General features: G+C 39.7%; 1 protein-coding gene across 1 annotated transcript; it reads left to right on the top strand.

The window, feature by feature from the left end:
• The first annotated feature begins 11,691 nt into the window (after positions 1-11,691).
• Positions 11,692-46,655, top strand: INO80C (INO80 complex subunit C). Its single transcript, XM_054058115.1, has 5 exons — positions 11,692-11,860; positions 33,806-33,916; positions 36,828-36,939; positions 38,659-38,726; positions 43,343-46,655. Exons 1-5 carry the CDS (start codon positions 11,720-11,722, stop codon positions 43,472-43,474), a joined length of 564 nt encoding a protein of 187 aa, XP_053914090.1. The 5' UTR covers positions 11,692-11,719; the 3' UTR covers positions 43,475-46,655.
• Positions 46,656-63,217: the final 16,562 nt, after the last annotated feature.

Below are 63,217 nucleotides of genomic sequence, written 5' to 3'. Positions count from 1 at the left end.
AGCACTGGATAAGCTATAATCACCAAAAAAGAGGTGAAAAAAACCCCAAACCCCCACATCCAACAAACCTAGATATGGGTTGTTTCAGATGTAGCAAAATACCCTCTTTCCAGCCTATACTACAGTTTTAAAGGATCAGTTAGACTTCTATGAAACCAGGAAGGTGGATATTGACCAATGCTTTAGGATTCGGTGGGTTAACATTCTGGCAAGACATAAAGTATTAAACCTACAAATGACAAGGGATCATAATCTGCAGGAAAACCTGTACATCTCACCATGGCATTCAGAACTGTTTCTGGTATTCATAATGAGCTCCCACCAGGTTGGAATTTTCTTTTGTTTTAACACTAAATTGTGGTTTATGCAAACATTCCTGAAATAGGACAAGCTTATTATGTTTTTTTAAGTAGGAGATTGAAAACTGCCTACATGCCTATAAAATCATTGCTCTATCAGTTAAAATTGCATCCCATATTGCTGTCATTTAATCAAAAGCCAATCTTCTTAAGTTATTAAAAAGAACTGTCTACTTGACATTAGCTAATACCAACATTAAACAAACAAACAAAATTAATAGCTCATCTAAAAATTAAGGCAAGTGTGAAAAGGAAAAAATATTTTAATATAATTGGAGTAGACTCCTTTCTCTAATAAAGAGAAATAAAAGAAATAAAAAGAAAATATTGGCAATTTTCAACAAGCATTAGCAGAAAAGACATTAAGAAAACCACTTAAGATTTCATCACGATAGAAGTAAGATAGCATCAATATTTTAGATTTTGTACATCTGTTTACAGTCAAGATTTTTTTATTTGAAGTACTATAAATTGGCAATTGTTTATGTACAGTAATGGACTCAATTACTGCTTCCCCAGATTATGCAATGAGCATATTCAGTAACTAAGATAATTAAGCAATAAACATATACTTTGAGCTACAGCAAAGCCTTGCCAGCATTAATTCTGCCAAATCAGAAGACATGCACACATTGTAATGCCATTTATTTGCACTTCATTTTGCAGTACTTTATCCTTCACTTCTGTAATGCTAACGTGCTATTGCTTTGAAAATAGCTAAAATTATGGTCTGACCACATGCAGTTTGAAGAACTAGGTGTGCAACCTTCAATACCACACAGAAACAGATATTTCCATTAGTTTCTCATGCTTTTTTTGTGGGCCCAAAACTTAAGTTGCTGATGGTTGCCTCTGAAGGCCTAAACCTCCTTAACTTTACTAAAGCCCATGGGAGAACAAAAATGCTTCACACCAAACTTGCATTATCTAACATCTCTTAGAATTCACTAATTGGGAGAGACAGAATGTCACCGCAGATTAATGCACCTACTTTCCCTTTGAGCACCTGAGTTGAATCTAATCTGCACGAAAGTGACTAAAAATCAATCTAATCTGACAGTGGTGAAATTATTAGGTATAATTACATGCATTCTCAGATCCTTAGCTGGAGAAGACAGATTCCTTGGAACCTTTCAGGAATTTAAGTGATAGCTGTAGGGTTTTTAAAAATCAAAATAATGCAGAAAACATTTGCTCTCAGTGTTAAAAGATGAAAGGTGATGAAGACAATATCTTCTGTTCTTATCAGTCCTTAATATTTGCTACAGGAAACAACACACCCCCATGCCAGACGCTTGTTGGAGGAAGGAAGGAATTGGGGGAAGGGAAAACCTTGAAAAATGCTCAGATGCACCATTTTTAATTACACAATAACATGCACTACATCTTTAATGATGGGCTCCTCTCCATTAAAGGAGCAGAGATCTTAGCTTGCTCACATAATGAAATAATGAGCAATGTTCCTTGTTTGCGTAGGGCTGTACATATCCATCTAGTGCAAGCAAGTAAACTCATTCCTTTTGCCAAACTCCTAGCAAAGGGCATGATATGGGGACCACAACCTTGACTTGGAGCTACCTTTTCTTTTTCTTTTCACTCATGTTTGCTGAGTTGTATTCAGCTACAAATTAGGAAATAAAAAGAACAGTTTAAGAGGCTGACACACTTATTTTTTGTCATCAATCTCCACAATAATATAACACTAAACACTGCCAAAAAGGAATTGAGTTTTTTTAAATACTGATCATGCCTATTGAAAAGCTTTAAATGCATTCATATATCTTTTTATTGTATAATATGACATACTCAACAGAACACTGTTAACATTCTTCATCAAAATCTTTCTTCAAGCAGTAAAATTCATCCCTTTATAATTCTAGTATTTGAAAAACGAAGACACAGATTATGATATTGTTGTGTTTCGAGCCTTAAAAGTCTATGCATCAGAACTAGGAAAGTAACACTGTGATTAAAGTAATAAATTTGTATTTGGTGAAAAGAATAGTTTCCCACATAAAAGAGAATCACATTGTTTACTACTACCGTCATATTTTTATACCCACAAGCACATGGACAGTGGAAATCCAGATGATACAATCTATCTGGATTTCCAGAAGGCTTAAGGAACCTAAGCACCTACCAAAACCAAAAAAAAAGTGAAGGTTCTTGCACAGATAGAAAACTTGCCAAAAAATAGGGTATGATCACCTGAAAAAGTTGGGGAAGTAAATAGTCCTCACAGAGATATGTCCTGGGACTTCTGCTGCTCATCGTACTTTTAAGCAAGCTAGAAAAGGGGTGTAGTAAGGTGACAAAAGTTGCTGATGTCACTTCATTATTTAGGGTACTGAAGATGAGGGCTCATAATGAAGAACTACATACAGACGTTATGTAACTTAGTAATTAGGCAATAAACCAGCACAGAAAATTCAATATAGATCAAGGTAAAAAGATACACGGGAGAATAAAGCTGTCCAAATTTCAAATATACAATGAGTTGACCAGTATTACTCAGAAGAGAGACCCTGAGGTCATGACAGGTAGATTATGAAACCATAAGTTTAGTGCTCAAGAGTAGTCAAAAAAGAAAAACAACTATTAGAAAAGGAATTGAGAGCAGAACATCTCTTTGCAACCTATGGAGTGCATGCATCTTAAATACTGTATGCAGCCTGTTCCCTCCATCTTAAAGAATATACAGTAGAGCTGAAAATGTTTCAAACAGAGCAACAAGGAGAATCCAAGCACCATCTTCCATGTAAGAAATAGCTAAGTAAATCAGGACTCTTGAATCTTGAAACAGAGATGTTTAAAACTGCATAAGGTAAAGTTCTATAAAGTAGCAATAGAGAGATTGTATCTTTAAAGTCTCTCCAAAAAGCAAGAGCCAAAAAGCACCAACTGAAGCTAGAAGGAAGTCATGTTTGAAACCAAGAGATGGGTCTTCACACGTGGTTTAGCTGCAAGAACTTTTGGTTGTGGGGATACTGTAAACACTAAGAGCTCAGGTTTATTCAAGGGGCACCAGATAAATTAATAGAACTGGAATCTACTAAGAGCCACTAAATACACAGAAAACATCTACAGAACAAGTATCATCCCATGTAATTGCCCTGTTTGTACAGTCTTCCTCACACATTTGCTTTCAGCTCTCACAGAGGATGGCATACTGGGCTAAACAGTCTGACCCCGTACAGCCAGCCTCACATTCTCATTTCTCTGTGTGAAAGCACATGCCTTTTACAAATAATGATGGAATTGACAGAATCACAGAAAACAGAACCTGAAAAATTCTTGAGAGGTCATCTAATCTACTGCTCTGTCTCTTGGCAGAATCAGTTGTGCGTGATCTTTTGTGGCAGATGTCTAACCTGGTTTTCAAAACCTTCAAAAGTGAGCTATTCCAGTGCAAAGCTGGTCTTCTCTGAAAAAAAAGCTCTTTGTAATATAACCTGAATCTTCCTTGCTGCAAAGCTAATCCCTTTATTTCTTGTTACAGACATGGAGAGAGACGGTTCTTCCTGCCTTGCAGAGGCCTTTTATATCCTTGGACTTATCTACCAAAACGCAGAAAGAAAACACAAGCCCTCTCAAATTGTAGTGAACTTATCACTAAAAGAAAATAAACAAACACTTCCCCCTCCACCCCAATTCCTCTACATATTACCACTTGAGTGTATCACAAAAAGTAACAGAATAGAATGAGTAGAGTGATTACTAGTACCAAAAAAAAAAAGCGTGGAATACAGTGAGTGTACAAATAATGGTCTATACTACTCAGTAAATAGAGGTAATCTCCAACAGGCACAGAAGGGTTCTTTCTTTTCTGCAGAAATCTCCTCCAGCCCCCTTCTCATCCTCATGCGACACATGTAACCCAAAATCTCAACCACTCTTCACAGATCATGCTTCCTAGATCTCAGAGCATCCTCTTATTCTCTTCAAGAAAGACAGGAAAGATTTGGAGAGAGTCCAGAACTGTAATGCCCAAAGCTAGACATAGCATTCAAATTGAGCCCAACCAAAGCTCCGACAAGTGAAAGGATTACAGCATGTCCCTTGCAGGCTTCCTGCTCGTGTGACGTTTATGTTTCAAGGCACTGCAATACCGCTGGTTCATATCCAGCCCATAATTCACCCAGGCTCTGCGATGCCTTCTACTGCAACTGCTATCCACCCATTTCTACTCCAGCCAGTGATTTATATTGTTCCAATCATTTTCATTTTTGTCTGTCTTACAGGGCACTTTACCCAAAAAGAGATTATCTCTAATTGAATTTCACAAAAATTACACTGATGCTAAGCAGTATCAATACGCTTCTCTTGGTCACTTCACATAGTCCCTACAGATTTCCCAGGGTCAACTGACTAGAATCTTAAAGATAACTGGTTGCAAAAATAAAGTATGAACTTGTGCTTGCCTGTGCTGATTTATTTATATTTATATTTATACATATATATTAAAACATATATATTATATATATATAATATACATTATTATAATATATATGTATACATAGTATACATATAAATTAAAAAAAAACTAAACAAACCACCTTTTCTCTAAATCCTGATTCCATTCAACTAAAGTCTTCTCTTGGCTTGGTATCATCTGCAAATTTAGTTAGGGTTTGGGGTTTTTTTCTGTCCCATCATCTGTTTTGCACAGTAGCAACTCAGCAGAGACTCTCACAGACCTTTGCTAAGACGCTGCGTGCAGTCTGACTAATTCTGCACCCACAGGAGTGGTTTATCTAGCACCTGAACTCCTAGTTTGCTTTTGAAAAAAAAAAGCGAGACTGACAAACAACCACTTAAGTCAAGATGTTATCAAACAGATGTCACATATTGGTTGCACTTTGCATCTCCACCTTTTGTTCTTTATTTTTTTTGCATTGAGAAAATAATAGTAAGCAAAGCAGATAACACTCACAGATGGCCCACTAATGCTTAGAGATACTGCTGGCAATATTGACTTACTTAAATTTATATCCTAATTGCAATAAAAATATAACAGCCCTAATCTACAAGCAAATGCAAAATTACACAAGGACTAAAAGTGCTACAGCACTAGAAGACTTGCTCTAAAAAGCAGAGATGCATGAGCTAATCCTCGTGAGCAATTTATTCAGTGACTTCAACTCCTGTTCTGTTAATGAATTCAATGGGACATTTTTATTTCTACAAATTTATTCTTTATTTAGAATTACTAATAAATTAATTATATGACCATGCTCAGTCTCCAGATTGCTCACAAACTATTTGCCATCCCAACAAGATCTTGTGTTCATAAATCAGCTTACTTATTCAGCTAATCCATTTTTTTCAGTCTACAAACCTACAGCATTTTCAAGGTGGTTATTGCATTAAAGATTATGCAAATTAGTATCATGACATTTTTATCTTTCTCAGCTGAGCATTTCAGAAACCAAGAACTTATTCACATGAATAACTGCAGAAACCATTTATCATAATCAGAATGCAAACTAAACAGGGAAATTCTTAACACATTTTCACTTTCAAAATGGTAAGACTAAATCTAATATGATAAATTAATTCACAATTTTTTGAGACAGTGGGTAAACATGTTAAATACAGCATAATGAATAATTACCTAGGATAGCTAGAATACAGGGTTCCATTAACTACACAATGGCAAGTTTCTTCTTTTCAAAGTGTATGCAGAGAGATTAATGTTTAAAATTAAAGTTAAATACCACATATCATAATTTGTTCCCAGTGTAGAACTGTATTTTACCACAGTGAAATCTGCATTTAACATAACCTTTCGGTTAGATTTCACTTGCCTACACAGTATTTTGGTTAAACTTGCCGGGCACAGCAGGCACACAACTTTAGGTCAGAAGTCCACATCTCAGGTAGCAACACTCATAAATGGCAAGTGTCCTACCCACGTAACTTAAGTGAGTTAGTAGAAAAAAATCAAGTGAAGTACAGCTAAAATGCAAACAGAATTGTACTTTGACTCTTCCCTTACTGCTCTTTTCTGATTTGTCAAATTCATCACATTTTAAAATAAACTTTGAGAAGGAAAGGCTACTAGGAAAATGACACAAAAGGTATTTCTAAGGACCCTGCTTCTCTTTTTGTGTTATGAAGAATATAGAAATGGCTTTTTCAAAACTTCTAACAGGAAGATTGCATTGAAAGTTAGTTATTTGATGTGTGCAGTAAAAAGGCCTTTAATATTACAAAAGTAGTCTCCTTAATCTGAAGTTCAAATACCTATTTTAAAGGCATTCGGCATTATATTTAAACAAAGCTAGTGCAGTGCCTGCAGCTGCAAATTGCAGGGAACAAATGCAAATCACAAGAGTTCACACTGTAAGCTCTGAAAAGTCATCAAAGCCTCCAAGCACTGTTAAAGAATAATGTACAAAATGCCACCAGACTTCACAAGCTACCCTACAGGAATCCATTGCTTTTCACCTGATAGAGTAATGAAGCTAAAAACTTCAAGCTTTTCTTTTTCCAGAGCCTCTATAAAAATGGAAATGACATGCAACAGACACATAGACAACTAAATGTTTTTCTTTAAATAAAACTTTAGGTTTTTAAAGAGTTTAAAACTTAGAAAATATAGTAGAACTTGCAATGCTGCTAGAGATGAATAAGGGAAAAGTTTTCTGATACTGTTGCCAAGCAATTGTAACAATAAAAACTACTATATAACCATCATTACTGATATTCTTCCACTGCTACAGCTTCATCCACTGAGTTCAATCTACCATCTAGCAAAAAGTTATCTCTACTTTCTAGATATGAAAATAAATGCAGAAAGAGGTTATGTAATAATTTAACTCAGTGGCATGCAGAGGGATAATGCATATTCTCTTGCACCATTTTAGATACCTAACAATTTTATAAACTACAATATGACCAATGAGCGAAGCCACAGCCAATTTCATTTTTAATCCCTCCCCCCATTTTTCTGTCAGTGCAGAAGTAAGAATAATAGGAATATTTAAAGCTAAACAGCCAGACGGGATACAAATTAAGTACTCAGAGAGAGATGTCATTTCAAAGCTTGGAACAGAATAAATTTACAGTTGTGGAGACTGGCCTTTTCCTTTTGATGGAGCAGAAGTGTGCCAATGCATTTGGTCTGAAAGCAACCAAGGCATTTGCTCCCACACAGCCTGAACGTAGCAGTTGCAGGGGGCCCCACCACAATCTGCTGCTCTGCTGGGCCAGTTCATCTGCACCAGTAGGAATGGAGCTGGCACAATGCTCTCCTTGCTAGGAAGCTGCTCCTGGGGCTGGAACAGGGACCAACTCTGACAAAGCATAAGGTGCCCCAATTGATTCTGCCTATGAATCTTCATCAGCTGTCCTTGCACCTCGAGATACACATTATTGATGCTCATAATGGTAGGTCTCCTTTTCCACTTCATGAGAACGACTGCTCCCATCAAAAAGCATGCAGAGTTACTGCTGAGTTGTACTTAATTTTCTTACTAGCAAGGCACTATGAGAGGGAAAGGGTGTTCACCTCTAGTAAAGATCAAAATGAACACGAGGAAGAGCCATGTCACATCAAGCCACACTAGCAACTGCAATTTGCACCTCTTCAGGCAAGCCCTTGTCCATACCACAAAGCCCATTTAGGTATGTAGCAGGAACCTAGCAAGATACACTTATTCACCAGAACAACATCATTTAATTTTCAGCAGGGCTGGGTGTGGACAGCCCCTCAAGGAGTGGGGAAAAGGCAGCCCTGCAACTCCACAGCCCTTTCCAAATCCCTAATTCTATTATTCATCCCCTTTGGACACTCTCAACATTTATATTGCCATTATTGCTTTTTTCCCAATGAGTTATGAGCCTTCTGGGATTCTAAAGCATTTGGTACCATGTAAAATTGCATTGTACTTAATATTGCTGTAATACACATGGGCCTTCTGATTTCGGTTTTAGTAAACCAATTCATAAAAATGGGTAAAGATAAGAAAATGTTTGCCTAAGTGCTATTTAAACACTTTTGCTGATGCAGCACATTAATTCTCTGCATGATTCACATGCAACATCTACTCTGCAGCAGCATTAAAAATGCTCCTCTCCATAAAAAAAAACATCGCTATGATAAGGTATGCTTTTTCTTTCATTGGGCGTGAGCACGGGACCCAGCCCTGGGAATGAAAAAAAGGCTGACTAAGACAAGAACAACACTTTGACCACACAGCAAAACAGATTTGGCTTTGTCAGGGGACACAACTCCCCTGCAATTCCCAGTGCCCCCACTACATTCAAACCTGGGTCACCACAGTGAGAAGAAATGCATGCCACGTAGCACACATCAGCCTAAAACAATCACTAAGGGCAAATGCAATCATGTTTACCAGTCTGCTCTGCAGTGCTGCTGGCAGCCTGCATGCTCAGACAGAACAGCAGCAACTACAGCCGGGAAGGAGAAGATGGGGGGCTTGAATGTTTGTACAAGGCCTTGCTTATGCCCCTGGAAAGCAAATTTTGTCCTGCTTTTCTACTACATACACAGGTGCCTGGAACGCAGCCTGGAAACCCAAGCTTTTGTCCTCAACTCTCTTTCAGGCCACCTTCAAAGCATTTGTTTTACACAGCACTGCCTGGCACCCCTACTGTGACCAAGCTCAGTCCTCATTACAGCACCATCTATAAATGTGACCTAATTTTTCTGCCTGAATATCAACTTCTTGGATGTCTGCCCCTCCACAAGGCACACACTCGGGCAGGATCTCATACAACGGCAGCTAGAAACATAGTAGTCAGGTATTGTATGAAGGTAGCTCAAACAAATAGGGTAATAAGTTGAACAGCGTACTGAATGCAGGTGCATGCAAGCATAAAGAAGCTAAAACCAGTTTTATCAGCCATCAAGCAACTTGAGAACTGTCTGCGACCCCGTATCACCATCAAACAGTTCTCTGGGGTGGGATATGAAACAGCACAGACAGTAAGAGGACTGTGAAAACAGGTTGGAGCAGAGTCTAAATCACCACAAATCTATTCTGCTATGTTGCTCCAGAGCAAAATTACTCCAGATTCCAACAAGAGGAAAAATTGCTGGACCAGTTCCCTAGCCATGTCAAAACAGAGTGGAAGCAAACAAATCTGTAACAGTACAAATTACCCAGAAAGACATTCACTATCAGTTGTCTGTAATCATATTCTGAAAACTTTAATGACAACAGTAATGACCTGCAGCTCACATTTAAAAAGACTATACAGTTTAAGTGTGGATGATAATATGAAACACTTATCGGTGGGCTCCTCAGAGCTCATGATCCTAGAGCTGAAGGACACAATTAAAACCAGCTGCATGTTTTATCTAGCCAACTGGAAAAAGCTGACACATTTGAGAATGTGAGACCCTTCTCATGGTGTGAAAGCGTTTTGCATAAACTTTACCTCACTTGGGGCAGGCTTAAGACAGCAACTGCCTGCAAATACAGCACTGTCCTCCAGTCCTCACACTGTGCATGAGTTCGGTCCCCCAACTCTCAAATTACAGCTTGTATTCAGTTCAGTCTAACACAGCTTTTGATTTTACACTTCCGGAATGATTGCATATCACAGGACTCAAAAGCCTCTGTGATACATGGGACTCAGCTACAGCATCCTTTCCAGCCTTCATAAAATCATAGACTGGTTTGGGTTGGGAAGGACCTTAAAAATCACCCCGTATGCCATGGGCAGGGACGTCTTCCACTAGATCAGGTGGCTCAAAGCCTCATCCAGCCTGGCCTTGAACACCTCCAGGGATGACACACCCATGACTTCTCTAAACAACCTGCTCCTGTCCCTCACAGGAAAAAACGTCCTCCTGATATTTAAATCCAAATCTCCACGCTTTCAGATTATTACTGTTCCCACTTGTCCTGTCACTACATGCCCTGATAAAGAGCCACTCCCCAGCTTTCTTTTAGGCTCCCTTTAAGTATTGGAATGCTGCTACAAGGTCTCCATGGAGCCTTCTCTTCTCTAGGCCAAACAACACAACTCTCTTAGCGTGCCCTCATAGGGGAGGTGTTCTAGCCCTCTGACCATCTTCATGGCCCTCCTCTGGACTTGCTCCAACAGATCTATGTTTTTCCTGTGTTGAGGACTGCAGAACAGAATGCACAACTCCAGGCAAGGTCTCATGACAGCAGAAAAAGAGGAGAATCACCTACTTTGACCTGCTAGTTACATTTCTTCTGATGCAGGTCGGGGTACGTCTGGCTTTCCTAGAATCATAGAATGGTTTAGGTTGGAAGAGACCTTAAAGATCATCTAGTTCCAATCCCCCTGCCATGGGCAGTGACACATGCCACTATATCTGGCTGTAAAAGGCCCCATCCAACCTGTCCTTGAACACTTTCAGGGAGGTGGCATCCACAGCCTCCCTAGGCAACCTGTTCCAGTGCCTCACCACTCCTCATCATGAACAATTTCTTCCTAATGTCCAATTTAAATCTTCCCCTCTCCAATTTAAAGCCATTCCCCCTTGTCCTATCACTACAGGCCCACGTAAAAAGTCCCTCCCCAGCTTTCTTGTAGCCCCTACAGGTACTGGAAGGCTGCTGTAAGGTCTCCCTGGAGCCTTCTCTTTACCAGGCTGAACAACCTCAACTCTCTCAGCCTGTCCTCATAGCAGAGGTGGTTCAACCCTTGGATCATCTTCACAGCTCTCCACTGGATCCGTTCCAACAGTTCCATAGCCTTCTTATGTTCAGGATTCCAGAACTGGACACAATACTTCAGATGAGGTCTCACAAGACAGGAACAGAGGGGCAGAACTACCTCCCTCGTCCTGCTGGCCATGCTTCTTCTGATGCAGCCCAGGATACAGTTGGCCTTCTGGGCTGCGAGCGCACGTTGCCGGCTCATGCTGAGCTTCTCATTCACCAAGTGTGCAGCCTTGCCCGCTTACTACCTCCTATGGTTACCAAACTCAAAGTTTTCTGCTTTAGCTTTCTAGCACACCCTGTGTACATCAAGACAAGAGCTGGCTACAGGATACGTTTCCCACTTACATGCATCACTTTTCCCAGAAAGCTTATCCGTACCCTATTACTTTCTGAGGACTAACATTAAAGCTATTATGAACTTCACAACAGTCAAATATCTTGTTCATTTGGCGCTTTCGCGCCGGCACTCTGCTTGGCTTTGCATTTGAGACAGGGAGACTGCAAAGCGCTTCCCCAAACTCAGCTCACGGCCAATAGAACGAGGCGCGTGCTTACCCGCCCTGCGCGTGCGCGGCGCTGCCGCGGGGGGGTGGGGAGGCAGTGCTCAGCCTCGCTTCCGCCCCGCCCGCGTGCTCAGCGCGGGACGCAGACTTGGCGTGGGTGGGGGGGGGCGGGGTGGGAAAGGGAGACATGGCGAGTCTGATCCCCTCAGCGGCGGCGTCTTCTTCTCCCGCCGGCGCTCCATCCCGTAGTAAGAAGCGTCCGGCAAGCCCGGGCACTGGCAGCGGTCCCTCTAAGAAGAAGAAAGCGGCAGCGCCGGGAGGCTCGCAGGTAATGGGGAGGGCGGGACGGGGAGCAGCGGGGGAGCAGTGCGCATGCGCGGCCGCGACCGACACACGCCTCCTCCGGCTCCGCCCTCGCGGAGGGGCGCGCGAGTAGGTTCCGTTACCCCCGGAGCGGCGCTTGCCCGGACCCGCCCCCCTCAAGTCCCGACCTCCAAGGGACCTTAAAGATCATCTAGTTCCAACTCCCCTGCCATGGGCGGGGACACGTCCCACCAGATCAGGCTGCCCAAGGCCCCATCCAACCTGGCCTTGAACAACCTCCAGGGATGGGGCAGCCACAGCTTCTCTGGGCAAACCCGTGCCAGTGCCTCAGCACTCTCATCGTGAAGAAATTCCTCCCTATGTCCAGTCTAAATCTACCACTCTCCAGTTCATAGCCATTGCCCCTCGTCCTAACACTACAAGCTTTTGTAAACAGTCCCTCCGCAGCTTTTTTATAGTCCCTTCAGGTACTGGAAGGTTGCTATAAGATCTCGAGGCCCTCTCCAGGCTGAACGACCCCAACTCTCAGCCCGTCCTCATATGGAAGGTGCTTCAGTCCTCTGATCATCATTGTAGCCCTCCTCTGGACCCGTTCCAGCAGTTCCATATCCTTCGTATGTTGAGGATTCCATACCTGGATACAATACTCCAGGTGGAGTCTTACAGGAGAGGAATAGAGGGGTAGAATCACTTCCCTCGACCTGCTGGCCACACTTCTTTTGATGCAGCCCAAGATACGGTTGGCCTCTTGGGCTGCCAGTGCACATTGCCAGCTCATGTCAAGCTTCTTTTCATTGAGCACTCCAAGTCCTTCTGTGCAGGGCAGCTCTCCAGGGAACAGACTAGCCTCTGGGTGCCTGCTGCCAAGGTGAGGCCTTGCCGTAGCCCTCAGGCTGGCAGTTTCTTTACAGGCATTTGAACACTGGGTTTCTCCTTGTATCCTTCTGTAGCATGGAGGTTGTGTCCCCTCTGTATGCCTGGCTAAACCAGCAGTATAGCTCTCAAGCCCTCTCCAGTCAGGTGTGTAACCAAGGGCCAGAGCTTAATGGAGAGTCACTTAAAGCTGTGTTTAAGATCACTTAACTCTCTGCAATGTACTCATTTAGTGTAGAGAAAATGAGGCTGAGGGGAGACATTATTACTGTCTATAACTACCTGAAAGGAGGTTGTAGCGAGGCAGGTGCTAGTCTCTTCTCCCGAGTAACAAGTGATAGGATGAGATGAAAGAGCCTCATGTTGCACCAGGGGAGGTTCAGATTAGATGTCAGGAAAAAAATTATTCACTGAAACAGTTATCGGGTGCTGGAACAGGCTGTCCTGGGAGCTGGTTGACTCACCATTCCTGGAGGTATTTAAAAAATGGGTAAATGGGGTGCTCAGTGATCTGATTTAGTAGTGGACAGGTATGGTTGAACTTGATGATCTCAAAGGTCTTTTCGAACCAAATAATTCTGTGAATGTATGTGTTGACATTTTCTTGTCAAATTGTCTTGTCTCTGTGCTTACCTTCACTTTGTACCTGTCTGTTTGAGCCGAACACAGCCAAAGTGCATGAACAACCACAAAACTACAAATAAAGTGCAAAGAATAAATTTATTTCTGTTACTTCACAGTGCAGTGCAACTCCAAAATAGCACCTGAGAAAAGGAAGCACAACTGGGAATGTAGGCACCCCGGAGCTCACTCGGGCCTTGCTAGAAAGCATTAGAGTGATCTGCTGCTTTTCTGTCTGATTTATCAGGGGAGAGCAATCTTTTGATCTTTCTCCTGCCAGAGCTGGAATCTGAACATCTTATAAGGCCTGGAGTTTTACAGGCCTATGTTACATAAACATAAGAGCTCTGCTCGGCAAACACAAAAGGCTAAACAACAATTAGTATGGAATATGTGGGTTTTGACATCCCAGATGCAAGGTCACTTGAGAGTGTCATAGTTCCTTCTTGCCAATCTTGCGTTATATTCCCACGCTGACATTGTGCCATACCTGAGCTCTGTATGTACACCTACACGCACAAACCTCTCATTGTGCATAATGATGATTTTAATTTTGGGTGGTTGAGCTGTCTCAGAGGAGAAACTAAAACATCTAACAAGCACATTTAACAGCTGCCAGTTCTGTTGTGTGCAGCTCAAATACGATTTTGCATTATGGCCTTCTCTCAGTTGAGCTCAAGACCTAAATATAAAATGATGATGTAACTTCAAAGCCCGAGTTTTGGAGAACATGGGCAGGGGAAGGAGAGGAGCTATTGATGTGAGCTTCTCCCAGTTGCAGTGGGTACTACAGTCTCTGTTTCTGAATTGTGTGACACCAGTGTGTCCACAAACCCATCCCCCATTGATGCCATCTGCCCCTTGGTCATGAGGTAACATCTCAACTCCCAAACTAAGCCCCTCAAAAAGTTCAGAGTCAGAGTATATATGACATCTATAAAGACTTTAGATGCGGTATGTCTTGCATTACTTCTTTTAGAAAGATTTCAGCATCTACAGGGGTAAAAAAAGGTGTCGCCCCCCCCCCCCCCGCAATGATTCTTCACCGTTTAATGAACTATAACAGCAGCATAGCTGCAAAGTATGCAGTTAGATTGCTTATTTTCCCGTGAGCCATGGGATGAGGTGAATGTTTCTGCATTTTTCGGCAGATCATGTCTTCAGACAATTGAAAGCCACTGTGCACAGAAGCAAACTCTTCCTCATTCAGAATGATACTCTTGTAGCACTTGTTTTTACCCTGTGGCTGTTACATAGTTTCTTTTCTTTTTCTAGTAGGTTTATCCCTAGGAGAGAGAGCATGAGCCTTAGTGCTTAATGTAGCTAACAAACTGCACTGCAGGTGTGAAAAATTACTGCCTGGCATGATCACGTTTGGCAACTTTTTAAGGTCTAGTAGAGATAAGAGTCTGGATTTTCTAGCATGGAGAGGACTGCTCTGTGCATGTGTGCAAATATGTGTATATGCAGATATAAAACATTATATACTTACATGTAATTTAAATGTGTATATGTATTTTTTTTGTATTTAAAAACCTTCCCCAAACCCTTCAGCCTCTAAAACTGTTTTCTGAAGGTCACACCAAACTTAAGCCTGTGGATGGCTTCCAGTATTATGAGGCAGTCCATGATTTCTTACTCAAACCGGTTTTTGATACTGTGTGATAAACAGCTCTTGCAGTTCTTCTCACAAGTGATTTCAGTTGAGAAAAGAGTAATTTCTCAACATTATGTCCAAGTCAGTGTACACATTCACTGACTTCAGCAGTGCAGATCAATCCCACAAGGAAAGGAAAAAAAAAAAAAAGAATCTCAGAAAATGCATAACCTTAGGAATGGGGCAAGAAACAGCTCATCTATCTTCTGGCAATCGCATTCAATGTTGCTGACTCTCTCTGGAGCAAGCCAGTTCAAACATAAATGAAGTAGGGGCTTTGCATTCTTTTGAGTTAGAAACACTGATCATTGGGTGCTTTCTTCTGCAGTACCTTATTAAATCTTGATCTCCAGAAGTTCTTATAAAGTCCTTAATTAATTGCTGAGTATTGTACTTTATCTGGATAAGGAAACTTGTGACACAATGAAACACTCAGTAATTCTAGTCTTCTGAGCTGTTTAGAATAGATCCAGTCAACAGGTACTTAACACTCTATTTTATAACTTATCCAAGTTTTAAATGGCTCAGCCATTCAGAGACTAGGTCATCCCTGAATTTTAAATACTTTTCCTGACTCTATTATATGACAATATTGAGTCATTGTGGGATTTTATTCCATTTTTTTAACTTCAAACAAGTAACATTCGTCTGGTAGTCTGATAGGTATACACCTTTAATACACACCATTTTCCGCACAGGTTCGTAAGTTGCACTTTTTACTCCTCTGACTGTTCACTTTCCTAACTTACCCCTTTGATTTTTTAACAGCCTCTTGCAGCCTGTGTTCAGCTTTTCAGAAGCCAAATATATTGTGCCATAGCTCAGCATGAAATGGTTTCCGTTTTGAGTATAGTATATTAACTGGTAACTTCTGCTGAGATCCATGTGACTGGCCTACATGAAAATACACTTCACATTGTGCCAACTGTGAACTTACCCACGTCTGTGATTCCATCACTGTGAAATTAAACAAAAAGGGATTTTGTAGGTTTCACAAATCACATGTTTTGTTTCTGGTTTGCATGCTTTATGTTACAAGTAGCTATCACAGTGCTGGCCCTGAAAGACTTCTGCATTTTCCCTATTTTTTTCACATTTGAACTTCCTTCTGCGCGTCTTAACTGTCACTTTGAGTAGATAAAAATTTTATTTCTATTACATTTATTCTAACTACACCTACTGCTGCCATGATACATTCATAAATACCAGCAGTCCTACTGCAAAAGCTTAGCACAACAATCTAAAGTTACTCAGAAGAAGGTTTTCCATTTGTGTGCAGATACTTAAGACTGTCATACCCAAACGCAATGTCAGAAAGACAAATGTTAGGTCTGATAAAACTATAGATTTCAAAAATATGTTTGTTTTTATAAAACAAATTTGCTTTAGTGTAGTGATGCGATGTAATCAACTAGTTTGAGTAAGTAGGTGTATCCCACAAGACGATACTATTGTCGTACAGCATAGAGATTTTTATGAACCCAAATTTAATTATGTTTTTCCAGCATATGAACTGCTACTTTCTCTAAGATACACTTTAGGAACATTACCAAAAAAAGTGTTCTTCATCATTTGTATGAGTTACTGACCTAAAAGGATTGAGTCATGTTTGTTTTGGAAGCACATTTCACTTGGGGCTTGTCAGTTGTGTCTACAGAAGGAGACATACTCTTTTTGGATATAATGCCTGTATTTACTAAATATAAAGTTAAAAGTGAGTTTACAGGAAAGCATGATTGCAAATTGATTACATCACTTTCATTAGCCTTACACAATTATTCCTCCCATGCAGTTGTGCCACTGAAAAATACCTCAGTCTTCGCTGCAGCAGCAGATTTTTAATTCTGAGGATTACTGTGTATATTAAATGGTGACATTCATGTGTCAAACTCGATGCTGTTTAGTGATTTACATAGACACTGTTCAGTTAGATGTCATTGCCCAGTGATTCCCAGTAGCCGCTGTGCTGGTTCAGCTCCATTGCTGCTTTTTGCGCAGGCTTGTCTTCAGGTCTCCTAGCCTTTGAATTACTCTTTTTAATCACTTAGCCTTGGGTAGAATCTTTGACACTGATCCTAAATTACCACCAGTTTCTTTACCTGAATGTTTACACCATTATTTTTATTATACAGCAACAGGAAGATTTTGAAAGAGTGTATTCTACATCAAGATGTAATTGATTAAAGAAAATGTTTGCCCATGACAGCTGGCAAGCTTAAAAGACAGAATTTGCAGTGAGATAAGATAAAGATTTAAAAAAAAAAAAAAAGAAAGTTATTTTGTTGGAAGACAAGTAAAGAGAGGAAATATACTAAATATTATGGCAAATGCATCTTTGTTTACATTATTTATACTTCAGATATGTGATAAAGTATAGTAAGATCTTTACTTTGAGAATTGCATTATGGTTCACCTTACATTTTGAATTTATATAAAATGCCCTGTAAACTACAGAAATACACAGAGAATGCTTTTTGTTTCCTTCCTTTCCTTTACTGTAGTGGCAGTAGGTCTTGGTACCATTTGGAAAATGGAGACTGAATTTCCTCTTCTCCAATGGTATTTAAGAATTAAATAATTAAATGTATTGATTTTATCTCTAATTGGGAATATTGTAACAGTGCTACTGGCAACTTTCATTTTATGTAACTAGCTCTTGTATGTATACTTAACACTTTCTGTGTTTCTTGTTCTGTGCTTAAAAACAGAAGCTATACAAGAATATTAGAAAATACAAAAGTCAAAATGGTTTAAAGTTGTTGTCCTCTTAAAGAAGATCCTCTCATGCACAACATGAAACTAAAAGGAGCAACTCTAAGTGTACTTGGAAATCCATTTTTGTTTTAAATGTAATTGAACAATGATGTTTTATATTGTAAACTGAAGATCATTAGATCAGTGTTCTGATAGACATCTCTATGTTCAACAAGGAGACTCAAATATATGCATATTAACATGGTTAATGTTATGTATCCAGAATCTGTCCACCACTAAGGACAGAAAGTTTACCCTACTGCATAAATAGCATGGAATTGCACTATAAACCATCAGTAAATTTAGTTAGTTCTCCTGTTATGCTGTTTTACCAAACCTATCACTGTAAGTAGGAAACCATCAAATAAATTTTAAAATAACTTTGTTTTAAAGAGTCCGTTTGATCTAGCTGTAATTTCCTCAAAAATGAGGTTAAGGAAAATGAGTTTAGCTACAGAATGGGTGAGTACCACTACAAATACTGAGCTGAACTGCTGATCTCACCATGTTCTGATCAAGTACCTCGTTTTGTGCATAGCCGACTAATAACTTTCTGAGCTGAAATAAAAATTGCCTACTTACAAATTCAGACTCTGTGTAAAGACTTCCTCCAATCAGTATAACACTAAACTTACTCCAATTATTATCACATTATTCCATATAAGACTTTCTGTAATAGAAAATCATGATTTTCCTCTGTAGATAAAAATCTAATAAACAAGGTGAGTTTCTACCAATCCTCCTGCCCTGAAAGAGCTGGCAGGACCCTGATGCGGCATGGTAGTAGGGAGATGTAAGTACATGTTTATTTGCCAATTTATTAAAAAGCTATTACATCATTATACTCTAGACTACGCTTTTTTTTTTTTTAAACCAGCCCTTAAGGTGATGATGGTGACTGAAAATATATTAATTTAACCAGTGAAGAAGTAGCAGTCTGAAGATACTGCTTCCATGGAATTGGATCTTGAAAAGACATACCCTGCTTCCAGGGGTTGTTAACTCAAACCTAATTAAGTTTATTAAAATGACAATTTCATTAGATAAGGTATAGATATCCTGATACAGTGCAGGCGATTGGTAATTACTTAAGAGAACTGCTGAGATGAGCTCTTCAAGTTCAGCCACTTGCACGCTTATTCACAACCCTCGCCACGGGTTTCGGCTCTTACAAAACTAGTTCAGCCAGTTTAAAACAAATTGTCCTGTCCTACCAAGAGTTCTAGCAGGTAGTGTTTAAGCTTAGATAGCTATCCTGCTGGTAGGTAACATACTCTGACTTTACACTGCCTGTCAGCAGACCACAGAGCAATCGAAAATCTCCCAAATTTGCAGTTCTCTGTATGAAGCACTCAGTGGGTCACTGCTTACATCTCCTAATCCTTTCAAACATGTGACCACAAAGATATTCTCTGCCACAAAGCAGATAGTGAACAGCTGAAGTATTAAGCATCTTTTCTTCCATGAGGTTTTTGTACTCTTCCCAGAAAACAGCTTATTTTCAGGCAGTCCACTAATGAGAGCCAGGATTATCCTGAGATACCAGTTTTTGTCACTTGCATGTTTGAAGTCAAATCTGTTAAAGAACTCGAATCCTTCTAGTCCCTGATGGGGCAAAATGATAATTAAAAGAGAGTTAGCAGATTTTGCAGGGAAATCTGGCAAAACTTATGTGTTTTTTAAGTTTAGCTTTATTTAAAAAAAAGGGAATTGCTTTTGTAGAACAATTTAGATTAAGAGAAGCTGTCAAAACTGAGAGCTAAAAATTGACATTGCTTGACGTTTATCACATATTGAAAAATTTAGATGATCTGTAATCATAAAAGTATGTGAATTTCCAAACCAGACTGTGCCAGTCTCAGAGAATTACCAACTCCCCAACCAAATGTGATTAGATTTTAGATTTAAACACAGATGTATTATGTTGTAGCAAGGCAAAAGTATATGTGTAACAGAAAACTGAAGGTCTTACTATAATCACACTTAACTTTAAGATTCGTAATAAACATGCAAGAAACTTAGGAGAGATAATAAAGATAGTTCACTGCTTCTATCATAAGGAGATAAAATAGGACAGGTTATTTTTTGGAAGAGAAAGAACTATCTAAGATACTGCATGCATGTACTTAAGCATGACATTTTGTCTGAGAGGTAGTGCTCCCTAAAAGCAATCTCAGAATCCATTTAGTGTATTAAAAGATTAACAAAATAAAACTTGGAATAACTTAACTGTGTAGGTATTGCAGATCTGAAGAGCTGTCAAACTGTTTTTCACATTTTTGTCAAGAGTAATGCTTGTGTTAGGCAATAACTTCAGTTCTTGCTTTAGCAAGGCATTAGTAGTTGTATAAATGTATTAATTTTGGATTAGAAAGGCTAATAGTAATATTAATTAGGTAGCCTGGGAGGGTTTTAAACACATTTTCTAAGCATTCCAAGAATACAAATTAGAGACATTGACTATTTATTTAGACCTACAGAAAGCTATGAAAGTAGTAACACTCTGTGTTGTGAAATATATCTGGCCCTCACAGCAGAATTCTGATCCCTGAACAACATGTCTTGTCTCACTGCAAAACACACCTGCAACTTCAAGAGGCACAATTAGGCAATCTATTACCTCCTCAGGTCCCAAAAGGAGGGAGTCCCACTCTCCTCCTATTTTCTTCATTCTTATCCACCTGCACAAGTCTCAGCTGTGTGCTTCTGCCCCCTTCATTATGCCAGTTTTCGGAGTCATCAGACCTGCTCAGCCACTGATAGAGGTTGTGAGTCAGAATACTAACTTGCCAAACCTTCCCTCTCTCCCAGGAAGCTGTGGTATCTCCTGCTGCACTGATGAACTGGGCTGATTCACCGGGAGGTCTAACAGGTGTTAGAGGTAGCCCAAGGAAGAAACAGGGCCACATAGCGAGGAAAACCACTTTTCCACAACAAGTGAGCTAGTTCATAAGCTTATGATTGCAGGTTTCATCAGCTTACAAACTAAATGTAGACTACAGCAGTCCAAGATCTGATTCATTAGTAGATCAATGTTCCTGCCTGTGGGAAGACCTGGAGAGTAACAGCTTCAGCTGTCATATTGCTTCTCTGTCATTCTCAAGGTACTTTAGAACTGATTCTACAAATTCTAGCAAGCTCTATAAGATGCTACTAAAATAAGCTAGCAGGAAATACTAAAGACTAGTTCTAATTATACTTCTCCCTGAAGATATGGGTAATTCTTTACACCTGGGATTCAGAACCAGGAGCATGTGCCTTTCCGAAAGCAGATATTAAACCCTTTTTTCAAAAGTAGAACAGAAGTCACACTTATGGCACTGCTACTTGCTTTTTCTATCATGTGTACTTGCAAGTTATTCTTTTTCCTGATACTACCAGAGGGGGTTCAAACCCTCTTTTCCCCACATAAACCCCAGCTGCCAGGCTGAAAGCCAGTCTGATGTGGTGGGAGGGGAGTGTTGGAAGTGTTTTCTTCTCCACAGTTGAGGGTGGAAGTTTTGTCTATTTCTAAGAGAATGACTCTGTAGTCTGGTATTGAACAGAGTTGTCAAAATGGTATGTATTGCTTATGTATTTTAGGTATTTATTTCTGTTACATATTCTGTCTAAAGATAATTTTAGTGCAGTATACACAGTTGTGCAAACAGGGATCAGAAATCTTTTCCTTCCCCCCCAGAAAAGCTGTATAGTCATGCCATAGAAGGAAACTATTTTGTGAGTAATAGGTATTTAAAATGTAGAGTCGGTCATTCTGAGGGGGTGAATATCAGTAGTTATGCGGTTTGCAATCATCCTGCCCCAGGATGTGCTAGATGACTCACAAAAAAAATTGTCCTTGCTGATTATAAGACCTTTCTGTGGATAAGGAATACTTTGAGGAATTAAAAGAAGAATCCTTCTGTAAACCATTGCAGGCCAGTGCTGGGATTTATCCCATGAAGAGGTACTTGTAGTATCATATCTGCCCTTTTATCATTTATTAAATAGAGAAAAATGCTTTGTTGTGTATCTTATGTCCTTAAATTTCATTAAAAAGACAAAATACCACACTTCCATGTGCTTCCCTTCACAACCTGCGTAATATGTGAATTACACGAAATCTGACATAATGTAAAAAGATATGTAATTTCGTAAACATCCACAGGTCTAGGGGTGAAAGTTCTACACAGTTTTAATCAAGTTAGGGTTTTTTACCCCTTTTTTCTGCCCTTACACTAATGGCATACTTGTAGGACTACTACTTCGCCTATGTATGTTCATAAGGATGCAATGTGCTTATCACGACAGCCTTTCTGCTTCCTCATATTTATGCTTCTCTGAGTTAGTGAAAGAACAAGACAGACAGGAAAGGCTGAGATGCCTATGATAGTTTCTGCATAAATTAGGCAAGGTTTACAGGTATGGATAGTGTCATTAAGTATTACGACTGGAAAAATCAAATAAGCTTTCAAGCATACAAATCTTTTTTTCAAATCTGAAAATGAAACAGCAAATTCCCAAGCCAAATAGAGAACAACTGCTTAGAGTTTGGTTAGTTATGTACCAAGTAGAAGGTCTTTGAAGAGAAGGTTAGTGGCATCCCAGGAGTACAGATGTTTATCAAGGAAGGGAGAGAGCATTATGAAAATACTCATTATCTAGGAGAAAGGAAGAGGGAGTTAAAACCCTGAACTGTGTGAAAGTTATGTGCCATGAAAACAGTCTTCCTATTGAGTCCGTGGTATATTGGTATGCAGTACATCCAGAAGACTGTCTTAATTTTTCAGATAAACAATACATTTAATGAAAGATGACCCCTCTGCCTAGAAACTTTGTTACATTTATGCCCTGAAACCATCAGGACTACAAAAATACTGCTGAAATGGAACATGCAGGAATTAGGGCAGTAATTAACGTGAGTTATATGACTGTTCATGACCAAAAGAGCTTTTTGTTAATAAAACCAGTATTTTCTATTTTATAGGATATTGATTTCTAACTAGTGCTCAGGGAGCTATGGAATCTCTGTCCTTGGAGGTGTTCAACATTTGCTGGGACAAAGTCATAAGCAGCCTGCTCCAAGGTCAGTTTTGACCCTTCTTTGAGCAGAAGGTGCGATAGTGATGTCCCGAGAACCCTTTCAGCCTCAATGATTCAGTGTTCTCATTTCAGACATTTGATTTATGCAAATAAGATGCGTGGGCCCTGCCCTCCCCCTAGATTTCTTCCACGGGCCAGTCAGGGTACATCCCCAGACTATATTAATGAAGTCCAAAACTCAATGTCTGCATGTAGACAGTATTAATTATCCCTGCACTGTCACAACATTTATGTTTTAGTAGAGCTGCTTTTCCCTGGGAGGAACAGCACAATGTTGTTACAGCAAAATTAACTCTTAAAATCAACAAACTGGAATAAAAGACCGTTTTTCCTTGACATATGCACAGTGTGTTCAGGCTCCTCAAACCAATGTAGTTGGCTGGAAAGTCCTTATTCATTCAGTTGATTATCTTTTTTTTTTGCATAGTTTAGAGCTGTAATAGCAACGCTAGTTTGAGTCTCACATTAATGACCTTAAATTTTCTCAAATCAGGAATTGCATTTTCTCCTTAATTTTTGTTAAACCTGTTTGTTGCAGCCACAGAATTACCCTTTTAATCCTCCTCCTTTCCATCTGTCCAAAAGGTTTTTTTTGTTTCCTGAAGAATTCATTGGGGGAAACTTCTAAAAAGAAAATATCCTGTTTAACCTATCACAAACTATTAAATACTATGTTTCCCTCTCATGTCCGACCATGCATGTGATACCAAAACTTCACTAATTCTAATTTAGTGGAAAAGGCAAATATTTTAACAGTTCTGTTCTGTTTCAAGTCCAGGAAAAAAAGGCAGTCAGGATACCAGTTGTTATGCAAAACACTGAACTGTCTGGATCTTCTCAGATGTGCTGCAGTTTCTCAACTTCAATATAGCATCAGGGTGAAGTGTATGAGCACAGAACTTATATAGTTGATTAAAGAACCACCTACTTGTATGACTATTTCTGCAGAAATATTTCAGAAATTTCTCTTGAAATTAGCATTGCTATAGAACTCTCTCCTCCATTTTCCTCCTGAGCAACCTCAAAATAGTCTACAGTAGATACTTTTACTACATTATTTTCATTTAAATTAGAATTTACTGTATGTTTATTTTGGTCCAGTCATCAGGTTTTTTTTTTCATTATCCAGTTAAATGTAAGTATCCATGGGATAATGCATCTACAATTTTTCTGAGTACAGGAGACCTGGTGTGCTATTCAAAGCAGGAACTGAGTTTGCTAGATAGAGGAAAGTGGATGTAGTATTCAGGGCATGTCCAGGCAGATTTTCTTTTTTGTCCTATAATATGAGACAAACCATAAGGATGAAATGTGTAGTCTGAAGAATTTTAAAAACTTTCTCTTCTTATCCTCTTTGAAAGAACTCCAGAGCACCTGATACAATTACTACTCTATGATACGCTATGCCTTTGATAACTTTCTGAAGATTTGTAGAAAGAATATTTTTATTCTCAATTGCTTTAGAAGTGGAACGTTCCATATGTCACTGCACCTAACGTTTGTCTTTCTGACATTGCGTTTGGGTATGACAGTCTTAAGTACCTGCACACAAATGGAAAACCTTCATCTGAATAAATTTAAATTGTGCTAAGCTTTTGCAGTAGGACTGCTGGTATTTATGAATGTATCATGGCAGCAGTAGCTGTAGTTAGAATAAACATAATAGAAATAGAATTTTTATCTACTCAAAGTGACAGTTGAGACAGGCAGAAGGAAGTTCAAATGTGAAAAAAAAACTGGGAAAATGCAGAAATAATGTTTTGTTTTCTGTATCGGTTTACCAATTATTCCATAACATCTGAAAGTAACGTTTGACTGTTCAAGTTCAGGTCTGTTTGTGCTAAGAAAATAGATAGAATAGGAGCTCTGGAGGACAGATAGACCCCGTCTTTATTCAAAACCAGTTAATTGCCTTTCCTTTAACAAATATTGCTTTGTTTTTCACTTGAATATTGTTTCCTGTCAAAATGGGTAATGTTTTACAGAATAAACCAGGGTCAGGAAACTGAATGTTTTTTACAGAATGGAATTCCTTCCACATCAGCCATTGCAGCTGATATCTTTTTGCTTTCCTTGTCCCTAGTTCAGTCACATGTAGATGAATGGGCTTGTATCCTTCTCCTACATTGGCTGAAGCCTGTAATTTGACAGAGGGATTTTGATATGCTCCCTGAGCAGCATTACAGTGTTAACAGCACATGAACAGATTGTAACCCTCCAGTCCTTTCTCCTGAAATCCTTTGACCTTAACTGTTCTATATCAAATAATATATTTTAAACTTTAAGAAGCAGTTTAGCAAAAGTCCTTGATGGGACTGATTTTTTTTCTGATAGAGAAAGGAATGTACTGGTAGTTGTTATAAAAATTCAGTTGTGATTTACTCTAGTCTTACTTGCTACTATGCTTCCATCTATTTTCAGTCTTAAAGCCCATCAATTTAGAAGACTTTTTTTCTCTTGAGGAATCAAAATATTCTGTTAGCTGGGCTCAGTTTTACCCTTGGTGAAAGTATGAACTAACACATCCTTTTGCATTCCAGATATACTGAATCTTTTAGTGCCAGAGCTGCTTCAACATGCCATTCAGCTCATGATTTTGTCCAAGTTACAATTTTCTTAATAAAGAAAACTGTCAAATGATATAAACAAGGAATAGTCCCAATTCACCAAATGAAACCTGAAAGTGAGAGATCCTTTGCAATTATTTAAGCCGAGGGGAGCTTTGTGGCAAATGCAAATTAAACTAAGCTTTTCTGGGATAGTGTGAAGCTATTCACAGTTGCGTCCCAATTACATTTTATTTGAGACTTTTCCCCATAGAAATTAGTAATTTTTTTCCTTGAAATAACTGTAAGTTATAAAACTGTCTATCATAGTGCTTGAAAGTTTTTAAATGGAAAAACATATTTGACATCTGAAATCTCTTGAGAAGAAATCAGAGCTTTTTTGTTGAAGCTTGTTAGTCTCTTTCTGTGTTTGTGAGTTTAATAATTTTGAAGAGAAGAAAGTGAATTTGAGTTATTCTGGATTATTTTTTTTCTTATGTGAGTGGTACCAGTAAGAAGAGAGTTCTTGTGTCATGAATTTGCTAGGTCTTTTTCCCCTAGGTTTTTAAGAAATATATGAAAGATGGGAATGTAATTAATATCTTATTCTCCCTTTGGCTGCATTTTTAATTTTGAATTCAAACCCTCGCACAGCTTATTAGAGGTTTGCTTTAGGGTGTTTTTTACCTCTATCAAAGTGACTGAAGTAATTAGTATTTTATACATTTTGGTAGGTATTTTGTCACTGGAAGCACCAGTGCAGGTGAATGATAATGGTTTGAAGCTCAGGCAGTGACGGGACCCTAAATGAGAATGTCGTCTTTTAATCAAGAGTACATGGAGTCTATGGTATTGAAATGCCCTACAGAGAACATAGAAAAGCCATCCATCACTTTGTGACAGTCCAATCTTTTAGTGCATGAGTAAAATTTTATTCAGCCTTTCTAAGGCAATTGGAATGTAAGATGCTCTAACTTACCTCAAAGCAGCAGTGTAAACATTCTAATGTACAGATGGCTTTCTGGACAGCTTGTGTGTCTTTATATATTATCTTTATCTAGATTGCAGGTGAAATGTTTTCCACATCCTGCTCCAAACACCTCCCCCTTCATTTTATATACCCAACAGGCAAGTTTATTTCTAAATTTTAGTCATATGTTTGGAGTTAATTTGTGTAGCTAATTAACTCTTGATACTCAGTGGAAATAACTGGCAAGTTAGAGGGAAAGATCTGCTGCTTTAGGAAGGGCAGATTTTTTCAGTATCACACAGAAAAGTAGTTTGACACATGACTCAGAAGTCCTCTGGGGAATTCTTAGCAGAAGCTGACGTACATTTAGTGACATATACTTGGAATTATGAATTATTATTATAATAATTCAGCAATCTATTTTCAAGCTTATGTTGTTATGTTTGTTTTTAACAACCCTCCTTCAGCTTTCTTTGTAAGTGAAAGCAGCAACTGAGGCCAATGTCGTCAAAAATATTCTGGTTGTCAGATGTGGGAGATTTACTTTTGCTGTCAATGGAAGCAGAAGCCTGTACCAGGAACGTTGCCTTTTAAGATGAGTTGGCAATGATGAAACCCATTAACTTAAGTGGATTTAGTTCCACTTTACACTGTATGCAGGACTGTCTTGCCCACCCTACCAGCTGCTTGAAATGAAGGACATTGATCTGCACTGTACTTAATACCTATCTTCAGCAGGCTGTTACTCAGTTATTTTGTTTAGTTAAGTGAGTTTTTCAGTACTCTGTTGAACAAAATTTGCTATGAATATGCAAGATTCAGGTTCTTTCCTTCTTGGCATTTAAACGTTTTCAAGCTGATGTATTTTTTGTCCTACCCCAAAATAAGGTAGGACCTTCTGCAAAAGGAGAATGATCCTTAAATGCTACCGTGTACCAGAGTGCTGGGAGAGAAAAGGCTAGGGAAATTGCATTGGGCTTCATTTTAGTGAGTGGAAAGGAAGAGGGGAAAAGGTTTTCCTGCTGAATCCAAGAACCAGTAAAATGCAACCAGATGTTTGAGACATGTTTATACATGTTACTGAATAAGTCTTTTCAGCAAACTTTTCTGTCACTGACATGGAGAGAGTTAATCTTGTTCAAGAGAGTGCTATTTCTTCAGTCTTACATTGTTATTGAGTCTTCAGTGAGTTTACTTTCAGAAATACACTGTGCTAATAGTGTTGGTGATGCTAAATTTTTTAGCCATCATTTTAACTTGAGCTTAAGCACGTCTAATTCAGACACCTTTCTCTGTGAATTGTTCTCAGCAATGTTAAGAGCTGAATTTTTGTCTGACAGAGTGTATGTGTTCAAGTTTTAATGGCTCCTGTCATGTCATCACACCAAGTTAAATGAATTAAATACTCAGAATGTGCAATAGCCTGTGCCAGGCTTGTTATACAGTGAGAGCTAATATATTAATCAAACAGCCTAATATACATTCCTGTATGAGCAGTATTAGCTTGGACTTTGTTAAATAGCTGACATTCAAAGTCTACTCCGAGTTTTGAAAAGCCTGCTTGTATCATCACTGCTGTCATCTAGTAACATTCATGCTGTTTCCACATGGCATTCTCACTCACTGTAATAGGCCACTGGTGAAAATACAGGTATTATCCATCTATTTTATAAATTACCATTTTCATCCCTGGCTGCATGCCACTGCTTTGTCAGGGTACCACAGAACTTACACACAGCTAAAAGCTGAATAAGTTGCTACAAGGTGGATATTGCTACTTTAGAAGTAACCTCCCTCAGGAGTAATTAGGCACATGCCGTTACTGAGGCTGAGTTAAAACAAGTCTGTCAATGAAATTAAGAATGTCATAGTAGTGTTGTTGTCAGTATGAAAATCAGCTGCTAAAAATAAGTGAAAATAATTTAAACTATTTATTGAGTTTCACACACAGAGGTTGGAGGCAAGTGAGTTCCTCAGCAAGCAAAATTGTGTGTTTAGGGCAAAGTTATCACAAAGTGTGAGGGCTTGATTTTTAACCACACTTCTCTTATTACTTATTTTTCAATATTGACATACAACCCCGTGGTCATCAATGAGACAAAGCCAAAGAATCAGAAATACCAAATGCAGAAGTAAAACCAAACAAAAAAAGTACCTCTTTAATCATCAATTGCTGTACCTAATATAGTGTTAAAACTGGCTAATGAATGGATGATTTTTTTTTTTGTAGAAAACAAAACAAAGAAAATCAATGTTTACGGCGTTGGTTTTGCCCCCTTAAACTAGAAACTGCCTTTCCAGTTGTTAGGGAATTTATTTATGCATTTAAGTTTTGCTTTACCAGCACACTGTTCAGTTTTCCCTCTATCTTTAAATTCTGTTTTACTGTGTAAAACTGTAACATCTGGCAAAAATGGCCACTGATAATTGTAGTGTACTTTCAGTGATGTGCAAATCCATTTTTTTCCTAAGCTGTGACATGCATGTTGTGCAGTGATAGGATGCCAGAAATGCGAATTTATGTCCTTGACTTTTATGTTTCATATTTTTTAATATTTTTTATATTTCATAAAATCCTGTTAGTCTAAAATAATGAAGAAATATTACAGGATATAACCTAAAAGTAAGTAGGTGAGAAATGATACTTCAGCATGTATCAGTTATGCTGATATGTGGTTTTAATCCTTACTGGGGAAAAAAAAATAAAAAAAAAAAAGAGATGATTCAGACAAGCACTTTCATAATAAGATAATTGCACCTAGTATTTAGTCCCATCACAGACACCGATCCCAAGCCCCACAATGCTGATTCTACCTAGAAACAGCCAAAACAAAGAACTTAGCTTCCATGGTCTACAAGTTTGGCTTGTCTCCCTAAATAAAACCAGACAGATGGAGCAATCTTTGGAAATCATGCGAAAACCAATACGTCTGTGGTAGGGAATTTGGAACTTCATTTATTGAAAAAATTAATGGATTTACCAAAACCCAAGATTGAAAGTACTATGTGAATAGGCAGCGTCCCAATGTGTGTTTTCTCCCAGTACAGATGGCGTATACAGCAGGGTCCAAAGTAGGCTCATTCCTGGGGTTTGGCTTTATTCAAAAGAAACCAATGTTAGGATAGCAAAGCTTAGCTCAGGTCTCTTCCCCAGACTTGGCTGCTCTTACAGCAAACCTCTTAGGATTCCCAAGTGTTTCCTGCAGGTCTTCATTCTCCCTCGAATTTTTGCAGTTGCCTGACCAAGTGAAGTCCTTGGCCAGCTTCCTCACTCAGCGACTGCCACTCCGTCCTAGCCTGTAATGGGGAGGACTGTGTCCTACCAAGCTGAGATGCACTGAATAGTCGATAGATGATCTTGTGAAAAGAAATGCATAAGAGAAGCAGCACCCTTTACTCTTGCTTCTGTCTATCCCAAGAGGAATAGAGGTTGCAAACCTGTCGCACTGTGGCTGTAGCTAAAATTCAGCTAAAGCACATAAACACAACTTTATTGAGAGAAGAAAATTGCACAGGTGATCCTATAAGAAGCCTTTGACCCACTCTCTACAACTTTTAAAATATGCCATTTCAGTCAAGATTGCTGTTTTCCTGGCTAAGGAGGATACTGGGAAGAGGAGGACAGATGAGGTAATGTGAGAATTGGTGGCAGCATGGACTTCTGTTAAGGTTAACAGCTGAAGGAAGAGTCAATGTGAAAGGATACACATAGTTACTGATGGCTTAGCTGCAGTCTTTACTGTAGTGTTTATGTGCTGTACCTGCATTTTAACTACAACCACAGTTTGAAGGACACTATTTAGTTATAAATTGCACATTAAAAGCTGCTTCACTGTCTCTTTTCTTGCAGTGTATATTGAACTCCCTATAAAGGATGTTTACATTACAAGATCAGTTTAAAAGAAGCTTTAAAGAAGCTGTCAAGAGTTTCAGACCATGGTTACAATTTCTTTCTGACCCTACTGCAAAGCATTGGGGATTAGCCTAGGATGCTGGGGGTGAGGGAGTTATCTAAGAGACTAGCTGGGTAGAGAAAATGTGCTGGGAACTGGTTGTGACTTAGGCAGGAAGGGGAAGCTGGGTTACAGCACACACGCAGCAGTACGTGTTCCCTGGTGACAGGCACTTCCTCACTGTGTTCACAAGACTGCCATCACTTCATAGGACTACAAAGGGGATTTCAATTAATTCCTGTTTGTTTGCCTCGACACATGACAGTGAAGAATGAACTATCTTCCAAACTAAATGATCAAGCAAATGAGCGCAACTGAGTGAGATTTGTTTAACTAATGTTGAAAGTTAAAGATTATCTATACTATACAGTAATTGTTCACTGGTGAAGCCTCACTCAGGCTCTAAATAAGGTTTTGCATTTGTCACTGTATTATCCACAGTCAAGAAAGATGGGGTTTGAAGTACAAAGGTAGATCCATACTGGTTAAAAATTCATTTGGCATTCCCCCCAACACCCCAGCCTTTAAGAAACTTTCAAAAAACAAACCTGAAAATAATGATGTTTCTTATGCTTTAAATCCTGGCATTTTAAAACATAGGCTGGACAGATCTGTAGGTTGTTGAGATGCTTTCAGTTTGTGGCTGAAAAAAACTACTGAGAATATCAGCTGAGACTTCTGCAGGCTGCACAGAAAGAGCATTTCAAAGCCATGTACTTGCTGAAGTTCACTCTTCTGTGCAGTAGCACATTATTCTGGAAGCGGTGCTTCTGCTCAACTCTTTAATGTTTTTCCAGAAAGAAAAGCCCATTAGCTGAGTATCTCTCTTCCATAGTGCTGCTGCCACTGCTAGAAATTAGAATTTTCATACAGGCAATGCTAAATGAGGGAGCTGGCATGCCTCTACAGTATGTCTTTTTCTGAGTTCTCAGCATTTGACTGGGATCAGTCTTATTTGCTTCCTAGTCTATCGCAGGGCTCAGAAATAATGATATCAGTTGCTGACTGTGGTATGCAATCTGCTTTACAGTCCTGCACACCAGTCTGCACCCCTTGACTTGGAGAAAGGAAGCCACTTCTCTCAAATTGTCCATGACAGATCCAGAAGCTCCAGCTGGTGTTATGTCTCAGTGAGACTGGAGGGTGACTGGTGTCTGCATGGCCCAGAAAAGCACCTGCTGCTTTGGATCCTGCTGCCTCTGCCACTGTGCAAGGGATACTGGCAGAAACAAAATTAACATTTGGCCTGTACTTACCATGAGTTATTATGTCTTTTAGCACTAATACCTGATATCCCTTACGGGTTTGTCTGGAAAAGAAATGATGTGTAGAATTTACATTCAGGAGTTGTCCTGCCAGAAACAGTCCTTACTTTCTTTCCCAATGCACCAGCAAGATTAGCACTGAATCCACACCGTGAATGTAATATGTAAATACACACAACTGCAGAAATTAAGGACGATATGTATAAGGAAGCTTCTTCCCCATTACTGATAAACCATTTTTATTTGCTCCGTCTCAAAATACTAGATATGATTTTGAGATATTGTTGAAATGCTACTCAAAACTTGTTTCATAAACAACAGAATACTTAGGAGATGATCACTAACAAGGCAAAAATAATAAAGTAGTTAAAAAACTGTAGGATTGGATTTAAAACTGACCAAATGGTTCCAAACAGAAGGCAAGAATGTTTTGAAGATTAACTGTGAGGGCTGATTCCTCTACTTACAGAGTCTATGCTGCTGATGAGCGGTATCAGAGAGAGTTTATTCATCAAAAATAATCTTGTATCTCAAGTCTTGTCTTTTTCAAGATTGACTTCAATGTTTGCTGCTGAAATCCAGAGTACTGGAAGCATGCATGTGGAAGAATATGATTTGGAACCTAGCAACTCATTGTACAAAACCACTTCACTCAGGATTGCTGAAGATATTATTTTCTTTACTCACTGTCGCAGAATTCACATGCTTATAAACATCCATCTGCATTTCTTCTCTTTCTGTGGCAGTTACTGCCTTTTGATGTTGTCCTCAGCAATGGAAGAATCAAGCTTAAGCTTCAGATTTCAATGCTGCTTCCACTGTTGTTGTTACAGCAGTATCCTGTCAATTATGAGTTTACAGAGGGCTGACTGGTTTTGAAAAGAGATCATCTCTATTAATATACTTTTATAAGATACTAGAAACAATTAAGTATTTTACTTAAATGCTTCTTTATAGTATACTTTGAATATTTAAGACCTCTCTTTGCAATGTTAAAAACAGGCACCGCTGAATAGCTAATGTATTTCCCCAAGGAAGAGTTCAACTTGCCTAGTTCCTAATCTTGTAATTACTTATGCATGTAGTTAAGAATACAAACACTTCCCTTGTAATCACATGGAGAAGGATATGCTGAATCATGATCTTTGCTATATAGCCTCAGTTGCTAGAAGTACTTCCATAATTCACTGATAATAATGATCCATTTTTTTCCTCCTCAAAAATTTTTGAGTATTGTATCAACACAGAAGGTTTTGCAGTGCAGGTTTCTATGGGAAAACATTTTTTCTTCTGAGTGTTAGCTGTCCGAAGGTAAAGTAGAGAAACATTTTAACCACTCATTCAGTAAATATTGATTTAGCTTTTAGCCAAGCTTTTTGTTCTTCAAGAAAAAAAAAAGATCAGGGTATGAAATCCTGTTGATTGAACTGCAGGACTTAATGACAAAATTCCCATTGGCATCCACACAGATCAGGATTTCCTGAGGAACATTTATGTATGTAGCATGGGCTAGTTCTGGTAGTGTGGAGACTTACAGGGTGCTCACAAAATAAAAAGACAATGTAGGCTCAGCCATGCAGAACTATCAGAAATTGGTTAGAATGCCACACAACTGTTTTAGATTTCCAATCACACACACGTTCTGTAACTGTTCTTCCTGCTAAATAAATAAACCATAAAGAAAAGCCAACAAACTAGTACCCATGTAGATTTCGTGAGGCTTTGATGTGAAAAGCATGTATATAATGAAATCTTTTTTCCCCTCAATTCCTGCTCAGGCATGATACAAGCCAACGGTGGAGAATAAATCAATTAATCAATTATTCTTTAGAATCTTGAAGGAAACCCTTTTATTTTTTTATATTCCTGTTAATGCTCTAATATGGAATATTCTGAAACAGATCCAATATACAATTCTGCTGTTTCTGGTTTCATATGCTGTCTCGCACTTCATAGAGATGTCTTTCATTAATACTGAAATAAACTTGATGCTGTTTTTACTCAGCAGACTTTGGCTGCTCTGTTCCCCTCCTCCTCTGTATCTGTCAGTTGTACATTGCTTGACAAATATTTTGTTTCATGCTTCCCCACTGCTGGCATGTAACATCTTTAAAGATTCAAAAGTAATAGGAAGGCTAAAAGGACAACAGGTAGGTAATGCAGCAAGCGATTCCTTCTCCGGATAAACTTGCTCAGAGTAACAAGCAGTAAGACTGTTTTTTCTTCAGAGTGCAGGTGGAGAGACTGTGAATGAAAACAAATTTCTGAACACAGACTCCAGCACAGGATCAGTGGAAACAACTGTCAAGCCCTTACCATTTAAAGATCCAAACTTCATCGTAAGTATATTATTTTAGCAATTTGAAATCTAAACTCTTCAAATAAAACATTAACTAGGATTATATTTAACCGTATTGCTAATGTAAATACTAAGAAAGTCTGCTTAACAGCCAAATAAAAGGTCAACAATTTTTAAGAAATTCACCTGGAGTCCATGCCATGCTATGGTCCAAAGTGCAGACTATATTATACCATGAAAATAGCACTGGTCCAGAGGCAGATCTCTTATACTAAATTCTGGAACAGAGTCAGAAAACCTGCTAGATCAAGGTAAGTGCAGAAGCTTTATGGTGTGGTATCTCACAAACTATCACAGTTATAACACCACTGTGAACATAGGAATCCCTTCTCCCAGTTTCTAGCCAAGGCAAGCTGCAAAGCAGTTGAACTAGAAATCAGCCAGAGAGTTATTAGCAAATGGCATTTTGTTCATCTACCCATCCCTGAAACTTTTAACAGACCTGTGGTATCTGTTCTTCCAGTAATTGCTAGATTTAGAAGCAAATGCTCTGTTCTTCCCAGCAGCCCGGCCTGCTGGCATTCAGTAGTCATGTAAACTCTGACAGCTGACAAAATTCAGGCTGCTAAAACACTCTGAGGTTTAAATTGAGGGAGAAGGTGAAAGAAGACTACAGCTAGTAATCTTGGGTTTGCTTTTAATATCTTTTTATCTTGCTGTGCCAGGGCCAACTCATTGGCACACTGTATAAATGTTTTCTAGACAAGCAAACTTCTCAGACTGCCAGTCCTAAGCCAGTCCTCAGAAAGACGGATTTTATCCTAGATTTCACTCTGTATGAATAAGATACAATATCCCGCAGTGTAAAACCTGACTAATCGGGCATTGCACAGCTCACTAAGCACAGGTTTGGCAGGGGGTATAAAATTAATCTCTGACTTGCAAGTTGCTCTATGTCTGCTTTGTAAATGACTTCTGTCACAAGTGGGACATTCACAAAACTGTATACTTTACTCACTCTAATCCTCTAATGAGCACCAGCATCTTTGAGAAATGAGCCTTATTGGAAAAGCTCCATTTGTGCCCAAAGGCATTCCATGTAGCTTCCATGTAGGATTTAAATAGCCATGAGGTCTTGTGCTGATCCTTCAGTTCTTAGAGAGAAGTTATCTTTTCAGCAATACTAATATCTGCATGCTTGAAATAATAATGAGTATGCAGAGCCTTTGCCGATTGCTGCAGAAATAATAGATAGTTATAATAAAAACACGAAATTTTCCTCCCCAATATAGTAACTAATTTCAGAGGTTATGTAATAAGTTTTAACTAGCTGCTTGTCAGTATGAACTGGTACTAAGCATTTGTATGACTTTTGTATCCTTTCAGCCTAATTTGCCTTAAAAGGAAGAAAATAAATCAAATAGTGTCTATCTCTCATAAATATGCCCAAGTTTGAACCTTTAACTCACTGCAGAGGACATGTATAAAACCAGAGAGGAATGAAGAAATTGCCTTTCTCTGAACTTCCTGAATGGAATTTGTATCCATTGGTGGTGGGGAAGAAGACCTTCTGACAATTGTGTACAGCAATGAATAGCTCCACCTGACCTAACCCCAGCTTTCCTTGAAATTCCCTAGTGCAGAGGTAGCTTTGTTAATTTGCACTTGGCAGTCATTGCTTTTTGATTGTTAGTATGTGAGGTGATGCTTAGCCCCATTCCCAGGAGGCATAAGTTTGTATAAACCCAATAGTTGCTTCTGAAAAATCAGATAACTTAAATCATTATGCAATGATTCTGGGGAAAATTCATGTAATGAATTTGAATTAGTAATGTAGTAGGACATCTATTTTCATCTAATTCCAGCAGTCTCTATTTTACAATGACCTCTAGATTACTAAGTTTTACCCTCAGAGCAAATACTTGCATATACTTTCTATATTGGATATCCATTGCCAAAACCCAATATAGCATCAGCTCATGAGCATCTTTTATATCTTAAATCTACAGAAAAAAAGCTTTCTTATTGAATCTTTCCTGCTGTCATTCTCAGCAATTTAACAGGCCAATTTATAAACCAATCACAGCAGAAGTATATTTGCGGAACTTTGCTGAGTTTTTCTGAGACTGTTGTGGCATGTAGTAATTATTTACAGAAATAACAACAACTCCCCAATTGTAAGAACATTTTCTTATCCAAAGTAAAGCTCTAAATTTATGTCCTTTGATCATTTAGAAGCAGTACAATATGTTGTGCAGCTTCTGTCTCTGGAGGAACATAAATAAATTATTCTGTAGCAATCACATTTGATAACTGAAACTACCATTATAGTACCTGTGGCAAGCCTTCCATTAGTGTACCTTTCAAAATGCAAAATTGTCTTGGCAGCCAACATTCTATTTATTACTCTTTTTCTATTCTTCTGTCTCCCAGCCTTTGAAAGAAAAATAAAATTTCCAGAAAGTTTCTCATAGTATTCATTGCATTATGCAAGATCAGTTGTGTTTTCTGCTGTCTCAGATAATTTACAAGAACTTGAGCTGCACCTGTAGTATGCCATAAAAAGGAAAGAAAATTTAGCTGTGTAATCACAATTTTAGACACAATTTCATAGCAATAAGTTCTAATACAATTGGAAGTACATACAGAATCCTGTAATCTCAGGCTAAGCCTAACCACATTGATTTTCTTTTTCCATGTAAAAAGCAGATTTTCATTTCCTTCAGTTAATCCTGAACATACTAGCTTTGACACAGTCCAAAAACCTTTGTTTTTCTTGCAGCCAAGATTAAAGTGTACAGTATATTGGCCTGCTGATGAAATAAGTGAAGACTACAAATTGTTTATGACAAGATGAGACCTATCCAAAAGACTGTGAAATACAAGTGTCATGCTATGAAATAGTATTCTTTAATTTTTTTTTTTTCTAAACATCATATTTTTAATTCTAGCACTCCGGCATTGGTGGAGCAGCAGCTGGCAAGAAGAACAGAACTTGGAAGAACCTAAAACAAATTCTTGCTTCTGAAAGGGCATTGCCATGGCAACTAAATGATCCGAGCTGTAAGCTGCTTAGATGTTTTGCATGTATTTATAAGTAATAAAATCCACACAAATAACTTTCTTTAAAACAAACCTGAATTATTTCATCATTGCATGCAGTGTCCTGCTTGAACAGGGACGACTAGTACATTTAAGAATAGTCCAAACACACTTGCCAGCTCTAAGCGGAAAGCGGGAGGAAGCAAATAATTTGGAGTATTGTGACAAAGTTAAAATATATTTGGGGAGAGAGTTTAATAAAGTAAATGTATTTATCCAAACCAGGGACTTGTTCCCATCAGTTTTTTGTCACCTCTTCACTGCTAAGGAGCTTCCTTCTCTGCGTACAGCCCAAGTGTCTTCTGATGAGTGGCTGCTGCTTTATTAACTATATTTGAAGTATTTTCAAATTGATTCTGCTAAGCCACATACCTACAGTGGCTTAGATCTCAACCCAAGATTCCTATCCAGCTTCTTAGCCTAGGTTCTTGGAAGATTTAAATTCTACATCCCCTATTTAGTTCCACACAGCTGAAACTACACTATTAGTAGTCCTGATTAGCAGTCCTAGCTGGTGTATATCTCCAGAAGCAGACTTACAGCAGTGATGGTAATCTAGATATACTTCAGGCCTCCTTGTAAAGCAGGATACTACTGAATGTAGCTGGAGGCAGAATGTGATCCTCAGATTTTATTTAAGCAAGTGGAGACATTTCAGAATTGGGCATATGCCTACACTTTTTGACAGACTTGGCGCTTTGTCCAAAATTAGCTTGCCTTTTTTTAAGTGTTTTAAATGCAACTGTTATAGAAAAATACAGACTACTGTGTGTTCCTGCCTATTGTAACTGACAATCTGCTGATGTTGCTATTTCTATTACATTCTGTTTGCAGCAGTAAATTTACAGGATTTTTTCGTAAGAAGGTAGACTAACAAATTCACTTGCGTATTTAAAAACAGCTGTCTGTGGCATTAGTTTCCTTTGAATTATGAGATGATAAGTTAGAAATCTGATATGGATGGAGCATTTGAATCAATCATAGCATCTGAATGAAGTAAGAGAGAGAACATGAGGGAGGAAAGGAGTCAGGTATAAGATATTTTTGCAAATATCCAGAACTGGGGATTTAACTACTTAAGCATACAAACTGTTTTGCTTAAAAATGTTTATGAATGAGAGTTGCTATCTAAAGGGCACTAAAGAACAGCAATTTCAATAATTTAATTTAAGCTTTCAGACAATTTTCTAGGTAATTCACTGGGCTTAAAATAGTACATGCTTAAAGATTTAACTGATTTAAAATATTATTTTGCTTTTCTGGATTATAGTATTCCAGGGCTGCAATTTTGAGCAATGGTTCATGGTCTTAACATACAGCATGTGTATGGTAATGGCTGTTCTCTGCAAAGAACTGACTGCAAGGGAATTCATTAAGACTTGGAAGAAATCAACACATTTTAAATAGCTTTTGCATTTTTCCTTTCGGGGATGGCAGTTCTGCTTGCTGAACTCTTATTGGAGAGATGATGAGATCAGGCTGTTATCTACAGTGCTAATAGACTAAATGTTTTCAGAGGTAATTCTGCTTCATATTTCCTTGCCTTAATGCTGCTGATTACTAGAGACTTCAGAAAATAAAGGCAGTGTTTTAAAGAAGTATTGTTACTACTTGCATTTTGGTTTTACATTCCAAAATATATGTATAGCATGCTGAATTTATCCCTTTGTTTCTCTCTAGACTTCAATATTGATGCTCCTCCTTCCTTTAAGCCTGCCAAGAAATATTCGGACATTTCAGGACTTCCGGTAAGTATTTTATTTTCCTCTTCAAAATTGGCATCTTGCTTTCCACACTGAAATAAAGCTGGTGGATGCTTTTGTAAAAGATGTACCTGCTGAGGTTCCTGCTTAGCCTTGTGCTCAATAGTTTTTCAGTGATTTAGGGCCAAACTCCAAACACTGTTGGTACATTGCAAAAAACCTTAAGTGGCTAACAGATGTCAGGACAGATTAAATACCTTGTTCTGCAGTGTGGCTTCTATCACACCACTTTTCCAGCTGTAGAGTCTGCACTGGTCCCCATGATTTCTGATTCCTTAGATTGTTACTGGTAGCCTGCAGTCTCCATGACTGCTAACTTTGCCAAGCTTTAACCACACAGACTGAAACTTTCCATGCTGAGTGTTTGCCTAAGGCCGATCTATATCATTATATCTTTTAGAGAAAGTTTCAAAAAGATGGTTCAGCAATTTCCAAGAATGAGATTAGGCAAAATTATATTGATTGGCCCTGATTATAAAAAAGTGTTATCATAGCTCTTAAACTTTCCCTCAAACAAATCAGCCTGAGAGAGACACTTGGCATGGACTTTTTGAGAATTTCAAATAGCCTTGTGCTTCAGAGCTGGAACTTGGAGTTTGGCAAGTGTGTAGTCTGTGTGTCACAGATGGGCTTTTTTACATGGTTTTGTCGAAGAAAAAAGAAAAAGAAAAGCCCTCCCTCCATCATGCTCAAAAAAAATCTTGGTAGTTACAGTTTGGCACCTGAATTCCCCGAAGATTCTGTTGGCGGAAAACAAGAGTAAAGTCACTGAATTCTGCCCAACAAAAATTTTCTATCTGCTGCTGGCATTCTTCCTATGTGACATGCATAATTTTACTTAAAACAAAACAGGTGTTAGTAAAAGCATATCTTTTCACTTTTCACCTTCAGCGGAAGCTTATGCATTTATTCAAGTGAATGTGAGTGTTTTATTTTGGGCTATAAAAAGGGTTACACTACAACAACGAAAAACTTTGTAATTCAAAGAGCCTTAAACAGAGTTTCTGGATCCTTTCCCCCAGTTTAATCTGTTTTTCACCCACAGGGCACTAGCCCACCTCACAGTCTTGATATCACATCATAGACATGCCTGTAAATTACAGATTTGTTATGTTGATGGAGGCTAACGCAGCACCTTGTGTTCTGTAGGCTGAATTAGGTGAAAGTCCCCACTAGGGAAGAAAAATGGGTGAGTATTTAGTTAAGGACTGCCTTACAGTGGATACACAGTGGAATGCATCAAAGAATAGCTGTATTGCCAACTGTAATCCTGCACATCCTAACATTTGAGTTCCTGATTTGGCAGCATATGTTTTCCTCAACTTTTTTATTTTTTAAGTAACACATTTAAATAAGGCATCTAGAAGGTGGGATGTTTACTGCCTGTGCCTTTGAGCCTGATTTGGAAATGAAGTAGGTTGCTCAGTTCGAGGCTGGTAACCCTTGGTGTTCAAGAGGGATTGGGAAAACAGCATCTCCCTTACAGACTCTGGCAGACAGCAAATGAAAATGGCTGCTCACAAACCCAGGGAAAATAATTCCCTCCTGCCAGGCAGGCTTACAGTCTTGTGCTTCTGAGAGTATTGTTTTGATATAACAGAAACTAATTTTCAGACAAGGAGCAGGAGCCAGTTGAATAAGGAACTTTGCATAAATACCCCTACTCTATGTAAAGATGCAGTGGGTGGAGGGAGGGGGGGATAAGTGGACACTTGAAATAATTATGAGTAGGTTTCACCAAAACAGCAAAAAATCCATACTAGGTCACTTAATGGTATTCATGTTTCCTATCCTCTTCCCTTAGATTTGCTTTGCAAGTATTAGTAGCATTCACACCAAGTGTTATTTGTGTTGCAGCAAAATCTCTGACCTGTGAGGCGTTTGAGGGGCTTACATGGGGGCAGATGGCATAAGGGCAAAAGTCTGTTTCACTGTCCCATCTCCAAGGAACCAAATAATGCTTTCCAATGCCGCCCTTTGATGGATTACAAAACTAGTCAGTTGTTGCATCTATAGCAAGATGATGATGCAGGTTATAGATGTGAAGACTGTCCCAGCCATCTAAGGATCAGTTTACCATAGAAAATAAACGTCTTCCTTTCAGTTCCTCATGTTTTTTTACCAGCTCCTTCTTTTCATCAGTGATTTATGTACTCTAACTATTCTAGCTCAGTATAAATACTCTCCTTCCTATATGAATCCATTTAGTGCTGCTTTTATTTCCTTTCTTTGTCTTTCCACTTTATTTCTTTTTTTTCTTTCTTGATTTTCCATCCTCTAATTGCATCGTGAATTGTTTCCTATTTTACCTGGCCTGCTTCTTCAGACTATGATAAAAATACCATGTTTAAAAAAAACTTTTTTATTAAGATGACTGAGACAGTGTGTCCTTTAATTTGCTAAGCCAGAAATGTTTCGCAAGAAGCACTAAATTTGTCAAGATCTTTTCCTAGTAGGAAGATATGTGGGGTAGCAGAATATTTAAAAATCTAGTATAAAAAAAATGTCTGTATTTTCTGTGTAAAACCTGAAAGTATTTCTGTAAAAATGTATTTTCCGTGGGGATACTGGATTCCCCATGAAAAACAAAAGTAAAATACATTCCTTAGTGTAATCCACTTAGGGAAGAATTAAATAGTCTAGGAAGTACAAAAAAAAGAGAAGTGTATTAAACAATCTCATTAGTATACCTGCAGTTATATTAAATGCCACAATTAAATTCTACTGAGCCTCTTTTCTTTCTGTGTGTAACACAAATGGAGTGAAATTTACCAATGGTTTAAACAGGACAGCTAACTTATATTTGTAATGCAGCCTAGAATTCAAAAATGATAGCTCCTATATCAACACTGCAAAAATAAAACTTGCAAGATAAGTATTTAGATATTTTAACACGCAAACCAAATTTATTGTAGAGCAGATAAAAAATCCCAAACCTTGAAACATTCATATTTCTCTTCCTTCTCTGAAAAATGGATCAACCTTGTTACTATAGAAACAGATGGAGATAACTTATTTATTGCGTTTGGAGAGCATGTATCTGTGGCCTTTGCATTAAGTTTCTAAACATGAGAGAGGTTCTTTGCAAAATCACCTATTTCACTCTGCTAATCTGTTTTAATTATTGCTGAAGTAGCAGTAAAGTTTGTTTTCAGACTGAAGTCATGGCATATATGACTGGTTACTGTAAATCAGTGTGTGCAAACAATACAGCCCAATATGAAGTATCAGAATGTTGAGGAATTGCCATTTAACCTGGGTGGTGCACAGCACAAATTGCTGATTTTGCTTAGCTAGCTTATTTCAAAACTATGCACAGTTGAAAAGCAGTCTGCTTGGTTAGCTTATTTCTAGATGCATGAGGCCAGATTTAAAATGTGAAATAAAAATAAATTTATACCTGCTGTAAACATGAAGTTACCACCCAGCGTAATTTACTCCTAATGTCCTAATGTTGCCATTTGTTTGAAAATTGATTGGTGGATTGACTGTTAGCTTACTGCATTTAATTAACCTGGTAGCATTTCTTTCTAAAGAAATAAGCTACAAATAACACTTAATTCTCTGCTAGGTCTTATCAGGCCAGATGATTAACCTGATTGTTACTGTGGTTAACAAATCCTTTGCAACATAAAAATGATGAAGAGTTCTGCACTTCAGCAGTATCGATGGGGGGAACACTCCAGCTCTTCCTGGCCTTTTCTGTTTTAGTAGGTCTTAAGGGATCTCAACTGCCTGTGCCTTGCAGGCTGCCACTATCTCCTATTAAAGAGAAGTATAGAAGACACTTTCAGAGCCTTGGCAGGCACTTGGTAATTCAATGCGGAGCAGGTGGTGATTGTCCTGGAGGGAGAATGTGGAGAGGTGATACCCTGAAGCCTACCTTCTTCCAGCCCACCCTCCTGTGCTGCCCCTGAGCTCATCTGAGCTCGAGGTTTCTGTAGCAACTGGGAAGGGGAGAGCATGGAAGATAGCTGGCACCACTCCCAGGTACCCAGGGTCCAAATATAGCAGAGGCTACAAGCATAGCCTAGAGTTAGCTGGCCAGACTGCTATGCTGAAAGCAGGCGTCTGTAGAAAAGCACAATGCTGAGTTCAAATTTCTTATCAGTTCAGTCACAGAACCATAAGCTGAGACACCCTTGCTTTAAAAACCACTTTAAAGTAAATTAAAACCCAAGTTGTATGCAGGAAGAGAAAATCAGTCCAAAGCTATCAGAGCACCCATAATTCAGCCTCTTTGCGGGTAATTTATTGGCAGCAGCCTGACTCTTTGGAGAGCTGCCTTGTGAGAGACTGCACAAGGCACAGAGTTGCTAGGGTGAGTTTAGAGAATTGAGGAATTTCTTTTGCACTGTGTTTTCTATGAAACTATTTTAGCCCTCTGTTATGTTTAATGCATTTTTAATGAGATTTTATAGGGGTCTGTTAACTTCTCATAAGTTCTGACACAAGAACAAAGTTTTGGCCACGTAGTAGAACAGCAGTGCTGTTACTGGGAGAAGAAATTCACTATTTTGTGGTCTTGCAATTAGATGGGGTTTTTTTTATTATTCTAAATGTGTTCTTTGAATGGCGTCTCTGCCATTGTTTTTTTTCAGGCAAACTACACAGATCCCCAGAGCAAGCTGAGATTTAGTACTATTGAAGAATTTGCCTATATTCGGATGCTCCCTTCAGATGTGGTTACAGGATACCTGGCTCTAAGGAAAGCAACAAGTATTGTTTCTTGAAGAGACCAAATACTGTTGTGTATCACTTGTGAACAGTGCTGATTCTGAGAATCATGATTGAAACCATCTGTTGGAGTGAGGTTCCTTCAAAATATCCGTGGGTATTTGCATCTGGAAGTAGTTGATGATACATGGATTTGAAGAACATATGGATTCAATTTTGATAAATGCTGATATTTGTTAGTCAATTTCTAAGCCATTTGGTTTGATGAACAGAATAACAGACCTTAAGGATACATCTGCACTGTAGTGTCTGAGTTATATTAATTTCCATAGAGACAAGATTTCATCTCCACCCTGTATATTTTGTGTACTGCTGTGACTCAGAAGAAACAAGCATTTGAATTAAGGAAAAGGTACCAAGATATCCCATCTTCTAAACGTGTCTTGCTAGATGTGCTTGCTGCTTGGTCATGAAGAGGTTTGTCCCATCTGTAGAATGAGGCTAAGATATCTAGCAAGTGCTGCTGTTGTGATGACTGTTAGTGGTACTGAACACTGTGGAAATGAACAGCTTCACACAAATATTTGCATTGAAGAACTGTCAGCATAAATAAAGTTGGACTGAAAGTTGTTTTTAAAATATCCTAATGAATATGCATAACAGCATCAAATATTCAGGTAACTCTTAATCATGACACCTTGGTTTTAAGTGCTTCATTTCACAAGCTGACTGTTCTTCTACCTTTTCTAATTAGTATAAAGTTAGGACTAATTAGTACAAAAATGTACTAATTTTGTGGACTTTTTAAAAATGATGCTAAAACAAGCAGGAAATCCACTGTCCAGTGGCACTCTGACACCTAGATGGTCTTCAGCAAAGCAAGACCTCCCATGGCAGAATGCTGACCTTGGCATCGTGAGGTAGCAGAAGAATAACCTATAGCAACTGAACATTGTCACCTTTTCGACGAAGAATACTGAAGGAGAGTTTGGAGTCTCCCTAGAGGGGCCTGCTAAGTATACGCCAACGCTACAATGACCAAGATTTCCTGAAACTAAGTGTGGGGCAAGGAGGCAGAAGGTTTTCTGCAAATTCTTTCTTTTTGTCCTCTGTCTTATGACCAGCTGCTGATTTTTTGCGTTCTCAGTTCTGCATCTTTGTCCCAGCTTTGGACTCTTGTCATGTTTTAATCTGGACTCCCAAGTTCAGGCTCAGCCATTCCTAGCCTCCAGCCACCTGGCCTTCATGCCCACACAACACCAACTGCCCCATAGCTGGGGCACTTACCTCCTTAGCTCTCTGAGTCAGTGGGTGTTAGCCAGAAAGGCAGCTAGGCCAAGTTACCACTTGCTATGGGAATGTTCTCCTGTGTGCAAAACTGCCAAGTGAAGGACTTGTCCCATACCTTGTGAGTCCCGGACTGCCCAGGTCACTAAGGAGAAGAGACACTGGTCACGGGACAGCAGTCCTATCTCACCTGAGCTCCATCATGGACCCTGGGATCTTGTGCAAGGCGCCTCTTCTCTCTGAGTGCACAAGCTTCAGGCAGCGGTGACTAGTTAATGTCTAAGCTGCATCTTGATTGCACATTTTTATAGACATGATAATTATTAAAACTTTATTTTTTTTTCTTATTGAATGAATAAATATGCAGTGTATTACTCGTGCTAGTTTAATTTCTACTCCAAAACAGGAAAAACTATAAAGGGACACATTGTTTAATGAAATTCTGTGCGACTCATTCCTCAGTTTCTGTGATCTAATATTTACAAAACCAAAGTAATTTGAAAAGTCTTTGACAGGCTTACAATAGATCCTTCAAAGCCCTGGATACCAGATAATGCTACAACTGTATCACAGAACAAAAAAGAATAAGACAGGATGTCTCTCTTCATGCCAGTAAGCATCCAAGCCACGTTCTCTTTGCATCCGAGTTTTAGAATGGATGTTTTTGACTTACTTTACGTACTAAAGATGTGTTTATAAGATAAGCTTAACACTGATATGAAAAGAAAACACACAGAACTGCTGTAAGATCATTTGTGCTTTAAATAAGCAGACAGTTCAGAAAATTGTATTTCAACAGCCTGTTCTCTCCTACAAATATTTGTAACATTCTTTGGGAATGACCGTTTAAGAACCCAGGCTCCCTCACCATCCGAAGCGTTCCACACGCTCTTGGGCTGTATATTAAGATGTTGCTTCTCAACTAATTTCTACTGTGCAGTGTTTATACATTCCATTTTCAAAACCTAAGTGTTCTACTAATCAATAGGCATAAAAATAGTAAATACAGCTTAGATGTGGCAAAAACTTTAGCCATTCTTCCCTCAATGTTTTCTTTCCATATGGTGGCTGCCAGATTCCCTTTCCTTTCCTTGTTTCTTCCTTTGTTAGCGTGTAGCCTTTTTTTTCTTAGTACTACCTCGGTTTTACTAATTAGGCTGTGCAGTGCTCACGCCAAGAGTGATGAGTCAGCCATCAGCACCATTCAGCCTTACACTGATCAACAACAGCTTACTATGTGGAACAATCAAAACAAATTTGTTCTAGCATGACGCTGAGGACAGAAAAGATTTAGGAGCCAACCTGTACGCTGTTGTTCGGTATGAGTAGGTTCTTTTTGGGAACAACATGTGGACCTGATGCTCTCATCAATGCCTTCTGTGAAAGAACTGAGCAATACCTACCTTGCTGCATATAAAAGAAAACAAGGGTAAGTGAAGAGCTAGTCTGTGCCACAGAGTAGTTTTAAAGTATGTTTTATTGCCAGTTTTAGAAGTGAAAATTGAGTAGTACGTTTATATTTAAATTTACTTATAGGACATTATTTAGATAAACAAAAATAATTTAAATTCAAACTGAAAGAGGACCAAAGAAAGGAATTTGGAAAGAGAAACAGTGATAAATAACATTTCAGACTTGGAAGAAAGTATATTTTTACTAATAGTACTGCCACATCTGTAAAGCAGAAAGCCAACAGTCAGAGTGAGGAGTAATTTGTTCCAGTACAACCATTACTACCTGTGAAGTATCATCTGAATGTGTTTGTTAATACATACCATGGATGGCTTCAGCCTCACAGGCATTTGCATTAGTATGTTCCCCTGTCACCCCACTCCATTGCCTCTGTAACGACTTGCAGCACACCAATTGCTAAGCTCCCACAGAAATCCCAGTGACATTGATGGGAAGTGAGTTTGTCCAGCAACCTGCAAGGTACAGTCCAACTGGCAAAGCTTTACCCTTGGCCTTTTTGATGGGTGGAAAAGCATATTTTCCTTGCCTTGTCTGTCCTGTCCCTCAGAAAGAATGAGGATTTTCAGCAGAGGCCAAGCTCCCATTTCCCTGCGCCACACCCTGCCCCAAACGCTGCTGGTCCAGCAAACTCTGGAGGTTGGCGGGTCACCTCAAGTTCACAGTAGCTTTTTCTGGAGGTGGGTGAAGACTGTAGTAGCTTGTATTTATCCCATGATTTGAGTGGGTCTGCTTGCTCTCTAGGCCTTGGTAAAGCTGGAAACTGCCCCTGCAGCAGCATGGCTAAGGGTGATGAGAGGAGTGAAGCTGCAGCTGCTTCCTCCACCTTCCTATATTCTGTAGTGGTTAAGAGGGCAGGATGATGGAGCTCCAAGGCTTTTGCCTTGATTTTTCACAGCTGGTTTGTACTACACATGGAAACTTCCTGCCCCAGCCCTGCTCTCTCTGCATCTGTACTAGGAGTGGCCTTAACCCATGTTCTGGAAAGCAGGAAAATTCAATTCAGAGAGGCCTCGCACCACCCCATTTTAGAGCCCCTACACTTCACTGTCCTGTATTTCCCTGCTTCCTCCCATCATAAAGTTCTACATGCCTATGAAGCTGCTATACATGGGCTTCTATGGAAGATGATAGTAGAAGATACATGCAGGGAGATGTGCCTTGGACTCCTTTGACAGAAGCCTGGAAGTGTCAAACCCCAACGAAGCTGAAGGAAATGAAAGTAAACAATGGGGAGGACTTTGTACTGGTGAATAATATCTAAGTAAAAAATAATTAGCATAAGGTTAAAAACCTTTTGTAAGCCCACTCTGTTAAGAAAAAAGCTCAAACTCCCTGCACAATGACAATCTTTTTCCTGAAGGGCTAAGTAATCTTTAATAAATTAATAAAACAATTTATTATTTGTAAACTTACCAATAGGTTTTAAGGCCTCTTGCAGTCTCTTACAATGTATGCGGTTTACGTACTCGAGACAAAATGGCAAATAGTTTTAATTTCAGAATCACTTCAGGGAAGAAGACACTCAGATGTTAGATTCTGGGAGAAAAAACATGGCTTAATGCAGTTTGAAACAAGAAGAGTCAATCAGTATCTGTATCGCTACTGAACACTTCAGTCACACTAGGACAGTGATACTGCTAATATTAGAATTCATGGAAATCTCTGTCTTTTTCTTATTTTGATGTGGATCCCCCAATTAAAAACCACCATTCTCTGCAAGTTGGAGAGCGGATGTGTGGGGCTCAATAAGATAATACACCTTCAGGTAAGAAAAACATTTTGTTTAAGTAATTTGGTATCTGTAAGTATTGCTTGACTTGATTTTGTATTACCTGAGAAGCTTATCAAATCCAGTCTTTTCAGATGATTACGCTACTGTAAATCACAACCTACAGACAGCAATAGCAGTAATCTCTTGGGAGAGGTAATAACAGCAACAACTAACAAGCACTTTAAACTACTGGTTTAAACAGTGGTTGTGTAATTACAAACAGTTTATGACCTATGAAATCTTGTGTTAAGAACAGGACATCACTTTCTCTGACACCATAGTCTAAAATAAAAAATCTCTACATAAAAATCAGTACTAGTGGACTAGACAGTAAGTTGTTTCGAGGGCTGGCTGTGGTTCCTGTTTGCCAGCATGTTCTCCTCTAGGCAAGAGCTCCTGTCAGTTGCTTGCATGCTGCTGACTGCTATGGCTCTGTTATTTGTTAACCAGCACAGCACCCCAAGAAACTGTTCATGGACTATCTGAAGTTTCCAATGTCCAAAGCCTGGGATGGAAAAATTACTCTTCTCTCAGGTGAAAAAATCATTTACAAGCCACTAATGATACACAGCATATGTGAACAGCGCCCTATTCTCTGTGAGACTTGAATCCAAAGCATAGTTTGTGTAAAAGGAGAATAGGTGCCCCTCGTGGATATTTCTGTTTCAGCACAGGTCAAATGCAAGCAAGTTCTCAGCTAAGGTTTTGGAATTTCAGAAGACATCTCCCTACCCATGTGTGGGAAAAAAAGTGTTTCCTGCTTCATTCTATCAAAATAAATTGGTACCTGTGCACATTCAGTGCCTCCATATATATAAAAAAGCCCCCAAAACTATAAAGATAAAGCTACAGCAATTAACCCTTATGAGCAGAGGTACAGGTCTGGCCTGCTTGGTTGGTATTTGGCAGATGTTGGGCACTGGGTAAGCAAAGGTAATAGGGAATGTCTGAATTCTGGCTGTGATCTCATTTATAACCCAAGGGACAGCAGTTTTACAAGACAGGTTCACTTAATTCTCTTCTTTCAGGAGGAGGAGGTGCCTCTAAAAAGGACACCATGAACACATACATACATTGCCTGCATACCGTGTGTCTGGTCATTTGAGTCACCTTCCCTGGAGGTATTTAAAAGACAGGTAGAGGAGGTGCTCAGGGATATGGTTTAGTGGCAGACAGGAATGGTTGGACTCCATGATCCAAGAGGGCTTTTCCAGCCTAGTGATTCTCTGCTTCTATGAAGGTCAGATAGAGGGGACAGAATTTAGGATCTTTTAATATCATTGTCTGTTGGCCCAAATCCTTCTCTGCCATCTCCCAGTGTAGACATGATGCTGGTAACACCTCTGTGCTCACAGAAGGGCCTGAAGGAGTGACCCCATTCACACGGAGAAGTGCTCCTTTGGGCTGAGCTATACCCAGACAGTTAGAGCAGTTAATTGTGTGAAACCTTCAGACCTGCTGCTTATCAAGACAGTGGAGGGCTGGCCATACAGTGTGTACCTCCCCCGTCCAGTGTCTATGGCATCCTTCACCAATTGGCTAAGCAAAGAAACGTGGGGATGAGTACATGCAGGCAGTCTCACAGTGGGAGTCTTCCTTCCAGCTCAGGATCAAAAGCAAGCATACACTTTCAAACAACTGGAAAAAGCCAACAGCCTCTAGCAGTGTGCCTAACTAGCAGTTCTTGCATGTGGGGCAACAGAGGCAGTGTGGGGTCTGGTAATAATCATAACAAAGAGGAAATCTCAGGAATTTCAACAAGATCTGGATTTAGAGTAAGGTGAGAGGACTGGAACTAGTATTGCAGAAGCAATTGCCCTGGCAATATAAAGCTATGCTGAAGAGAAATCGTTTATAAAACACTCTGTGGGTGATTCTTACTGCTCTGAAATAACACATATAGCATTATGGTGGGTTTTTATTTGGAATAAAGAACATAAATAGAGCATAACTCACTACTTTAAATCACGCCTTTCTCAAGGTATGTCATAGCTGGTGATCTGGAGTCAATGGCTACCATCAGTCTTTGTGCAAGTGACAGCACCTAATAGGCACAAGCCTTGTTCTTCTCATATTAAATGGGCTTTTGTTACTGAAGCTGATGGTGAAGCACAATTGTCCAAATATTTTTGGCCTCTAACAATCAAGGGTTTGTTTTTTATGCTTCATCTCTTGTACCAGACCATACAGAATCGGAGAGCTAATAAATAAGTACTAGCAACTCCTTTCCAGTGTTACATGAGCCCTTCTCATGAGATTTGTAAATTGAGAATTATTACCGCGACTTTAGTGAAGTATGGGGTGTTCCATGCCAGTACCCCAGTTTGGTCCCATGCTTCCTGAACCCTTGGGAAACAGCACGTTGAAGCCCACCATGTCAGCATCCCACCTCTTGAAAACGTTTTTTTTTTCAGCAGCTGTCTCTACTTTCTTGTAATTTACATAATAATGAATTGGAAGCCAAATTCTACATGGGCCTTGAGATATCCTGAAGGAGCACACTGGGACAGAGAGTGCAAAAGCCATTCTTCCTGTACATTTCCTGTGTACAATGCCACTAGGACACACAGACCTCTCCAAAGCCTTTGGGCAGTGGCTCTCACCCCAAGGTCTGTTTATATCTTTCATAAAAAATACTCTTAAAAGCCACGTGGATGATTTTTTGGCATAAGCAGTGAAATCCTGCTCTTCCACCTTTCACAAACATGCTTTGCTCACTGCAATCACACGATTAACCCCTCCAACTCGATGAATCATGGGATTGCACGCACGGCAAAGCAGTTACACAGCAGTAGTGTGGACACTGTCCAGAGAATGGGAGAAGTTCTTTGAATCTGTTAGATTAAAGAGGAGACTAAGCTAACAGCAAAGAGCAGGAAAGAGGCATTCTCCCTGGGCAGCTGGATAAGAAGAGCAGGAACTGCAGTGGTGTCCCTGTACTGGCTGTGTTTCAAGTGAAGGCCATGGCCTACAACAGCCTTTTTGCAGAAGGCACACTGAAAGAGAGCTGCATTTGCTGCAGGACGGAACGCGGGCAGGAGGGTGGCATGTCTCTGAGCACACTCAAAGGTGGAGCTTCAGATGTCTGGGTTGTCATCCAGGATCCAGTAGGTATGGAGGACTGCATAGAGGCTTGGGCATAAACTGTATAAACTCAGCCTGGATCCCCTTTGGAGATCTGCTCCTCTCTGAAGACTTGGACATGTGTCTTACTGACTTAGTGGATTTTGACTCAACACCTGTATCATCTGACAAGCTCACACAGCACACGCTTGTCACCAGTACTGGATCTGCAGTGGTGAAAGCATGAGCATTAGAAGGGGAAAAACATATAATCAAGAGCAGATAAGGGCCTTCCTGTCTTTCTCCCAGAACTTCTCTGCCCTTCGGGCCATACCTCTATTACCTTCATGACATTTTTAACACCACCCTCAACCTCCCGCTTTTCCAAACTTATGTCACAAGCTCAAACCAAGATACTGGACAAGGTTTCAAATCTTGTCCTACAACATACATTTCTAAGCATTTATCAAAAGACATACCCAGAACCCAGCAGTAACAGGTGTCCTAAAAGTCCTCCTTTGCGCCTCTGTACTGGGTGTAGGAGGCAAGGTTTTGTTAGGAGGCGGCCTGCAGGTGTGTCCTCTGTGGGAAGATGTTCAGGGACCCTGGGATATGTAAGAATTACATAATCATTTCTGATCCCTTAAAAATAAATATTTGAAGTAAAAACTTGTTTCTTTGGGTCATACAGAAGGAGAGGCTTTATTTTGTCCTAAATAGCACATAGAAGTTTGATAAAGTAGTAATCACATCTGAGCCACTAAAAATGATCTCCAAGGCATAATTGGTAACAGTACTTTTTCCGGGAGATGTGATTACCTCCACCTCCCACTTCCCCTCTCTGCTCTGAAAAACCGAATAACCAACTAATCAAAAGCCCTTAAATCACCACAGACTTGTGATATTCATCTAAAAAATGAGGACTGAAAAATAAATGACCTATTTAATCAAAGGAAGTTGTTTATATATAATCAGTAGCATTCACCTGGAGATCTGCAGAGACTGCTTACTGAAGACAGAAAAGCACTGGAAGAATTAAAATCCCAGTGGAAAAGCAAGAAGAAAAACTGAAACCACAAGAGGAAAGCTAATGGCTCATGTTGCCAAAAAGGCAGCCTCCTGCAAAGGAGAATCAAAACCCCAGGGTGGGCCAAAAGCAGAAGCTTCGTCTGCAGTACTCCCGTCAAAAGGTCCATTGAAGCAAAGCGTAAAGAGGAATCAGTTCACCAAAAAATAAAAAAAAAAGTCTTGCCATGGAGCCAGCCAACTATCCTAATATACAAAGTGTTTTCTATTAGCAAGCATACTTCTGTTTCTCGAACTGTATGGCTACCCAACGCTCACCGTTACCACTTGAGAAACTTAAAACAACTTAAGTAAATGAAAAAGACACATGCACAGATGCACAGACTGAGACCTTCTAGATTTCACTCAAGCAGGCACACGGGCATTTCTGTTCTTAATAATGTCTTTTTCCTGCCAACTTGTCTAGATGAGGGATATTTGCCACACTGTAACACTATCTACAAACCCTGAATGTAAATCTATGTACAAACTCTTAATGTAAATATGTGCACTGGAAAGCTTTTGCCGGGAAGTTTGAGTGTGTGAGCACTTCAAGCTTATCACTGAGTAATGACTTCCATTTGTTTCAGCTAACACAAATTTTTATCTAGATAAGCCCACATCCAGGCAGGCACGGACCCCAACACCTCTGCCTCAGGTTCCTGTTGGAAGCAAGACCCACGTAGGAAGCTGCACTGGGGATGACATAGTGATCATGGTCTCAGAAGTCCTAGGGTTTACTGGGAGATTCCTTTGTTTTTCTTGGCTCATACTTTATGTGTATGTCTATACAGAATACCTCCACGAGTATGCATTTTGAATGGTACTCTGTTATAAAAATAGCACAACTGGAAAAACTATTGTACCTGCACACACTTGGGGGTGCACCTTATAAATAATTCATGTAGTTCACAAAAGCTAAAGGATAAACTTTGATTTTGTTAGCTAAAATATAAAACCTAAAATTGCTAATGAGCCACTAAGAACTATTCAACATTGTCTATTACAGGAAGTCTTGCCAGGATGCTCAAGTGGTTTATGGCCATCTTGGATATATGGGGAAGAGTGAAATGGGTCTGATGTTTTTGAAGTTTCATGGGGGTTTTGAGAAATGCAGACATCTGCATTTTAATCTTCAGAAAATCCTGAGATCAGCCAGACTATTGTCTGCAGGTTTTAACCACCAGTTAGACCCACCTCTTAGCAAGTCTAAAAGTCTTAGGATTGCTGTAAAAAAAGTCCCAAACAGTCCCTTCTTTTTTTATTATATGTACACTTAATAATGGGGTTTGTGCTGTAAAACATTTGTCTATAAATGACAGGGTAATAACGTGTTAATTCATACTTTCTGCATAACTGAGTTAACTGGATGTGTCTCAGTGACTGATTTAAATAAGGGCAGGTTTTCACCTGCTGCTTTGTCAGTGATGTTTACAGCAGCTGTGTGTGTCAGCAGCACATAAAGGAGTAAGAGGCAAGATTCAAAGGCTTGCAGAGCACTCCTCCTGTGTTTTAGATAGTCCTGTTTCCCAGCTACCATCAACTGTACCTTTTATTTGGGGGGGAATGTTTTTTAAACACAGGGGATGTGGTTCAGCCAAGAGGTGCTGTGTGTGCACACCAATGCTTTTTGCTGACGGGTGTGCTTTTTAAAGTTTCACTTTCCCTCTCTCGTCACTTGTCCTTCTGTATCTGCAAGTCAGGAAAGATCTGAATGCAGGCCCAGCTCTTCACAATATTTGAGATTTTGAGTTGAGTGGGACGTTGGAATAGCTCCAATGCCATCAGCAGGGACCTCCAACTGAAAATGTAGTAACACAATGACTTCCCTTTCAATGTAAAATCAATCATGTCAAGCACTCAGATTTACACATCCCTTCATACGTACTAATCTACACCACCTTAACTGCTTTACATATTTCTAGTATTTGCTTTGGCTTCCTACATCCTCTGCTAATCAAATCTTATTTTTCCATGACACAGGCAGCTATACATGACTTTTCCAGAAGCTGATATGACACACTGTCTTTCGGAAAATGCAATAAAGCATGGGTGCACATCCAAAGCAATTGCTAATTAGAGTCCGCTCATTAAAAGGGGAAAATAGGTGGATTGTGCTGTAGAGTGCACCAGTGCTGGGGCAGTAATACTGCATTGCTCCATAAACAAGATTAAAAAACATACTAATGTCATTTATGGCACTTGTTTCTAACAAGGACACTAATTCCAGGTATTTGGAACAAAGAACACAGTGTATTTTATTCTTTTTTCATCTTTCTGCATCTAGACTTCATAAATTAACATTATTTTCTTGCCACAAACCTCTTGGGACACCGTGGTTTAAAAACATTTTTCTGAACACTTATGCTAAAAAAACAATCAGCCTGATACTGAGCTTTGGAGGAAGGCAGTGGCACCCCTGTTCATACACCTTGGAAATAAGTCATCCTGCAGGGAGCCAGACTGGGTGAACGGGGGCAGGCAGAAGCACTGCAAAACCTTCTCCCTAGAACCCAGAGACAGAGTAGCTCACTAAAGCCCCTTTTGGCACATGCCATAGTGGTGATCTTGGATGAAAAAGCTTACACGCTTGTTCAACATGCCTTGTATATACATATATATATATATATATGTACCTATACTCTAATTTAGACAAGCTGAGAGGCATGTCTTCACTCTTCCTCGCTCTTCACACAGGGGGAATGTAAAGGCCACCTCCTCTCCCAGACAGTTCATCTGATGCTGGCTGTGTGGGCGCCAACATGCATGACTGAGGTTGCCCAAAACTGCTGTGATGGGAACCCTACTACAGAGGAAATGTGCGTGCACTACTAAGGAGGAGAAATACAGAAAAAGAAAAGAAATGTGATTCTCATCCAATCTGCAACATATTTCTATACAGAAAATCTATTTTATTATATTGACTGTTATACTTTTATGTGGTGGACAAGCTTTGATGGAGAAAAAGGTTGCCAAAAAGTTGCCAAGGGAAGTTGTCAAGTTGCCCAGGGAGGCTGTGGCTGCCCCATCCCTGGAGGTGTTCAAGGCCAGGTTGGATGGGGCCTTGGGCAGCCTGATTTAGTGGGATGTCCCTGCCCATGGCAGGGGGGTTGGAACTGGATGATCTTTAAGGTCCCAAACTATTCTATGAGTCTACGATTCTATGATTCTATGAAAGCTTTAATTAGTTTCTGAGAAAGGAACCAGAGGTTTGGTGCCTCTGTGGGGGATAGGGAAGGGGAAAGAGCTGAGAAAATAGCTTTTTAACTCTTGCAATAAGCTCGTGCTGGACTGTCCACTAACTACCCTCCCCCCTCCCAGCCAAGCAGCCAGGGAGCTCAGGGTCTGAATCAGCGGTGTAACACATCTATCTGAACTTCCCAGGACACACAGATGCTGGGTTTGCTATCTGCCAGACAGACAGGTTTCCGGGGAAAAAAAACGCTCCCCCTTCCCTACCTCTCTCCCGTCACCAAGCACAGGAATGAGCCATCTGCTGCCATTAGCTCACAGGAGAAATGCCTACATCCAAGCCGGTCACAGCGTGTGCTCCCCACAGCACTATCCGCTTTCCGCTCCAAACTGTGATGCACCACGACATTCCCCTCTGGCCTGGAACTCCAGGAAGTGAACTGTTTGACTTGGACGCGGGTGCGATGACACAGACACAGGTGGCTCAATCTATGGCGACATGGGGTCAAGCCTGCTGCAAAGAGTCCTGCTTTCCCCAGTTGTTTCCCTAGGGACCAGGAGACAGGGTGAAAAGCAGGTCTTTTGCTGGAATTAAAATATGTTAAAGTTCACCCTGTGAGTACCTGTGCAGCTCTTCCCCCATAAATCAGCCCAGGCCCCAACAAAAGGGAGAGGCAAAATCTCACTTCTTTACAACATTTGGGGAAAATTATGACACAAACTTGGAAGCCACTTTTTGGTTGATGTATGTTTCCACTGCAAGATCAGCCAAAATGCCACCCCCAGCCAAATGCAGTTGCAGGATGTTTGGGTCTGGCACAGAGCAGCATATATAGCCAGCCCTCGCAGTACAAAATTGCTTCCCAAGTTGTTCGCTGAAAGACAAACTCACTAGAATGAGGGACACCTCAAGACGCATGCAGCTTTGATTTTAAACTCCTCTTCCACAGCTGCTTTTTTCATCTCTTGTTCATTTTTGGTATAACATCTATTTTAATGTTTTCACTGCCTTCTTTTACCTGGTGGTATTTTGATCCAGTGGGAGAGTCAAAATTTTAAATGTATTTGAGGGAAAAACAAAGGCCAAGAATCAAGCTCTCTCTCAACGATAGGGGCTCCTTCCTTTTCTGGGCAGTCTGCATGTTCTTCACTGTCATTAATAATTTTATCCTGAATACAATTAGATGGAGACCTCTACCCACCGGGCCTAAGGCAAATGATCCACTGGCTGACTTGGCCAGCACAGCAGAAGTCACAGTTAACAGTGACTCCACAGTGTCAGCACCATTTGATTTGGATGCAGGAGGGAACTAGATACTCCAACTAATGATAGTAAATGCTGTATGGAAAAGTGTATCTCAGAGAGGGGAAAAAAGCACAGTTTATTTTAGCAGGGAGGAAAGGAGGCGAGTCCACAGAGCTCATCTCCAGCGGTCACTTCTCTTCCATTTACATCTGTAGACTCAAACCCTACTTGGCCAACAGGAGCAGTGATTCACAACTTGGAACTTATATCGCCCTTACCCTCTTTCTCATTTTCATCACTGGTCTGGTGGTGGAAAGGCTTCCCACACGATGCCTGAGCCAAATCCTGCTGGAACTGCAGTTGTCTCATGGTGATTTCATCCCAAATAGCTCAGCTGCTATGACAGCTTTTGCAGTTAGGAGCTGCTTAAATTTTCTGCTGCCTCAATAGAATATATTTCTTGGTAGGCATAGTGAATCTGGGACTGGGAGCAGGACTGTGGTGTGAGGAACAGAAAGCCCAGTACTGCACAATTGGTTCACACCCCTGCTGAAGATCACATTTGCAATGCTTTTCTGGAGTTAAAGCAAATTCACTGCCACGTACAGTAAATTAAGTATTCAGTAAGAGTGATGTGTTGCACTTGATGCTTTCTCTGACCACAAATGGGTAACATTTTTTAAAGTCTTTTCTTATAGCCACGTAGTGAAGAAGTTCAATAAAAGCAATTTTTGCCTATGGGTTGCTGAATGGTACCAATATCTCCAAGCATTTTTGTTCATGATTCAAATATGCTGTGTGACTGCTCACCCATGTTAAACAATATGGTTTCTATTCTCTAACCAGATTCCTGTGAAGGCCAGGTTGAAAGGGGGTATAGGGAGGGAGGCAAATTTAGAAAATTCAGCAGTGTTCTCTCCTCTTGCATAAGAAAATACCTCATATAAGGTTATACATGTGCAATTCAGACTTCCCATGTTCTTTCTCCACTTGTAGATGGTGTTTTACTCAGCACATCTATTCCAAGTCCTGCCTTGTGCATGTATGCTTTGAGTTTTTTATTCCAAATGTGTGGACAGGTCTCAGTTTGGCTCAGCTTACTGCTTTCAAATGTAAATTCCAACTCGAAGATTCACAGAGATGCTTGCTTTCATATGTCAAGTGTCTCATATTATTTCACATATTTACTGGTTTGATGAATAGGTCATGTCTGCTTTATATGATGGCGTGGCTGACTAAGTACAGGACTTCAGGTGTGTCAAGGGCATAAAATGGTCCAGGAGCCTGTGGACCTTCTTGGTTCTTGGAAACTTCAGGCCCCACCTAACTAGAAGTCCACTTTTTGCCACCACAAAGAACCATGATGAGATGGAAGCAACTGAGGCTTTTCGATGTTGTGTCCAGAGAGAAGTCTCCAAATGGGTGAGAAAGCCAAAGACGAGGCCTGTGCCACACACGCTCGTTTCTCCCAAGGTTTCTGTCCTCTGTATTTTGCTACCGAAGAGCATGTGTTTAATGCTTGAAAAAGAGAGGAAACATTCCATGTGCTTTTAGGCAGAGGAACTGTCTTTTGCTCCTTCACAACCACAACTACTTATCCTGCATTTCTGTACCCTTGTACTCAGGCTAACATGTTTTAAAACACATTTTAAGATGTATCCGCTAGATAGCAAGATTAATGTTCAAATTCAAGCAATAGCAATGACACAATGAACTACACTGTCAGCCTGTCCCAAAATCCATATCAAAACAAACTGCTTGCTGTCTGTGGCTTCAGGCAACTTTATATTTCATTTCATAATATAAGCTCTATGACTTCTCATGCGAGAGACCGCCTAGGATATATATTTAAACTCACAGGTTCCATTAGTTTAAGTGTTATGCCTAAATCCAAAAAAGGAATAAAACCAAGCATCTATATATTGAAAGTTAAGTCCTGCACTCTGCATTTATGTCTCAGGAATATGTTGTTTCTTAATGTTGATGTAATATAAGTGGCTTTTACACAGATATAAGACAGGTTTCAAAACATTTGAAAAGTTCTGCAGCATGTGCCTAACCAGCTGGCACTGCAGCACGGGGTAAAGTTTTCTTTAACTTCCCAGAACAGATAAGGAGTGGTTCTTTTTAATATAACCCCTAGGAACACAGTACTGTTGTTACTGGTCTTTAAATGGCAGTTGGCTCTGAGTGCTAACTATTTATAGCAGTACTGTGTCAAGCTCAGGGTGTAGAGCGAAAGTTAAAAAGTCTATGTTTCTCTTATTTAAACTTGCATAAGCATGCTTAAAAAAATGTACACGAGGTTCTTATTTTAGCCACTCATCTTTATAATTTTTTTACAGTGAAAAAATATTTACACTTCTCATATATACGTACCTCAAAATATATATGCTGCTGCGGAACTTCAGCAATAAGTATGATACGTGCAGCCCCTCAGAAAGTGAGACAGAAAAACCCAAACTGAATGAGAAAAAATGCAGTGCAGAGGGTCAAGTAGAGAAGAATATAAACTCACCAAAGCTCAACTTATGTAACCAGCTGTTTTAGAGCACTTCCTTTGTAAAAAAAGAAACTGAATAACAAAAGCTGAATCCCGGCTGCCTCTGCTACTTAAACAGGTAATCTTGAGGGGTGGGGGCCGGGTCAGGTGGCTTAAATACTGTGTTATATAAATGCAACTGGAAGTTTAAACACCCTACATGTGTTTCAAACCTTCCATGATTGCTTCTACAATGTTCTAAATGATTTCTCTGGTCAATCAAATGGTGATCCTAGAATATTGTATCAGGTCAGAAAAAATTACACATTTTAAATGAAGATTTGGTTAAAAGTCCAAACAAAATCATTCTAACAGGTGATAGACTACATAAATTCAGTTCTTTAAAAATCATGAAAGAAGATGAAACTAGTATGGGTGCACATTATCGGTACAACAAATTCAATAACAAAACAAAGTGCAATATGAATGGATGCTGTTAGCAAAATACATTTACTGGGTAACAAAGCAGAAAATATTTTGCCATTTACTGGAATCAGCCTAAATAAATATCTGCCAAAGAACAGAACAATTTATCAGGAGACCTTTCTGTGTCTAATGGAGCTATTCGTTTAACACTTCTTTTCTTTGTATCAGTATTTGAACTGGGTCACATACATTCCTCTTAAGATGACGTTTTAGAGCCTTTTTATAGAAATTCATCCCATCTGCCACATCTTGTTTCAATTAAAATTTGATATAAAGATGCAAGTTGGGGGACCCTGTGGTACCTGCTACTGATGATCTATTAAAAGTTTATACTGCACTTTGAATGTAAGGGATAGCTTGCAGGAAAACACAAGCAGATAGAAAGACTGTCCCAAAAAATACTGTCCCAAAAACCTGCAAAGTCTAATTCTGCAGCAGAACAGTCCTGGACACCTCCTCCTGTACCACTGGCACACCATGCTCCCTGGAGCCTTCACCTGTCTGGAGTTGCTTCCAGGTCTGCTGGCCCTGCCATCCACACATTTCTTGCGATTTTATGCAAAGCTTCTTGCTCAATTTCTCTGTGTTTTTCAGAGTGTGAGACCACTGTCTAACTTAGCATAAGCTTTCCCATCTCAGACTTTTATTTAAGCAAAGATCATTGCGGAATTCTCTTTCAAGTGTGGTTCTGGGATGCAGGTAGGTTCTTCCATGTGTCACTGAACTCGGGAATGCTGGCTGGTTTGGGATATTTAACCAACTTCTACCTCTCTCCCTTCCACCCCAGTGACTCCAGCTAATCTCTCCCATCCTTGGTGATCTCAGCCTTCATAGCATTTACTGCTACTTCTCCTTTCCACAGCTCTCCTGCTTGTAATGTTACCTCTGGCTGCCTCCCAAACGCCCTAGGTTCCCCCTGAGGAGGAATGAGTTCTATTCTACATTTCTGGCTGGCTGAAGTGATGTGTGCAGACATGAGCAGGGTAAAAGATGAGGGAAAATTGTGGGAACAAAAGTCAAAAGGCACAAAGAGATAATCTGTAAAATTATAGCCGTTTCCCCTGCTTGCAAAGGAAAATGCCTTACTTCAGGCTGCATATGGTGCACTTTGGACTTTAAAATAATTGTGCTCTTTTGAGAAAGGCAGAGAGATCTGCCTCAGAGCAGCTGGAGGCTCCCTCTGGCCAACCTCCGTTTCCACACAACTTGACAGTACCTTAATATCTAGTGACCCTGTGCACTCCTAAATCAGACTGAAATAACCCAGCTGGTTCAAAATCCACCAGAGATATGGCAGCAAAATGTTGCACTGTACCTAAGTAAAACAACATCACCAAAACTGTAGCTGCCGGTACCCTCACCCAGCATTGACAGTGGGAAGCAAAACAACGTGAGAGTATTGTCCCAGGCTGCCAGGGCACAAACCTGGTCTTGTACATCGTAACAACAGTCACTCAGAGCTGACTGAACATATAATGCAAATTTCATACCTGACCTGAAGACACTTGGGCATTTCCACCCTCACTCTTGGGACTCCTGCTGTCCTGAAGCTGCACCTCTCCTCAGTTTCTCTTACCCTCCAAGGTGAGAGTACCCACCAACTGTCCTCCTTGCTCCTGCATACTCCATGTGTGTGGTCTCCCAGTCCCAACCCTCCCCAGCAACTGTGCCCACCACATGTTGACCTGAGCCCCAGGCCTCTCCCTTCTCCCTCTTACATTACCCTAGACAACTGTAATCCCTACTACTTGCACACACACTCTCACATTTCCTTCCTCCATTCTCCTGTCTCTGAAGTTAGACAATTTTAATGTTTTTATGTTAATTGATTTTGAATAACAGACTTTCTGGAAAACAAAAGGTTTCCCAGAGTACTGGTTTCTTTGGAAACTTTCCCATGGCCAACTACAAGCTGAAATAACAACAATTATAGGAAAATTTCCACATAACTATATAAGACTTTTTTTTAACAACTGGTGAATAAGTTGTAGGGTTCCCTTCAGTTGTTTAGGGTTTGGGTTTGGTTTGTTTTTTTGACATTTCAGGCAGTTTTCCCCTCTACCTTCCCAATCCTCCGCTCTTGCCAAGAGGAAGGCATAAAGCAGTGTCTCGCTGCAATCTGCTTCAGGACAGGGAGAGGCAGTGACCCTGTTTACCGAGAGAAACTTCGGTGTGTAAAAGTGAGGAGCTGTGTGGAAAGGCTGCCTGCCTTGGCTGGCATTCCTCTGTTGTTGAAGAGCACAGGAAATTAGGGACATTTCTAAACCGGAAAAATTTGCAAGCAAGCTTCGGCTAACCACAAGAAACTAAAGCACATGTCAAGAATCGCAACATTCATGGCAGAAGGGAAAAAGCTGAAAAATTTTGATTTATAGACTGTTAAATGTTATGATTCTGCCATATAACAGTATGGAAATGAAACCACAGTTTTAAACACTAAACAAGTAGCTGTTTTAGCAAATAAAGTCAAGTTTCTCTCTTTTTTATTGTATTTATATGTGAGGTAGTGGTGAAATTGGGCTGGTATCAAAGAGGCATTGACACTTTGAGGTGGAGAAAAGGGTCTGTGAAGGTCAACTCACTTGCAGAGCAGTGCAACCTCCCTCTCACTCACCTGGAGCCAAGCTATTTGGAGTACAAGCCTGCTAAAGTTTACCTTAATCTAGCACCAATCTCCCTGATCTTCCGAAGCTTTCTAAAGTTCCCTTCCACCTTCGAAAAGCAAGGGTCAACTCACAGTATATGTGCAGTGGCACAAACTCAGCCAACAACTACCTTTATAGTCAGTGCAAATGGGTGAAAGTTTCATAATCACATAGGTGTGATCCTGCCTTTTGGCCTTTTGCTCCAATAGCCACAAACTTGAAGATTTTCCTCTCAATTTTTCATCTAAGCTTGTCCCATCTTCCTCTGTTATGCTCCAGTTACACAGATTTTTTTTTAGAAAGACTGAAAAATCCGTTTAAAAGGTGCTATAAAGAATGAAATATATGACACACTACATCATTGCAGTGTAGGATTTTTCCTCACAGCATGCACATAATGTTTGTTAACTACTAAAATACCACAAAAAGTACCACCATCTCATGTGTTGAGCTGGCAGCAAGGGAGGAAAAGCAAATCAAAACCTAGCTTCCACCAGTGACTGTCACGCTTAGGAGCTTGGCAAGGAAAGCTACTGCTAAACCATCTCCTGCCAGTGCAGAAATTTCCTCTTTAGTGGCACTGGCATGGCTGTGCCTGGGGATCTTTGCGCATGGAATTGCTGGCAAAGAGTGGAGAAAGGGAAGAAAGGTTTGCTAGGGGGTCCATCTTCATACCAATGACCCCATGATACACATAGGATAGTAGAAGATAAAGAAGAAGAGCATAGTGGGACTTAGTACTTTACAAATCTTTAGTCTCTGACAGGACTAAAGTTTTTCACAAAGGTTTCCTAGCACATTCCCACACAAAGGGGTGCTAGGAAGAAAGCTGCTGGAGTCCTCCATGCAACTCCTCTCATGACCAATTGTTTTAAAACATAAAGGGCATGAAAAGAGAGAAGGAGTCCAAAGTAACCTCAAGAGGAGAAAAAAGAAAGGAGTTGTGAGTTGGAAGGGAAAGAGGCAGCTGTTATAAAATAAGCCCCAAAAGGCTGCAGGTGTTCCTTTCCCCTAGGTTTAAAGCAACAGTTCGCAGCAAGGCTGCTGAAGCTTGTAGGGGGCCTTGCAGCCAGGCAAGGACCACCAGCT

The sequence above is a fragment of the Cuculus canorus genome, chromosome 2 (assembly GCF_017976375.1).
Source record: "Cuculus canorus isolate bCucCan1 chromosome 2, bCucCan1.pri, whole genome shotgun sequence".
NCBI lineage: Eukaryota > Metazoa > Chordata > Aves > Cuculiformes > Cuculidae > Cuculus > Cuculus canorus.
Note: the sequence above shows the minus strand (reverse complement) of the source record. Positions and strands in the feature narration are given on the sequence as shown.

Bases quoted from the DNA above. Each gene is read 5' to 3' on its own strand.
- INO80C (XM_054058115.1), top strand. From the start codon at position 11,720: ATGGCGAGTCTGATCCCCTCAGCGGCGGCGTCTTCTTCTCCCGCCGGC. The intron at 11,861-33,805 runs GTAATGGGGAGG...TTTTTTCTTCAG, and splicing joins CAGCGCCGGGAGGCTCGCAG to AGTGCAGGTGGAGAGACTGT. The intron at 36,940-38,658 runs GTAAGCTGCTTA...GTTTCTCTCTAG, and splicing joins GCAACTAAATGATCCGAGCT to ACTTCAATATTGATGCTCCT.